The sequence below is a fragment of the Gambusia affinis genome, linkage group LG17 (genome assembly GCF_019740435.1).
Source record: "Gambusia affinis linkage group LG17, SWU_Gaff_1.0, whole genome shotgun sequence".
NCBI lineage: Eukaryota > Metazoa > Chordata > Actinopteri > Cyprinodontiformes > Poeciliidae > Gambusia > Gambusia affinis.
Window position 1 is genome coordinate 14,892,247 of NC_057884.1, and position 72,089 is coordinate 14,964,335.

Genomic DNA, 72,089 nt, shown 5'->3' on the forward strand with positions numbered 1-72,089 from the left:
TCTGTTCCTGAATTCTTATCCTATAGAGTTAAAAGATTTTGACTATTGTATTTTTTATTTATTGGGGCCTGCCATGCAAAGCAATGGCAGGAACCTATTACTCTACACCCAATAAGGTGTCTCTTTATTATTCTTTAGTTCCGTGACTGTGAATAGAGCTCAAAACGCTGGATTAAACCCTACAAAAGTGGTATCAAAACGTGCGGCTTGATCCCGGCATTGGAGCTATTACTTCTGGTGGGATTCTGAGTTAATATGGCGGAAAAAAAAGCAAAAAAAGACCCCCATAAAACCAACTCCATTAGTGTGTATTGCCAATATGGCTCCTCTGAGCAGCAGCTCCTATAAGGAGCTCAAGTTTCAGCAGCTGCTTGCTAATTGCTGCAGGCTAGTCTGGCGGAGCCAAGTGGGGGAGGAGCTGCGCCTCAAAGGTGGAGCTAAGTCCACACAGGCGTTTTGCACAGTTGAATGGTTGCCATGGAGATTAAAGGCGACCCTCCAGGTTTGTTTCAATGAGGGAAAAACATTATGTACCACTGAACAGGAAGTTGGGAGGAGAGAGAAGGAAACGACATGCAGCTGATTCCCCAGAAGTGGGAATTGAACCCAGGTTGACGAACAAAACCTAGAAGTAACATCCTAAATAAAACATCATTTACAGTTTTACCATAAATCTGGTTAAAAAAAATAACTGAATTAGGCATTTCTTAGCCCCTTTTCCTTTTCTTTTATACAAGCAGGCAGCACTAAGCTCAACAACACAAAAGCTTTATATTTATTACAAAGTATTGATTTAAGAATCGATTTCTGATTAAATTCTCTGTTTTCATGCTTTCATTGATTCTTCTTCTTTTTACCTTTTCTACAGTTTTTCATGTTAAATTGCACTTTTTCGTTAAGTTTCTTATATTATCTTGAATCTGTATTTGTAAATAAAGACTAACAGAAAGATCACAGTAACTGTTATTTTTGATAAAACTGTTTTTTCTTATAACAAACAAACCAGATAAAACAAGTTTGAGCTTCTTCATGGTCCAGAGTATTAAATTATGATCAGATTAAACTCTAATCTTCAATTAACATCCTGGAACCTGAAGAAATCCAAACCTGATAAATCAGCTTTTTAATGTTTGGTATAAAAACAAAAACAGGATTTATCAAATAACAAGAGGAGAATGAACTGAACTTGTGTTGATCCTTGCTGGTCATGTTGACACTCAAAGAGCTTCACACTACAGTCACATTCACACACATTTACACACACATGCAGGTCAGGCGGCAACTTGTCACTAAGTGCCCCGCCCTGGGGCAGCGCAACATGTGGCTGAGGAAGCTGGAATCGAACTTGCAACCTTCTGGTCACAAGACAACCACTCTACCCGCTGAGCCACAGTCACACTAAAACAGCCACTGCATGATCCTTTTTATAATCTTTTAAAAATACAGGTTTAAACAATTTAATGAGCTACAATTCAGTGCAATTTAATATAAAAAGTGTGTAGAAAAGGTCAACTGAAGGTCAAACCATAACAGCACAAGTACAGAGAAAATAAACAGAAATCATTATTATTAAATTAAAACATTTTAACTCTTAAATCAATACGTTGCTATAAAAATTGAGCCGAGTGTTGAGCAGCATTGAACCGTCGGCCACTAACCCAGCGGAGGGAAAAGGGCTAAAGAATGACTAATTCAGTTAATCTGACCAGTTAATCTAACCAGTTAATCTGACCAGTTCAACAATAAAACTGGACTTTATGGTTTGGAGTTTCTGAAATTGTTTTGGGGCGATTTGCAGCGACCAACTGACCTGACCGACATGTTTTAGGAGATGTGGGGGGAAACCGGAGCACCCGGAGAAAACCCACGCAAACACGGGGAGAACATGCAAACTCCACACAGATGGTCTCTGTGAAGGCGCAGCGCTAACCGCTGCACCACCGTGCTGCCCACCTTTTTTCCAATTAGGTTGGGAAGGGATCTATTTTCTAGTTTGTCTACTGGGAAAACTTTTTAAATTTTAAATTTGACGGAGCGTGGCATGGCGCTCCGTTCACAGAGGATACAACCTCCACACGTTCGATTCCCCGGTTCGACTCCTGCACGTCTTTCTCCTCCTCTAAATATCACAATCAAGAACTTCAGACTTGTTCTTGATTCTCTTCACTGTTTTGTTTCTTTTTCTGTTTCTTCCACCGCAGAGTGTTTTGGACCTTTTTCCAAAATGAAATTTTAGATTTTTTCTTTTCACGGTCCTCCAGGAGTTGGTCTCTTTCTCCAGAGATCTTGGTCTCTCCTGAGGATTCAGGATCTGACGAACAACCTGATAAAGGTTCTCCTGAGATTTCCTCCTCTGGAGAAACCTCTGGACTGGAGATTTTAACCGGGTCATTTTGGTTCTGAGAATTTTCTTCCTCTGGAGAAACTGTGAGGTGTTTCTGGTGGAAATCTACTTCCTCAGCCCTCTGACTGTTGGCCAGCAGTAAATCATCTCTTGATGTTTCCAGGTCATTTTTCAGACAACTGATCTCTTCCTGATATTGTTCTGCTTGTTGTTTTTTTGCAGTTACTTCGGTTTCGTACCAACAGTTCAGATCTTGGTACAAACCGTTAACCTCCTCCAGCTCAGCCTGGATGCTCCTTTCCTTCTCCTGCAGGAATTTGATCTCTGTTGCCTTGTTTTCCAGGAGGATGGCATATTCAGCTCTCAGGATGTCCAGACTTACTTTGTCCTCCTCTGTTTTCTCCTTGTGAGCTTTTCTCTCCTCCTTTAACTGTTGCTGGTATTTCTCAACTTCCTGTCGTAAATTCATGATCTCTGTTTCAAACCTAGATTTTAGCTCCTGGTGTGAAACCTGAACCTGATCCAGTTCATGGATCATCTGATTCTCTCTGTTTTGCCAGATTGTTGTTTCTTCTGACATTTTTTGGAGGAGCTCCTCCTTCTCAGCTCTCAGGTCTTTGATGAGCTGCAGATTCTCCTTCTCTCTTTCAATGTTGCCGTCTTTCTCCTGTTTCAGCTCCTCCTGATATTTTTCAGCGTCTTCCTTTAGCATAGAAACATCTCTTTCATATTTACCGTTCAGTTCCTCATATGAACGTCTGAGCTGAATCAGTTCTTCTTGCAGATGTTTCTCGCTGGCTTGCAGGAACTCGATCTTCTGGGACATTTCCTGAAACATTTTGTCTTTTTCAGATCTCAGGTTCTCCAGCAGTCGTTCCTCATGAAGCCTGGCTTCATGAATCTTTTGTGTTTCTTCCTCCTGCCTCAGCAGAGCATCATCAGCTTCATGCTTGGAGCTCAGCTCCTCGAAGGAAGTCTGGAGTTGGTTCAGTTGTTCTTGGAGCGCCTCACTTTTCTTTCTCTCAGCCTGTATTTCAGCTACAAAAGCTTCCCGGCTGAGGAGGTGGGCCACCTTCAACTCCTCAAAGTCCTGTTGTAAGGACTTCTTCTTCATGTGTTTCACGTCGCTGTGAACCTTGGAAGCAGTGACCGCAGCATTAAGGACTGCTGGGTCACTGAACTTCTCTACTCTCTCTAGTTCCCTCTTTGCCTCTTTGGCCTGGTTGATGAATGTTTCTTTGAGGACTTTCTGTTTCTTTAACTGGAGTTTCGTCTCTTCCAGCTCGGCCTCCAGGTGGGACAGTTTTTGGTTGTCTTCAAACCTTCCTGCTCTCTCCATTTCCAGGAGGTAGTTGAGTCTCTGGATTTCCCCGTGGAAGACATTCGGGTGTGCAGGAGGGAATCTGCCTGGGGGGTTTTGCTGGCCTCCCCGTCTCCAGTGGGATCCCATCGATCCACTGTGGAATCTCGATGAATGATGAGACATTTTCTTCTAATACAATCACTACAATCGTTGATCGGTAAACTTCTCTAAAGGGCTTTGCGAACGTCTGAACTGGTCAGTGATATTGCAAGCAATGAAGAATATGCAGAATTGTGTTGCATACAGTTCTGCAGTTGATGACATCACAGACTGTGACAATGACATCCCAGAGTCTTCATTTGCTGGTGGTGTGACATCATTGCACCACCAAATATTGGTCGTGTGATGACCAGTCACATGCAGCACAATCTTGCTGCAAAGATTTATGACTGTAATTTAGTTTTTTATTAGTCAATAAGTTATTAATAATTACTACATTTACATCTTGTGGGTCTTAAGCCACCTTTGAAGTAATGATGCTGCAGGCAGCCCACCCATCAAACTGACCTCCTTCTGATACCACCGACCCTCCACCATATCCTGTAATGCATAAAAAGATAAATTTAGTTCAGGAGTTCCTGCACATGTGGAGCATCCCTGACATGGAGTGTATTCCATATAAAATTCCCTCTGATGTTCACACAGCCACCAGTTTATGAGTAGGAAATCTGCTAAATGTAATGCATCACATGTGAACATGTTTTGTAGACCTGCAGGTACTTTAGATACTATTTATTAGAGATGCACTGATCCTATATTTATTTCTGTATCTGTCCAGACATTGCAAAAAGATCCAGATTGAGCATTGGTGACAATGTGCTCAAGCCATAAGGGCAGATCTATTCCGTCTAACTCTAGACTTTGCGCTCTGTGCAACGTTAGAATTTATTGATTTTATATTTAGAATTTCTAATTTGAACCATTTGAAAAAATATTTGTTACTGTTTATGTTTGCATGTTTGATCAAGGAAGTCAGCATATTGTTTTTGTGAGTTTCAGTTTGTTTATTTTGCATTGGCTGTTACACTGATAATTACACTGGCTGAGCAAATTAAAGATGTGTTGTTTTTGCATGTTTATGTATTTAAATATGCCGTTCTGATGCAGAATTCTGACATAAATTTGTAATTCTGTACATTTATGTCTGTTCTTTTTTATTGTTTTAGAGAAACATCTTAAGTCAAATCAGCACTGAACCTCAGATATCTGTATTGGTATAGGATATCTGAAAAAAGTGAATGGTACATCCCTATTTTTTATATAAGTGCCTTTTCAAGCAAAATCATATAGATTTTTTATATCAAGAAACATTTGAAGTTGTTTTTTTATGTCACTGTCCAACTAAAGGTAGTGCACATTTCCAAAACTTAGAAGTCCCTTTCTAAAGAACTTAAAGGTTACTTTCCAGAGCTTAGTCTGTACTTTCATGGAACTTTTCAAAAACTGCACTGCAGATGTTTTATGCAACATAGCTGTTGTTTTACTGAATTGTCACAGCATTCCTTGGTACAATGCTGAAGCATAGGGTAAGGTAAAACTTTAATATCCACGAGAAGCATCATTTTGTACATGATGTTTCCTCATCTTGTATAAAAAAATAACTCAGTCAAAAGGACACATAACATTTACAATCGTACAAGAGTCAATATTGCTTGCTGTTTAAAGGTCTTAATAGAGAGAAATATCAGGACGTGCACTTCTGATACACAAAAGGAGCTAGAACCCAGCAAATAATGGATAGAATAGTTCACAAACATATCATATATTTCTGCAACTTACAAGGTACATTTCCAGAGGTTTTAGGAAACTTGCTGTGAGTAAAGTATTTGCAGGTGAGAGGAAATGTATAATTTTATTTAGTTGGAATAATTGACTGAACTGACATCTACACACAAACACATACCACTATTCAACTTTTACAGCCTTTCTTTTCAGGATGCTCCCATGTTACCTCATAACTCAGCATCTCTGAAAACACTGGCAAACACAGTGAATCTACAAACAAATGTAAAATGACTGTTTACCATGCATTTTAAGTCCAAGGCAAACACAGAGGTTGTTCCTTTTAAATCCTATCCTACTCTTTCATCCATTCATCATCTGTTCTCGAAACATGTGGAGTCATCCAGAACATCAAAGATCTTTGAATCTTTGCCTCCATATGAGGAAATTGGCCTGAACAGACACTTTTCACACTCTTCAATATTCGGGGTACCGAATACTCTGCTAGTGAACGTGTGAGAAACGGAGAGATAGACAGACAGGCAGTCCGCTTCACAATGTTACTAATATTTTGTTGCCGCCATATGAATAACTTGGCTAAAGTTGACACGTGGTGATGATGGGGTAGCCAACATGCCAGTTGTTCTGGCTACCACATGAAAACCTCCTTTGATTTTCACAGATATGTCAAAGCTGTATGTCACTGCTATTTCTGTAAATGGAATATTCCAATTTGAAACAGCTTACTGCATAAATACAGACTTAAGGAATACCGTTTTCTCTGGTTTGAATGTGCTCAAGGTCAGAAGGCCCTGGTGTTTTTATATTAAACATAATATTAAATGCCAGCAAAAATGGTGCATTATTTTAATAAATATATTCATGTCATCTATTTGCCCCAGTGGAACACATTATAAAACTAAAATCTGAAAATATATATACCAAGTGATGGCGTAAAGTACCATTATTGTTTGCCAACCAGCAATACAACGAAGAAGAATCAAACCTGATCTTCAAGCAGATAGGTCATTATTTGTAGGACACACAGTCTGAAGTGAACATTTACCAAATAGTTATACATTTATATTATTAAATTATGCTCAACCTGACTCTATTTGTCACTTTTGGCCAAGGCTCAAGATAACTGACCATGTGACCTATATCAGATCCTGCTTTGGGCTCTTTGGTACAAACGAGTTTATTAGAAGAAATGCCCTATTCCAATTTATGCTCTTCATTTCCAGAAAAAAAAAAAGATTGTCAGTTTGTTCAACTTATTTGATCTAATGAGATATTTGGAGTGTTCATAACCACTGGCATGGACTGTAGTGGGATTAACCTGCATTTAGAAAACGTGATGAGGAACAGCAAGCAGGAAACCACAACATGAACATCAGCAGCTACACAGGGTGAATCCCAGACTCTGTGTCTTCATTACAGGCAACAGACTGTCCTGATGATGATGACGATGTATCATGACTCCTTTTATGTGAAACCGTGTCTCATGTCTACCGGCCCCATCATTAGTGGAGCGTGTAAACAAGAGAAAACATTACATAGTTGATGGGATTGGCCCTGGAGTGAGTGTATGGTGTGGTTTTTAAAAACCGCGGCTTCATGTTTGTGTTTTCTGTGTGTTTTTCCTGGTTTATGTGACACTGCTTCCTCTGATGGTGTAAATACGTTTGTTCTTGTTAGATCCGTCTTGAAATCAAAGTGACTTTTGGAGTCGGGAATCACAGTGGGAAGGCAGTCATTACGGACGTAGTAGCTGACTTAATCAACCAAACCGTACACACATTTATTACTATAGAGTGAGAATAAATTATTTGTAAAAAAAATAAAATAAAAACCAACATATTTGTAGTGTAGAAAATGGAAACTTTGCAGTAGAGTTTATAGTAAATACATCAGCATTTATAAATCACATAACTTGAATGAATACTGTGGTTTTTATTTTTTACATTTCACCAAAACAAATGTTTTACAAAGTTCTTTTGTTTTACCAGCCCATAACTGAAATGAGCTCTAATTATGAAGGTTTTTACTACACCAAACATGCCTTTCCTCTTTAGGTGCTGTTTGAAACCATTAACTTTTAACACATTGTATGTGTAGATGTACAGTTGTTGACCAAACAATGGACTCATGTGAGATTCTATAATCGGCTCATCTGGGCTCACTCATTTTATACTGGTATTAATCACTGGGGGAGGAATAATATAAGATTTGGATCAAAATCATTCAGTCTTAAATATCCCAACAATAATCTATTGATGGGAATTGTTTTAGATGGAATTTTTCTAAAACATTAAGTTTGAATTTTTGAAATAACTTTTTATTTGTTGACACAAAGTGGATTTAGATTTTCTTTATAGTTTTTCACTTAACTCAAATGGAGTTTTACCATTTGCCACCATAAGACCACTGGATACTAGTGGATAATGTATCGAATCAAATAAGTTTGGCAGGTGTACACTGCTGTGCTCCTCCTTTTGCGCCTGTTCTCTGATTCTTTCAGCTGAGTAGTTATGGAGAAGCCTGTAGTTGTGTCTGTGTGAAACAGACAGAAAAAAAACAATAAGAACGGGTCCCAACTGAGACTAAATTCCCCTTGTTCATTTAAGAGTAATACATTTGGTTCGTGAGCTAATTTTACAACCCCCTGACCAGACAAACCTACATACAATCATTACAAGAAAACAAATTTTAAGAGATGTAAAGTGCTAAACTCTGAGATCAATTAAAATTATGATTCTATCTTACTTTGGTTACTTTCAACAAGTACATGCTTTGTTAAAGTTATGGATTATACATTTTTATAAAGCTCTCTACTGTAACTTGTAGAGATGCCACTTGCATTTCACAGTAGTTGTTGAAGTCTCTCCTGACAGACTGAAACAACTCTTTACTGGATATAATAACTTCAATTTGAGATATTAATACAATGTTTTAGAAACACCAGCAGAACCATGATATATCCTGCTGTACAGCTTTAGATAATTTATAACAGATGAACAGAAAAAGCAGCTAAACATGTCAAGCCTCTTTCCTTTCTTTAAAAATTGAACAACTGTTTTTAAATCCCCCTTTCTGTCACCAGATAGATCTGAAATAATTTCAGTTGATTGATCTCTAAGGTTGAGTATCCGCTAATAACAGGTTGATTCAAGTAGATTTTAAGTGCTTCTTTCAAAACATTCTCAGAAGACTTTTTTTTTTTTTTTCACCGTGTCTACAAAGAAATGCCTTCTCTGCAGGGACTTTTTTTTTTTTCTTTTTGCTTTGGTTTGCTATCATGTCTAGACAGAATGCATTTGGCTGGGCTTTGAATTGGTTTTCTATTGTGTACCTGTGCACCTTGGGACGGCAAGGTGGCTTCACCACATCACAAGGCTTTGGCTGTTTGAGTTTCCTCTCTCATCACAGACCCGACATTTGTATAATTGGCTTTCAGCTCCTGTTTTCTTCTCTTTAAAATCACTGATATTGTTTGGAGGAGGTGGGTGACACTCAGCCATTCACCTGCTGACTGAGTGTGTGCAGAGTGGAGGTGGAGTGTTGCTGGACAACTTAAACCTGATCCCAGCAAATGTAACTTAGAACATGGAAAAAGGCAGGTGTCCAATTCCTCCTCTGACCAAAAGTAAAGGAGAATACTGGAGATGTGTGTAGGCGCGCGCGCTTGTGTGTGTTAGAGCCTTAAACAAGCAGTTACAAAGACTTCTGTGACAAAAGGAATTAGTTGTTCTGCCTCTGATGTCTCACACTTTCCTTTCATATCCCATCTGACCCGCCTGATCATCTCCAACAGGAGAGCCTTTGTGTTTGAAAGGCCTGGGAGTGTTTTAAACAAATAAGCCCTGAACTGCTGTTGGTCACATACAAACTCTCTCCCACACGAATATATACATGGACATTTGTCCTCCATTTTACTTCTTCTCCTATGCCACTCTTTCACTTCATGACAATCACTTAGCTGTGTCCCCAAATCCGATGCCTAGTTTTAATATGTATTGGTAAACTGGCATCAGATTGGCTTATTGATTGCATATGACTTTTATGTGCATATTTCAGGCATGATGTTGTTTTCACAATGGTGAATCAGTATTCACCTCTGCTTTTAATCTGAATGAAAGAACCATTGGCTGATAAAATGGGGATTTTGGCTGTAAGAGGACAGTTATGACTGAAACCCTCCTCTCAGGCGCCACAAAATCTTCCATAGCTTTCCTATGAAAATACTTGTTATGCATTTTACAAAATGTAACTTGTCTGAACATTAGTGTTACTGACATTTTGGAGGTATGCAAAATAAATGACGACAGCAGTACAGTCAAGGTTTGTGGAACCATAATTGTATGACAAAAACTCTCCAGTATCTGACATGTGTTTAGCTTTTATTATAGAGGATGTAATTTGTTTGTTTTACTATCACTTCAGGTAAACTCATATTCTTTGTTGATTTGGGGATAAAACAGTGCTTTGCTTGATTGATGAAAGCTGTTCATGTCAGCACTGTGCACAGCTGGAATTTACCATAGTGGAAAAACTCTAAATTAATGGAAGTATGCAAATAATGAAGTGGTATGAAAAGCTGTTGGATGGAATACATCAAACCTACTTTATGTAGTTATGTTGTTTATTTCAAGTTATTCAGTCTTAGCAAAAAATGTGGACTCTGACCACACTGCCTTCTCAACTGTCGCTGTAAAAGCTGGGTTCACTACACAAATACTGACCACATTTTTGTTTAACAAATTTTCATTGAGCAGGAGACGATGTTCGCAGAAATTTCATAGACACAACAAACACCTCTCATCTGTTTGTCTGCTTATTCCTCCTTGCTTGTCCTTCAATGCACTCAGGCTGTGTATGATTGGTTCTGGCACTTTTCCCATCCTTTAATGACCACCCCTGATTATTCCCAGACCCATTCTGCTTTCAAGTTCCTGCCCAGCAAAAATAAACAAGAAAGCAAGGATTCATCAGTCCTCATAGACAGTCACCTTTCTCTCATGCCAGGATCTTTGTCCTTCTCTTCACTCCTCTTGTGTGTCTTATTTATTTATTTTTTGGGTTTCTCGTTCATGACATGCAAATCTGTGCCAGTTTGAACTAAATGTCAAGCTTGATTAGTAACACAAAAAGGTTCTCACTCACCTTGCTAAAATTCACATGTACTGCCAAGCTTTAAGTAGAATAGTAGGAAGTAGATTTAGCTACACTGCAACTCCGTGTGCAAAATGTCTTGAGGAAACATGTTAGTTACATTTGTTAATTGTAATGTTGGAAAACTCCATCCACAATCAAATGGAATTGCTTCCAACTGTTCATATAAAGTACAGTCAAACTAAACTAGTTTGTGAAAATGAAAATGTCAATTTTAGAAACCAGCAGCCTTTTTAAAAGCTGCTAGAATTAATGTCTTCACACGCTCACTTTCATCATACTCTACGCTTTTGCCACAGAGATCTTTGAGGTAGAAAATCAAAGAGAGATTTAGTTAAAAGAGCAGCTACTTGTTTGTTGGGTTTTGACATATGAGAGCATAATATTGTAATTCTGTTTATACGCAATGTAATGCAAAAGTGTTTGAACAACTACTGTAATTATGCTAGCTAAATATAATTTACAAAATAATGTTTGCAATTTTTATTTCGTATCACTTAAATGTTTCAAATCTCCAATTAAATTTTATTTTCAGATCTAGGCGAATACAAATGTTCGTTTTAAGATGATCAATTTCGGGGGGGGAGCTAGCCAAACTGAACTGGTCATTTGTGGGAAGAAAATGTTTGGCAACATTTTCACAAAAAACAAAACAAAACCAACAAAAAAAAAAAAAACAAAGAAAAAAAAACTTTGGAACCTAATTAGTAGCCTCGTTCACTTGAAACCTCACAAACAGCGGCACCCTTTTTAAGATGTCTGACTAAATTTATTTTTTAAGTTTAATGACCAACGCCCATAACATTTTGTTTGTGTTCTGAAAAAGTAATTGAAAACAACAATGAACAAATGCTTTGGAGAAATGTTCAGCCATGGTTCCTAAAGCTGTTTGTTCAAGTGGTTTCAGAGCTATTGTTGCTTGTTCCGCTTCTCGCTCAAATTTATTTTTAAGAGTTACTAGCTCTTTAGAGATTTTACATCCATCTATCTACCCATTGTTTGGCCCAGTCATTCATCGATCTAATCATACATGCATTGGTCATAGTAGCCCTGCTTTAACAAAACATTTTGACATGGACGTTGTATACAAAATTATTGACTATAAAAAAAGATTAAATAAAATTATTACAAATGTAATATCAATATGTTGTACAGTTAAACCCCAAATTATTGAAACACCTGACAGATTTAGGTTTGGAATAACTTTTGTTTAAACCAGAAGTTTATTTCTGAAAGAAAATGAAAGGTGCTTCTCAAAACATAATACAGAATTATGAAAAGAGTAAGATTTTTGGGGAAAATAATGTCTATTTTTTAAGATCAGAAAGTGTCTACATCCTATTTGATAATCAATGGACAAACCTTTATTTGTACCACAGAAATCAAAGCCTTCTTATAATTGATGACCAGCTATTTGCATGAATCTACAGCTACTCTGTTGATTTAATCATTAATGGTGAGCTCCAATCCTTTGAGATTGAAAGGCCTAAACTTTAGCTACTTCCATAAATACTCAATCAGGTTTTTGTTTCAGATCTAAGCAGATAAATCATGTAAATTATTATTTTAAATCTTTCTGCAGGTATTGTGAAGCTGTTGTTTTTTCACATAAAGTTATTCAATGATGATTTTAAGCTTGCCTATACATAGCAGTGTTATATATTCGTGACTAGATTTATTATTCTTATGAAATTTGGTGGAAAACGATCTCCACTTGAACAGCTTGTTTTCTCCAGGCAACATGTTTTAAAATTAAAAAGCAAAACAAAACAAACAAATCCTTCTGATTACGATGTAAACAGATCTGAATGAGTTATCTGGAGTTAAATTAACTCATGATTCAGAATTTCTTGTTTTACCTTTTGGAGTGAAAAAAATATATTGAATATTCTGAAACCAGACACGTCAGAGAGCTAATGTTTGATTTTTTTTCTGGTAAAAAGTGCAACTCTTGCAGCAAATTTTTGCTACCCTATTCATGCTGCTGCACCAATCAGAAACATCTATCTAATGTGGGCTTGCATGGAGGAACAGGCCTTTGAATTGGCAATCACTGCAGCATTTAAAGAGTTGGATGTTACATTTCAAAATGTACAAACATGCTGTAATTTGTTTGCATTTTTACATTGGTGTGTATTGCATCATCAGGCATAATGTGTATTTGATTGACTTCACATCTGTTTTGTGCTTGCTGATAGTGTCTAGACATGTTGTCGGTTTTGAAAAGAATTATTCATTAAAGTTGTGGATGTGAAGACATTCAGACTCTAATGAGACATATACAGTCTAACTCAAATACATAGGATGCTGTCTGTAAATTAGTAACAAGCCAGTGTGGAAATAAACACTGCTACCAAAGCAAGTGTTCATGAGGCTTTCAACTCCAGTGGTACTTGTGTTTAACATTCCTGCTCTCTATTCTCCTGCATGGGCCGCAACAGAATAATTACTTCCACGTAGTTAACAATTATGAGCCCGACTCTTGGAGGAGGGTGAAATTAGCGGAAGCTATCAGCACCGTGTTGAGAAACATTTCAAACTTTGGGTTTACATTTCAAAATATAAACCCAGATCTTGACACAGAACCAGCTGACAAAACCACAGTTTGTAATTTCTAGGTGACAAATTGCAATTTCTCTGATGTCTGCACAGAACTTGAGTGTAATCCAATGAAGGGTAAACTTTTGTATTATTATTATTATTATTATTATTATTATTATTATTATTATTATTATTATTATTATTATTATTATTATTATTATTATTATTATTATTATTATTATTATTATTATTATTATTATTATTATTATTATTATTATTATATAAAAATGTACAGTATTGTTCCCACTGGCAGTAATTCTTTATCCTAAACCACAATAAAGATTAATGATGATGTTGGTTTGTATTCATGTTACTAAGCCAAATCAAAAAAGGAACCAACAAATACAGCCGCTTTAGGTGCAGCCCACCCATTAATAGGATGAGCACAGACTGTGCACCCTCTGCTTGTGTTTGGTGAAGTCAATACTTCTGGCGGTTGTTTGTTTGATTGTATGGTTGATTGTGGCTGTTGGTACATGGATATATCTGTGAGGCAGATGTCTGAGGGCTGTGTCTGTTTTGCAGATGTGATATTTACTGCCTGAAAACAAAAATATGGCAGCACTTTCCTCCAAAAGTATAATTGGCTCTGTTGTGACTGAATTCTGAGTCCTAATTTTCATCATGGCTCTAAGAGATAAATTATTACTTTGTATTGTGTAAATATAACAGTATGAGAAGGGAAACAGCAGCTCTCTTCTAGATTTCCATTCTGTAGATACTATCTTTTCTAAGATGATCTTAAAACAAAGAATGTGTGGAACCTTAAGAGTCTCCATGATGTCTTGAAAATTGGCTGTGTACGCTCAAATGCTGAACAAATTTAAGCTGCTGCCACACCTGGAACTATCTTTCCGTGTGTGTTGACATTTTGAGAAATACACATTACGTGGGTCTAAACACAAAGAAATAAAAGGACAATTTGCACAACTTGAGAAATACTCAGATTTTTAATAGTAAATGTCTGTTAGGACCAATGGTGTGGATACTGTGTTTTATGTCTTTGTTCTTTACTTCTCCTTGATGTCTCCACCTTGTTAAAAACAATTAATTTTAAAGTAACTGACCTCAGGTAGTCAGGTAATTATTAGTTGAATTAAGAATGTGGTGCCATTTGGACCACATTTTAAAAATCTAACAGAGAAGTGAATCAAACATCCACAAAGTGTAGTTTGATAGTAAGTGATATTATTATTGGACACTCATAAGATCTTCCTTTCTTTTTCCATCCTTCTACACCTCTCATCTTTTCCTTTCTTTCCTTTTGCTGATGGTCTTTATTTTGTCCTTCCTTTCTTCTCCTTTTTCCTTCCATCTCATTTTCCATCCTCCATCCTTCTGTCTCCTTCCCTTTCTAATGCAATAGTTTCGACATGGTTTGTGTTTAAAGCTTGACCTCATAAGAAGTGTCTGCAGTAAATTCTTACTTTTACACTTAAAAAGGTCCAAAAATATGAACCAAGAGGTTTGATAAAATAAATTTCTGAAATAGGAATTCCTTTATTTAAGTACATATTTTCCAGGTGAACATGAAAAATGTAGAGCTGGAACCCCATAACTAGTTGGGCTATCTGCAGCCATAGCTGGGTATTGCTTACACATTATGTTAATAAATGGGGAAGGAGACAGAGCTTATTATGTAAAGTCAACTTTTTTGAGCTTTTTATCAGATTATTAGGTTATTCATTCATCAGAGACATGTTTGAAGGGACTTTCAGAATAAGAATAAAGTGATCGGAAAATATTTGTAGTTTAAAATTTTGGTATTCCGTGATACTTTTGGCTGACCCATTCTTATCCTTTGCATCCCACTTTTCCTCACAGATCTGGATTAGGAGTTATTAACCACTGGCTTCAATAAAGCCATGTTTTATGTTTCTAGTTTAGTCAGTTTTATCTGCAGTTGTTCCTTCAAAGAAAGTGGGACCACATTATATCAGTATCCAGACACATTCTGGCAGTTCCAACAAGCTCACTTTTTTTTCTCCAAATGTGCATTAAACCTCCCACTTGGATGATTTGTTATGGTGTCTTTGCTCAATAATCAGCTGGATCAGCCCTCTAAGATGAAAATGCTCATCCCACACAAACATTTTTTTGTGAGGCTCATGTGACGTTGCATAATTTTATTTTTAAACAGTAAAACATTCCAGCAAACGAACGACAGAAACCAGACTGCTGGAACCTTTCTGTGCAGCGGAGTATAGCTAGCTGAAATAAATTATCACTCCATGACTGAGCTGTAGCTTTTGGGAAATACAAGTTTCTGATTATGAACTCGCTCTTTTCTCCAAAAGCACCATGAGGGGGTCTTCAGATAGATTATGTTGTGTAAATCATACAGTTTCACAAAACTGGTCCGGATGTCTTGCTTTATGTCACCTTCTCCGAACATCGCTGTTTATGTAATATGAAGGTCATGTCTCCCTGATGTGGAGTTTGGCAAAACTTTTGGTGCTGCTGGAAAAAGGTCAGGTCAGACGAGGTGTTTACTCATGTTTCTCTTATCGCTGCAGTTAGCACACTGATCCCTGTTTGTTTCCATTTCAAGTGCATATCGTACATTCCAAGGAAATGACAAAACTAATGGGACAAAACAAAAACAGAATTTTGGGGAGAAAAAAGATTTACTTAAAACTGTAACTTTCCTCCGCATTTCATGCCTGAAACCTGTTCAAGAATAGATTGCTATCAGTGGATTTGGCGGATTCTTACGGTTGTCACTGATGGTTTGCATTTATGGAGAATTATCTGTGCGGCAGCTCTGGCCTGCATGTCGTGTAAGTTAGCTTTTTGTAAGACCTCCTTTCTTGTAAGTGCTTGAATGTGTGTGTAATTAAAGTTAAGTGCCAGGGCCATTTTGGCAAGGCAGGGTTTGTAGGCCATAATATGTTCAAAGCCACCAGCTCAACCGCAATGAAACAATTAGAATCACTGAGCCGAACTGCTGGTCCCTAATGGCTTTCTGCTCCTGGGCATGAGCGATCAAGACTTACCCAAAGCATGACCAACTGAGCATGAGGGCACCACTTTTCACTCATTGTCTGCGAAGTCAATAAAGCAGCAAACATTTTGTGAGCTCATTTCTATTTAAATTCTTGGGAGTGAATCAAATTTCCACCTGATGGATATTATTGTCTTGCCTTTAAATGCGTTGCTGTTCAACCCGACTCATCTCTTTCCAGAATTTTGTCCTGAAAAGTCTGATTATTTCCAACTGACAACAAAATTACAGTAAATCCTATTTTTGAAATCATTATCTATTGAGTAATATTTTCCAGAATACTGTTTCTGCTCCATCAAATGTACCGGAAACTGTGGAAAAAGAATCTAATAATTAAAAAAAAGCTCCAATCCAACAGCGTTATTTAAGGTAAAAGTAAATAACAAATGAATACTGGGCCTAAACTACTTTCAGACAAAAATGGCAGAAATTTGTTGGAGCTGCTCCAACAAGTTGTTTTACGGTGGGATGAAAGTTTTTTTCTCTCTATCTGACAACTTATTTCCAACATCTGAGTCTCGTTAGAGCTGTTACACAAAACAACAAGACTGCAGGGCAAGGCAATGAAGAGATCAGTGAGAAACTGATATATTTCTCAACATTTGCTCAGCCATGATTTGTTTCTGCCATTATCACAGAGCAATGATTGCACGGTGCATTGACAGAACGGTCAGTGGGATGGGCCGTGTGTGTGGCTGTGTGTGTGTGGCTGTGTTGTCAGTTTGCGCCCCAAGCTCAAGCCACAGAGTCACTGAGCAGATGTTTTTTCTCCTTTTCTCAGTCTGGCTCCAATGCCTGGCATTTTTCATCTCTCATTCCCACTCCTTCATTCTTTTCTCTGCTTTCTTCTCATGGTGGACTCTTCTGCAGCAAGTTTGCTCATAGTTAGCTCAGTTTAGCCAACATACTTTGAACTGCTGCAAACCAAAGCAGAGCTACACATCACTACAGCAGCAGCAGCAGCAGCAGCAGCAGCAGCAGCAGCTTTGGAATAGTATTAGCAATTGAGTAACAAATAGTTTCTAAATTAATTAAATCTGGAATTATATTTTTAAGGCTGTGCCTCTCTTTTTCTCCATTACCTGGTCTGACATAGCCGATGAGCAGATTTTTATTTATTTTTTTTAGTTAATTGTTAATATACATGAAGTATTTCTTCAGCTCACTGTAACATTACAAACCTTTGTCCAGATATAATGCATGTTGTCAGGACATGCACCATTAAATTAAAAAAAATTATTCAGGATTTTTAAACTGAGGTCATGTTAAAAACTTCAAACTTCATTATTAAACTTCATAAAGCCTTCAGATTAGCTCAAGACCAGTTTCTACAGAGCTTCAAGGAATCAGTCTTACATTACCAAATTAGGTTGATTGCGCTGGTATTATGGATGCCACCGCTGAACTCTCATGCTGTGGGGATCTGTTCACTGGAATAACAAATCATGCTTGTCTGTCTGGATTGGGCTGTTTCCAGGAGAGCTGCCCTGGCCTGACAACATTCTGAAGTCTAAAATTTGATGAGGAGTGGCATTTAGGGCTGTTTTTCAGAAGATGCCCTCAGCCCCTTTGCAGTTCCAGTAAAAGGCTTTCCTACCGGTTCAGCAAATCAAGAAATATTTGCACATGTCTTGATATGATGTTTGAAAATTGGATTGTGGTTGCTTTTTATTCAATCCCAGGAGGTAATACCAGTTTATATTTTTTTTATAAAGAGAGAACTGAAACTCAGCATTATTCCTGCCTGATTGCACTCATTTGCTTCTTGATAAACATGACATTTTTGTCTGTGTACATTTGGGAAAACATTTCTTTGACCTCCTTAAAGAAATTCTAATCTGGAAAATTGGAGATGCACCAACTTCTTGTTCCTTTTTATATGAACTTGTCAGTACTGTTGAAACGGGATTTAATTTCCTCTTTGAGATTTTGAATGTCTGAGCAATGAGACGCTCAGAGGTGGTGGAACGTTTCATCAGTGGGGTGCATGATTATAAATCCTCACATGGCACCTATGCAACTTTTTTTTACTGCATTTTGTCCATTATTATTTGGGATGTTACATCTGTGTGTGGCTCAAAAGATGACAATTAACGTCCACAGGTTATGCTAATGCTGAAGTCGTTGCTGTGTTGCTCAGGTAATTTGGTTTGTGGTAGAGTAGATTTGCTTGCTTTTACAAACACGTTTTGTTGCAGGTTTTTTCAATTGTAACTTCAACTTGGGCATGTATTGCAATTGAGAAAAAGATTTTGTCCCAAGGTTTTTTGCCTTATCCACCAAACAAGCACAACTGTTCAAAATATTAAATAATCAGGCTCTTTATTCATTTATAAAATAAAATAAGAAACATATATATTTCCTTTAAATTTACTATAACTGATAAATTCAACATAATGTAACTCTCTGAAGTTTGCTCTTAATCCCTGCCTCAGTTTGCTCTAAAACAAAAGTTCATCTGCTAATGTACATTGGTTCTTTAGAAATTCTTATTACACTGCACTTTATCTTAAAAATGTCAAACAACCTTTTGGGAGAACCTTCAAGAAATCAAACGATGTCCAATGTAAAGGCTCTCAATTACAGTATTTGTATTTTGCAAGACTGCAATGAAAAGTGCTGTCCACGGTGCTGAATGGTGACAAGAGTTGACACTATTTGGTCATCCATTACCTAAGAATGTAAACACACCATGCCTACACACCTAATAAAGTGCTTTGATAACTGGATTGTTTAGGCCACTTTTCAAAGGCTGAATACCTTCAAATTAGGACTGTCTTTAGGCCTGCACTCATTTGAGTTCATTTTTAAAAACTGTGACCTACATTTCCTCTGATTTATATATTCAGCTAATCAGAAAAATAAAATTATCAAAAAAAATAAATATTAGTTCCAGCTCTGTTCTTTATTCATACATCCATGAGACCCAATAAAAAAAAGTGAAAAGCAGCTGTTGTGCATTAGCAGTACTTTTTGGAATCTTTTGCTCATTACATTAACTCAAAGTTATTCAATAATTTATCATCATTTCACCATGGCATCTTTCACAGTGGTTGTTCTTTCACCAAATCAACCTGTCAGATCATTCTCTGCCATGTGCAAAGTTAGGTCGTTTTGCGCGAACCAGAAGGCTAAGGTGCTGACATAGGTGACAGATTGTTGGCAGTGCCCAACATCATCTATTCTAAGTTGAGCTACTCCTGCAGAGGAAACTACTTACTGACCGTACACTAAGAGTAGAAGACTATTGTTCTTGTTCTTGGTTAATAGTTTGCACGTGCATTCATAGCGGAATGATGTTACACTGAAAAACTCACAGGAAGATGGGTGTGATAACTCAAATCTGTCTGCAACATACTGTGGACCATGGAGAAACTAAAGAGAAGAGAAAGGGAAGTGGAGATACGGCTGTTGTCTGACAATGTGCAAAAGGAAATTAAACAATGCTGAAACCAGACAGCAGACCTGGATTCTTCAAACCTGCTGTGCAGCAATACAAATCCAACAAAACTTTAATAAAAAAAGTTTTTTTTTTATTTTATTTTTTTTTCCAAAAACAATATACTAAATGATCTGGGTAAAACAACCTGTTAAACACTTACTGCTAATTTAATTTGATTTATGCAACCTTTTTTCACATTTTCACACTATAACTACAGCTTCCATATATTTATTGGAATTCTTGATGTATATAAATGAATAGATTTGTCTTCTAGGATAGTAAAACCCATAGATTGTATTATATTTTTGAGACAGCATGACATTATGTACTTCCATAAGCACATATATCATCTGCTTAATTATCATATTGTCAGCTGGACTTATGTACCGCTCCTCAGAAACACTACTAGATCTTGCTATGTCACCAGCAAGTTTATAAATCCTAGTTGCAACACTCCCAAATGATTTGTGTGATATTCTCTGTCAGCATTTGGACTCAAAATATTAAAATCTGTACAAAAAACTGAGGATCAAATATTTAGGAAGAGATGTTACAATTGGAAAAAAAAAAATAATAATCGCCAAAGTAGATCAGAACGATTTTAAAGTGTGTTGAAGAGAAAAGAAAAAGGTTGTATATCTCTCAAAAGTATTAATTGTTTTTAACACAATAAATATTAATCAAGCACAGCAAAAGGAGGGAAAATTAGAGAGGAAGTAATGGCTTTCTTTTTTTCCCCCCTGTTGGTTCCTAAACTTCTCTGGAGTTTAGTCTGGGAAGGGGTGGAGACAGAAAAAAGGGGGAAGAGAGAGGAGGAAAGTCAAATTGAAGTGGGACAGACCCCCCTCCCACCACCATTACCATGCCATACTCCCCCACCACACATACTTACAAATCCACATTTACATGTGGACACACACGCCTACACACCCACGCCGGCGTGAGTGTGTGTGTGTGTGCAACATGCTCTTCAAAGCCAAGTGGTTTTAATAGACATCCAATTAGACGAAGACATCTGGGGAGCTGCTGTTGCAGATAAATAAGGTGAAAGGAAGACAAGATTCAGTCACCTCTCTGAAACTCCTGAAGATCAGGGGAAAGCCGCTGATAGAGGCAGCAGCAAAGAGAGGTGGGGGCCTAAAGAAAGAGGGAGTCACACATGGGAGGAAAGAGGAGAGGCAACACAGCGCTCCTGCATTCAGACTCTGAGAAGCAAGGAGAGAGGACAGACCGGGAGCTTAGCTCACTGACAGACGCATAACAAGAGAGGGGAGAAAGACGAAACCAGTGAGGGCTTGGTTACAATCTCAAGTAACTTCAAAACGAGCTCAGGCACAAAAAAGAGAAACAAAGGAGGAGAAGAAGACAAGAAAAAGTCTGGATTTCTAGACTTTTTAGGGAAAAAAAAAACTTGCCTTCATTGCCTGGATTATTTTTTTTTTTAACATTCTTAAGAGAAGCATCACAGATTTTTTTTTGTCTCCAATTATTTCTTTTCAAATACTTTAAGTGTTTTACTCATTCTCTTCTGCCTCTCTCCTGTACTTCATGGACTTGAGGATATAAATGGGACTTATGCTTATGAGATAGATTATAGATAACACTGCAACATATATATTAATAAAATTATAATTTGTGCTTTTCTGTTGAAGGATTTGGAGCAAAAACCTCCTGTTGTGAGGTGATCTTAGATTTGGATATTGACACTTTCCAGAAAAAGAGGGACAGCAACCAAATCAGCTGCGGCACCACCAGCAGCTGATCCTTCATCATTCTTCAAGCACAGGAACTGTAGCTCTGCTGCTAAAAGCCCTGCTCTGATCCGCTGCCGTCAGACTGTTCTCACCCCAGTTGTTCCACAGGTTTCAACACCTACTGTCCCAGAGAGATTGCGGGTTCCCAGGCAGAGGAGGTCTAGTTGGTGGGTCAGGGGGGGGTTCTCCCACTCTCTTTCCCTCTCCCTGCACCCAGCTCAGCATGCCCCAGCCCCTGAGCTCCTCCACAGCTCTCCCAGCTCCACTACCATGTGTAGATGGACAGTGACACAAGGTGCACCGGTCGCCTGGTTCTCCTCCTTCCCCTGCCGCAGACCTCCATCACTCTTCTTGCCCCTGACTTTCCTCCTGCTGCTCCTCTTGGTCGGACCCTGCGCTTCATCGACAGACTCTGAAAAGAACCATGCACCAGAGGGGACTCCTACGCCACCTTGCTGGGCGCCACTTCGCCCATCATCTGCAAGGTTGCCACGGGCGACAAATGTGTCGCTATCGTCTGCGACGGTTGTCGGGCGACACGTGCGAAGCAGCTACAAGCATCTTCAAGGAGACGTGCGCAGGAGGAAGCTGTTCTCCTATCAGAAATTCTTTCTTCGCATTGGCAAGGACGGAAACGTCAATGGCACCAAAAGAGAGGATGATCCATACAGTAAGTTAAAATTTGTCTCTTATGGCACATTTTTGACTTTAACTTAATGGCCCAAATAATAATCCTTATGAGTACTTATGCCGAGTGAGTTTTTTATAAACTGTTTTGGTAAAACTTAAAGGTTATGCTAAATCCACCAAACACAAAGCACCGAATATCAATGGCCAAAGACAGAAGTTTTTCTTCTTTCACCTATCTCATGAGTTTATCTATAAGGAATGAAGTTTTTGTGTTTCTTTTTTGGAGCAAGCGTGCACATTGAGACAGGTGACTGGGCAAACGAACAAATAACCTCGCTGCATGCTTCCAGCCATGTGCGCAGGCAGAGCATATTTGTCTGACTACAAAGAGCTTGGTAGAAGAAAGCTTGACAGAGGAAGAGCAGGAGGGAAGAAGAATGAGAAAAAAAGAAACTAAAACAAGTAAGCCAAGCAGATAAAAACAAAGAAGTTGAGACGATCCACTGGAATCAATTAGAAATCGCCCAGAGAAAGTTTTTCGTCTTTGATGGGAAATATCTGAAACGGCTATTACCAAACCCCATGGGGAGAATGACAAGTCCACTTACTCCTTGCTGCTATTGTGTTGCAGCTCTAATGGTGGTGGGCATATGCTAAGTTTGAGGTCTTCCTGACTCAGATGTAAAGTGATCTCTGCCTCTCTCTCTGAATGTGCATTTTCTGGGCTATGAAATATGATTTAACCCCCATTTATCCTGAGAGGGGTCAGAGAGAACACAGGATTATTTGTCAGTGCCACTAAGCTTCACATTTGTACAGCTGTCCTACTTCGCACTGACTCCAGTCTTTGTCTTGCTCTGCCAAGATACTTCCCTGACATTTTTACTGCCGGTTGTGTGAAGTTATACCTGATAAAGGGTGTTATGCAGGCCCCGAACCAAGTGCCCAGTTGCACACCAACATATCTAAATACTTCAAAACTTCACCATGCGAGGCTTATCACAACCAGTTATGGTTGACTGAGAGCAGAAAATCAGCTGTTATCATTCTGTCCTCCAAAACTTTTATCTCATAGTTAAACACATCTGGAAGTTCTCCAAGACTGCCAGAGAATTTTGGCCTCTGAGCAGCTCGGAGTAACTCTGCAGCCTCAGGGCACACTGACAGTAGTTGTTGAGGGAGAACAGAAAAGTACTCCCACACTTACCTACCCCAAATTCCCCACCAAGTTTACTGAATCCGACACACAACATCTGATAAACAGAGAGAAATTATTTTTAGTTTGAATACTGTCCTGCTGCTTTAATCATCTTCATTTTTTCATCATCTCAGTCTGTGTCTGTACAACTCATTCTAATTAGAAATACACCGGTCAAGATTGTGTTTCTGTGGTTACAATTTGGCTATATTAGAAGCAGGTACATCGTGCTGTTGTGTGAGAGAAACCATAGTAAAGACATTTTACGCTGTCGATTATCATACTTAGCGGGAATAAAGCCACTGTCTCTGTTTATCATCCCAAGAATGTAGATCCTTCCCTTATCTTTGAAATATGACAAATGCCTGGCAACATTTGAAACAGCTGAAAGCTCAAAATGATATAACTTTGGAGTAGTTTGTTCAGTCTTCCTGTTGTCTGCTCTATGTCTTGCTTTCTCTCACTGTCTTGCAGCCTGGATAAATCACAGACATTGCCCGACATAATGAAAATTGGTTATTTTTTTAGAAACTTCTTACATCTTACATCGAGACAGGAACATTTGAATTTTTGTCAGCAGCGAGAGCCTCCACAGAGAATGCTGATGCTGCATTCCCTGATTGGAAAAAAGATTTTTTTTGGAGTTCACAAACAGCTGGTTACCCATCAGACCCAATCAAGGAGCCAATTGCTTTTGTGCATCTCTACTTGCATTACTATAGGTCTTTATCTCTCATACATAAGTCATAGGTCTCCATGCATCTGACCCTGGGACTTTTGGAGAATATGCCTCCCCTGCTGGGAACACACAGACACACACGCATGCAGCTGAGCAGAGAGAGGCCACTTTTGCACATGGCCTCCATATGGCAAAGCCCACTTTTATTAGGGCCAGGGCCAGTGTGAATGCGTGTGTGTGTGCGTGTGTGCGGGTGTTTATCTGTGTGTGCCACTCAGACACCAAGTTTTTGCCAGACATGGCTGAAGGAATTTCAATTAGCGTCTCTTCCTCCCTCCCTTTGCCTGCAGTGCTCTGTGACACACTCATGCGCATGTATGGATGGTTTTACACACACATGCATGGAGCCCTGCCATCAGGCTGCAACATGTCACTGACTATAGTGGCATTAGAAAGGCAATTAATCAGACTGAAAAGCTCTTGCATGTCATCATAGTAGAAAAATAGTAAGCACAGTCTAGAGAGTGAGAACCATACTGCAGCTCTTCATTCTTGTGGATTCAGTCAGGTTTTGCATCTGCGCACAAGCCTGATATATGGAGATATCTGTGCACTTCTTGTACTTTTTTGCATGAGCTCTTTACAAATTGCACCCTTCAAAGTAAAGCAAACAGAGCGTAACTTAATTCTGCTCCCTTGTCTTTGAAACTGAATGTGGTTTTTCACTTCCCGTGTTTCTTGTTATTCAATCGGTCTCTCTTGCTCAGTAGTTTGCACACCAACAGGTTTTGACCACACTTTTGTGTTTGTTTTAACATTTCAGATCATAACATTGTTCATGTACACTGTGATGATTTCATAGCTGATAGAAGCAAAACACACAGAGCAAAGAAACAAATTGCTTGTTTGATGCAGGTTTCTATGGGGCTCTCATTAGAAACAAATCATCTCTTCTTTTTTAATTGGACAAGTAACAAAAATTGGAGTCAGAGGCAGATTTCCTGATATGGCCAATATGGCTCAGGGCGACACAGACTGTGGGGGGACCACAGGGCCAAAAGGTTGTTTTAATTGAGCCCCAAAGGAGCATTTTGAAAACCCAGAGAGATTCCTTAAATTACACTTTTAGATTAATTAAAATTGTATTCTATAGTTATCACACATCATTAGGGCTACCTCATATTAATTATCTGTTGAGATCAATTTATATCAGACCAGTGGTTAAAACTTTAATACTTTTACTATTGTGATTTTTTTCCCCCCGTCTTGTTGAAGGGGCAAGCTGTGCTGTTTCTTTTTAAGGGGAAATATGACTCCCCACCCAGGGAGTCCCTGCCTGGGGGGCGCCATTAGCACACCAAAAATGTCAGTTGCTTTCCAATTACTATGCATGTTTAATTACCTGTCTAATCCATGGAGAGAAGCGACCACCTTGTGTTTTGCAATGTGTTAGCACTCTAGTCAAATATGCCTTTGCACTGTGGCTGGCTAATTATGCTAAAATGGACTTATGATCCAAAGCATTCAAGTCTGTTTAAAGGGCCAGTTCAAAGATTTTTTTATTGAATTCTTTTCCCAGCTTAGAATCCTAAATATTTATGGGTACTATAAATTAGTCTTACTAGTGAATTTTCTAAAGCACAGATATAGACATAATGCAATTAATTTTCAATTCCTAATATGTCCGATAGAACGTTAAAGTTACTGTTATTCTTTTAATTGTGTACAGTGGTGAAGTGGGATCAGAGGGAAAGTGAGAAGAGGAGGTGGTATCCTTACACTGGGTTTGTGCCTGAACAAACCTAATGACCTTATTTCCAAACGCTCCACCTGCTCAGGACGTTGAAAATGATTAGTATGGAAGTTTGCTCAAGAATAGCCGTCATTAGACCATGGCAGAGGTGACGAAGATGTTTTAACTCCAAGGATGAGTCTCCCTAATGCAGTCGAGCCAGTCTGAGTATGTCAACATAGTGGCACATAATTCTTGGTTAAGTCTACATTATATAAATTTGTGCTCTCTGCTGCTTATCGTGCTTTTCTATTTACCCTGATTTGCTCTGAGCTCATCTATTCATGTCACCTCATAAATCCCTCACAATGATGCACTCTAGTCTCCATGTGGATGTCTTGAGGGCGCATCAGGATGTGATTAGCATTGATCCTGGCCCTGACCAAACGGCAACAAAACTGTCCTTGTTCTCCTTCCTCCATGTTGTCCACAAAGCTGCCACATTTCATTCACAGACAAACAAATAAGGCAATAAAACAGTTTATGGCTGTTTGAAGTTTGACCACAGTTTGACTTCTCTACAGCCACTTGGACAGTGAATATTTCCTCCACTGATTAACACATCACAATGTGGCTTCATATAAAGAAAGGTGTATTCTCTTTTGAGTTTTAACTTTTTTAACTTGTGTTTTTGGCACTTTTGTGGCTTTAAGATGCCATTTAAACATTCCCATATGTAAATGATTAATTTGGACTTGAACTGTATACAGCTCTATAATATTTTATTGACCATTACTGCACATAAAGATTTTGTTCTTTTTAACAAAAAGCTTCATGAGGGTTACTATAAAAGTAAAAGTTAAGTCAATTAGTGCAGCACAATACGGACAAAGGTAAATGTAAAAATATAATACCTTGTAAAAATGTGGAAAATATAAACCTTTCCACAATTAACCAGAAATGTCAATGTGTTTTATTGAAGTTATTTTTGATAGATCAATAAAAACTAGAACATAGTACACAGAATGAGAAAAATAACAGATGTTTTTTAAAGTTCTTTACAATTAAATATCTGAGAAGTGTGGAATAATTTTTTTTGGTGCACCTATACTTTGGAAAACTGCTTTTTGTTATAATTACAGCTGAGATCTTTCAGAGGAGGTTTCTGGTAGGTAGGTTCATTGTTTTACCCATTGTTCTTAGCAAAATCTCTCAGGTTCAGTCAGATTAAAAGTGTATATGGACTTTGAGTGGGCCAATCAGAGGAAAGAGGAGATATGTATAATGTGTGCATAAAAACACATTTATTTCCTTCATAGACATCATAGTTCGGGCAGGATGATTAGATAAGTTTTCTTGAAAGGTGAACCTGCTCCATGTTTTAAGTCTTTTATTATATATTGACCTGTATGTAGCTCTGTCCACATTCAGATCATCTCTAAATATTTTCCCTGTTGAAAGACAGCAAGCCAACAGCATAATGTTGCTAGCATCATTAACACTGCAGTAGTGTTAGTTTTTTTAGAAACTTAATTTGGTCTCATCTGAGCAGAGCATTTTTTTTCCTCACAATTGCTATTTCCCCTTTATAACTTGTGATGTGGCATGACTCAGTATCTTTGGAGGTTTGCAGTATTCTTTTCATTTTCAGATCATGGATTGAATTGTGCCAATTAATATGCTTAAAGCTCAGTTTAAGTTTTTGCAACTAACTCTGTTTTGTATTGCTGTATCACAAAAAACAGGTAAAAGGGATATGAATACTTTTGCAAGGCACTGTAGACTTGCAATTTTCTGTTCTGGTTTTGCTTAGAAACTGGAAACTTCTCTGGAAGTGCTTGTAAACTTTAAAGCATATGTTTGGATTAGAAGGTCCTTAATAACAAAGATATGTATTTATTTGCTCTTAGTGGTGTAAACTTCTAGTGCCTCAGCAAATTTAAGGAAGATCAAAACCTAGAATAAGATCCTCCACTCCTACATTTTTTCCCACACCCCTTCTATTTTTGAAATTATTCCCAGTCTTCCTTTCTGCTGTTTCTGAATGTCTCTTATTTTGCATCCCTGGTTTTGCTGCTTCCTCTTTACTCTAAGGAGAATGTTTAGGGTTCACATGGGAAAAGGTAACAGTGTGGCTCATAAAAGAGAGTTATGAGGTGGTACTGGATGCACCAAGGGTTAGTGTCAACATTGCTTTTCATTTAAGATTACCTTGACATCTTCATAGACTCTTCTCTGCACCGGCTGTAAATATAAGTTCTGTGCAAGCACCCCTGCAACAACTTGTTCATTAAACATTGAAGTGTTCTCATAGCTGCTGGTGTATCATTTAAAATCAGTGGTTATGCTCACTGCGCAAACATAAAAAAAGAATACTGCACTCAGTCATGCTATTATTTACATGTGTCTTTTATGTAGGAATCTGGTTGGAAACAAAATTAATGAAAACATATTTGAATTGTCAAGCAAAGTCATTTTTATTTGGTCCTTACATCACCTTTGTGGCATTTCTAAAACACTAATAATTCTGTATGTATTAAAAGATCGGTGCACATTTGGTGGTTTCCTTCATCTTCTCTATAGTGTTCTTGTTTAGTATTTTAAAAGATGCCAGAATCTGGATAAATGAAGTTATTAATCCAACACAATTTCTTATGTTTGTTGAGCATCTTATTGTTTCAATGTCCTGCTGAAACTCTACGTAACTCTGTCTTACATAACAGCCATGTTCCAAATTACTTGGAGATGTTCAATAGGCTTCATTATAAACTATTTCACAACAAATGCTCTGGAATGGATTAAGACAAAGATACGCAGAGTTTGTTCATCTTTGTCAGTTACTCATAATGTTGTACTTCTTCAATAGTTTGCATATTTTTGTGTGCTCTCATATTTGTTACAGGGTCCATTTCTATAAAAATCTGAATAACTTTACAGAAACTTTTACTGTTTTTCCAATTTTGGCTGTATCATGTTGCTTCTTTACAAGCCACAACCATTTCTGTAACTGCATCTGTTCTGTTAAGGGGTCTCATTCCATCTCAAACACAGGAGTGAGTGTGATCGCCTAGAGGTCAAGAGGTGTGAGTGCCCTTTGACCTCATTACTGCCCATGCAGGGTCGTTTTCGGAGCACAGGATGGTTGATACAAGCATCCTGGAAATCCCCACAATAAATAAAATTCCCTTGTATACCATTTGAAGGGTGATGGGCAACACTGCATAAGGTTGAAATAGTTTCCTTAGAATGAGAAACCAACCACTGAATCAAGGTTTAGAGAAATAGTATGGATATTTCTTCCCATTAACATAGTCGAAGATTAAGGACCAATAAATCATGACCTTTGCTTATTTAGCTCTTTCTTTATAGAAATGCCCAAACTGTAGTGAAAGAGCTCAAAATGTCCTGTATGAACTGTGTGGCAAGCACACAACAACAATCTCAGTCTTAGAAAATGGAGTGTCATTGATTATGACTTTGTAGACTTTTTTGTAATCAATGCTGTGTGTTTAACGGGCACATTAGAAGCTCTGTAAATGCTTGAAGTGCCTCAAGCGATTTCTGCGATTGTCTACTTTAAGAGTATGATCAGCTGAAACATATGTGTAAAGCACCACGTACTTGGAATCCCAGTATCATCCGTGGCTTTTATGGTGTTTCTGGCTTCATCCTCACAGGATAAGTAGACACACCCTTTGATCATTTTCCACATGTTTTGTATCTTCCGAATTCGTTGCTAAAGGGAACATTTTAATACTTCCATTTGGGTCTCTGCTGCTTATAGAAACAAACAGCTAAAAATCATACCGCCATTAATGGCTTTTTATTGTCCGGAATAGGAGCCGTTACAAAAACATCCTGATTATTGCGTCAATCAATTGGCAGACACTTGCCCTGTAACCATTCAACACCAGCCAAACCTATAGCCAATGACTTAGCCATCCAAGCAGAATTCAACACACTTCAATACTAAAAGAGGAATATGTTTGGTCAGTTGGTTTACCGCTGTACCAACGGCTGGAAAAGTGTTTTGTTGTTGGCTGCAATAAACAACATATGTGCATGCACAGTCATGGAGAAAAGAGCTGTGTGGCTTCATTTTATTTTTAAACTGTGTCTTTATCAAGAAAACCGTTTTGACAAATAAAGCATCACATCAGAAAAGGTTTATGAAAACTGCTGAATTTGAATTTACTGCCCTGTAAGAAGCTTTTTAGCCATTTCAAAGAAAGAATTCATTGACTACAGAAAGAAAGAAAATAGCTGAATAAATTTTGATGTACATTTGCAACATTTGCTATAAAATGAGAGGCACACAAGGCTAGAATGGGAGCAGTGGATCTCTTCCATCCACCAGTGGGTCTATTGGCAATGTCCCAGTCGTGTTGCCAAAGAAAATTGTAGTTTGCATGAATAACTTCACAATGGACTCTTTTGAAAACTACCAACAGTATAACAGAAGATTTCCCAACAGACCTCAACTGAAGGAAATCTATTGGTTACTGTTCGATGGATGAAACACGATTTCAGAAACCGCAGCTGCATCCTTGGTGGTTGTGAAGGAGTTGCCACTTCTGCTGCTTCTGGATCTGACTCAAAGTCAAGGCTGGACCATTGTACAACTGCACGTGTAGAAAGTAATCAGTGTAATGAAAGAGACATGGCCTTAAAACAACTCATTCTAAAAGGAGCTCAAAATAGGCAAAACCGAGAAGGTGAAATCTCATTTTCTGAGAGAAAAAACATGTTTTGTTTATCCCATAGACCTATTAGTAGAACTGTAGAATCAGACCAAAGAAACTGATGTAATGGTTGGATCAATGTTAAAAAGTGACGATTCTCTCCAAAAACACAAAACGTCTTCATCATCACTCTATCAGTGATACCTTTTTTTTTTTTTTTTGTATTTTAGTAATTTAGTATTTATTTCCTTGACTCCATTCAGTTAGAGATGTCGATGATTTTTAACATCTCAGAAAATTAGTTGCAGAAATATTTCCTAATATGTTCTAGTAGCTAATAGTTGCGTTACATGTTCCACTTATTTGCAGATTTGGGAATTTTTTTGTGTTATATTGTTTGTATCTGAAAATGTGTCTTTCTATGGACCAATAGATAACTTACTGCCTGCCACATCCCCAAAAACCCGCCTCTCTATGTAGCAGGGTGCAAAATACAGAAGCTCAATCAAGGAATTGAAGAATGGATTCTGAATGTTTCTTCATTATTAAAGTTTAGCTACTCTTGAAATTACTCTTGAAAGTGGAGCTTTTTCTTTGCCATGAATCCCATAGGATAATGAAAAGGATCTATCTCAGTTTTCCGTCACTGTTTACATATTTCCTGTCGTCACTGCTTGACATTTCCCCCATTATTTTACTCCGTAGTCGATTACTCTGTCAACTATGACAAGACAGACATAAGATACAGATTTATGTATGCAGTCCTCCTACAACCTCAAACCAGAAAGGATCCACCCTACAGAAAAGCTTTTCAGCAGCAAATATCCTTCTTTAAGATCTGCTTCTGCTTTAAGGGTTGTTGGCTCTTGGAGATAATAACAACTAAAATTTGGATTAAAAACAAAACAATCCCTTCAAACTCTAAATATTTTGTTCAGTGATGAACTCTTTTATCAAATGAGTTTTGTATAGTTTAAGAAAACATACCTCATCTGCGATTTGAAAGCATGAAAATTGTCCAACCAGTTCTTTAACTGTATGAAAGACTGAAATTCACCTGAAATCACATAACTCCACAGAGTCCACGTTAGTCTGAGTTTCACTTGTCCTGTATCATTAAAATGTGTCTGAAGAGTTGTTTACTGCTGTCTACATTTCATATTGTTGCTATGCTCCCTATGGAGTAAACAGCAACGGGAAAGTTGTTTTCAAATTGCAGAATCTACTCTGCCAGTGACACACTCATCTTTGTGGCTTGGCATTGCTTCATCTTGAAAAAGTTAAAAACAGAGTCACTTTGAAAATAACTCTTTAACAAATGGAAAGCTTGATTTTCTTGGGTGTCTGAAACAGTTTTTGGCATTATCCAGATGTTGTAATCTGGATTTAGACACACACAAAAAAATGACATAACACAAACCTAATTTCCAGAAATAAGAAGCTTTCCACATTGATCTTAGTCTTGATCAATGTGTGACAATTGATACTGCAATTGATCTGGTAATATTACAATATTTTTCTGTAGAATTATAAACGTAAAAATGAGGAAATATGATGGAAACCACATGGCCCCTTAGTGCTTGTGATGGCCCCTGCTGTGCTGGCGTGTGGGCTTGTGTGTGCGTGTGTGTGCGTGTGTGTGCTATGTGGCAAGTAAACTGTTTGGCAATTAAGGTCCTCGATTGTGGGAGGTGCTTTTGATTACGTGGCCACCTGGATGGCATATAAGGAGCGCCGTTCCACTTATGTGGGGTTGCAGGCCGGACGACACGGAGATCCAGGCCCAGCCAAGGACCAGGCTGAGGGAGCGCTGTATTGTCACGTCTTGGGCTGCTGCCCATTTCTCCCCTAGACAATCGGGTTTTTTTAAATAAATGCCTCTGAAGGGCTAAAAATGTTTCTGGTTTCCATGTCCTCCCTAATTTTTGTTGCGGCTATCCGAGTTGGGCCGTAACAAATGGGGGCTCGTCAACAAACAGAATTTCCACAGTTTGGAAATTTGTTGGTTTGAGTGCGTAACGTGTTTCATTCATCTTTTTCCTGTTTGTAGGAGTAAGCAGTGACATCACCATTGTGGGTTGGACACGGCTTTGTTAACCAGCTTGTTTGTTGTGGGCAGCTGGGGCATGTTTGGTAGGTGGGTCTAATAGGCAGGTGAGTGAAATGTTTTTGGGGCTTGTTCATCAGTGTGGTTCTGTTTTAGTGATTGTGTCTCCTGCTAGGCTAAGAGGTGCTATCACTTCAGACTTCACCAGTTTGTGATTTTGGTAGTGTCGTAGGGGTTTGTGGTTGGCGTTCACTGTGCAAACAGTGATTTTGGGGGCAATCCGTGAGATTAATTTCTTACTGGTTTGGTGCTTAATAAACCTGCCGCCGACCCACGTGAAGAGCCAGGATTCAGTTAGACAGGTGAGTCGTGGCAGGCAGGTAAAGTATAGTGGGGACATGGTTGCTTTGGGCCCATTGTGCACTTGTTTCAATTTACTTTTACTTTACACTGTATTTGCCGTTTAGCTTGTTTTTTTTGTTTTGTTTGTTTTCCTGTGGCGTGTGATTATAGTTTTGATTGAAAATGGAGTTTGATCCGGACGATTTTGTAGCTGTGCCTTCTTTGGAGAACTTTAGTGGTGCTTCTAAAAACGATCTTATAGCCATTGCTGCTCAGTTTGAAATATCTGTGGTTAAACAGGAGAAAAAGGAGGTTATTAAAAGGCAACTGTATGCCGCGTTGGTTGAGCAAAAAGCTTTGCCACCTCCCGAACCAACCACGCAGGGTGAAGTTGGGGCATCTAACGCTGAGGTACGTAAAATTATGTTAAAAGTTTATACCTGTTCTTAAAATCTAGGTTATTTTATCCTTGTGGCTGAAGCTTTAGTTAATCTGACAGAGCCAAGACTAAAATGGTTTTCTACCATCTTCAACTCCATCCATCCATTTTCTGTTCACCCTTGTCCCTTGTGGGGTCGGGAGGGCTGCTGGTGCCTTTCTCCAGTGAATGTTTCGGGCGAAAGGCGAGGTACACCCTGGACAGGTCGCCAGTTTGTCACAGCCATCTTTAACTCCTAGTAAATTCTTCCTTATAGGCATACTTGGACATCTTGTGTGTATTCTTTGGCCACACACAGTTGAGATAATCAAGTGTACCGATTGCCTACTTTTTTGCTGACAAATTTTTTTATTATTCTAATGGATACTTGCAAGTTTGATGAACATGTCCGGAGCCTAGCTCCGTTTCTTCTCCTCCAGGGCAGCCACTGCACACCTGTTAATTAAAATTGTATTAAACATGAAGCCCAATACTAAAGTGTCACCTGGATGTGAGCTTGGTGCCTGTGAAGAGGCCGAATTCATGATCAGTAAACCAGTTGGAGGTGAAGACCAGCATGTGTGACGCATACCGTGAAGGGCTGCAGCCATACTTAGAACATGTGCATTACAAAGAAAAGCCCCTCCAAACCAAATACACACCTTGTGTTCCTGCTTCTCTCCATGCCTCATCATTACACTCACACACCCACTCTCACACAGCTTGAAAGTAAAGTTTTTAATGGAATCATCAAAGGTAGAGTTGAGTCCAAAAAGGCATCTGGATGGTCTGGCTCTTTGAGCTGGGTCGTTAGGAATTTCAGCAAATTACCCTGTGTGTATGCAGGCGTGGGTGTGTGTATGTGTGTGTGTACTAAATAAACCTTAATGCAGAGAAAGTAAGAACTAAGCACTAAGCAAATGTGCAAACTGAATACTTTTTTTTTAATCTAAAACGCTTATAACAGTCTGCAACAACTGAAACTTGCAGGATTGTTTTTTCTTTCCCCTCCTCTCTGGCATTACACGGCAATCCATGCAAAGCCCTTTCAAAACAACAGTTGGGCAACATCACACTGGCAGATGAACTGTAAATGAAAAATGTGTGAAACGCAGACGACTGTCGCAGCGCTTTTCCTGAAAACATAACTCCTGTCATGTCAGACCTGCAAGTCTGTTTGGAGAGAAGCCGGCGGATTTGGCGCTCTATCATGTTACAAAGTCAACTGTGCGAGAGAGAGAGAGGGATCACAGTTTCTCAGGTGGTTTGGGGTTTTTCTCCCCCCTCAATCATATAACCATTAACATCACAAAGAATTTCTTCTAGTTTCCTCTCGGTTGCTCTAAACGTGTGTGACATAATTCGCTGTGATGGGTAAAGTTGGCTCAAAGTATGGAGGTTTTGAAGGAAAAGTATAATACGCCATTTACCTATCTACAAGATTTCTAGCTTTTTAAATGAAAAGTTTTCACTTAATTGATTTACTTTAGATCTTACTGAAATCATGGTTTAGCTATCTGCTTGTACGAGAAGCAGTTTTGCCCTCACTTGGTAAGAATAAAAAAAGAAAAATGATGGATTATAAGCATAAAATTGAGCTCAATAACGCAATGAGAGAAGGTGAAGCAAACTTTTTTCTTCATTCTGATCTTTATTACTGACAAAATTAGGCTGAAATCCCTCTTATGACTATACCAGAAAACAAATTTAGAACCTCTGAAGTTTTGTTTATAACAATATGTTGGCCATATTGACAATCGGCCAGAGGGCTTTGTTTTTTCAGCTTAGTCAAACCCGCTAAGCCAAGCGGGCTTTGATGTGGCCACTGAGTGCAGGATGACACTGATGTCAACCACATCAGTCTAAACCAATACCTCCATGTTCCTTAAAGCGCATAATATACAATGGCTTCCACTACGAGCCAAGCATCTTCATGGAGTAATCTGCACTGCCGGGGGATGTTTGTTCTTTCTCTTTGACTTCATAAAGAGCTGGAAACATTCAACTTAACTTCTATAACCCTGTTAAAAGCTTGGGTGGTCACAAAAGCTGCGGCAGCTACAAGGAGTATTTTCTTTGTCGTGTTTCTCTCTGATTTCTTTCTTTCATTTATTTTGTTTTTATTTGCCTGACAGAGTATTATATATTTAACGTCTGTTTTAATCACGCCGGTGGGCTCATTTACCCTCAGATTTTAAAGAAAAAATGAATCCCTTTATTCTTTTGTATCTTTTTATGAGGTTTCCTGGATGTAAACAGTCGAGTTGCAGCAAAGAAGAGGCGTCGTCAATCAACGAAGTTGTTTAAAAGAGGGGGAAAAAAAAATCAAAAGTTTTGCATTTCTTTACCATGGGACTGAACATGTCACAGCAGAGAAGAAGAAGAAAAAAAGACTGATCCATTTGTCCTGCTGATAGCAGGTCTTGACACCAACTGCTTGTCAAGCGACAATATTTCAAAATACTCAGCGAGATCTCTACAAGCATTTAGATCCACTCACAGCTGGTCTCCGTGTCAAGGTCACCGAGTGAACAACTGCTCCGTAATCTTCAAAAAAATCCCCAGAATAAACAGTGGAAACATTTTCACAACCTCCCTTAACCTTTAGGTTCAGTTGGAGTCTCAGTGACCGTGTTTCCAAATGGGGCCATTCAGGGGTCGGCAGGAGGTTTATGTATATGTGGGTTTGGGTTTGGGTGTGTGTATGCGTGTGTGTGTGTGTGTGTGTGAGCTGGGATTTTCCTCATTATTTAGCAATAATAATGTTGGCTACCATCTGATTGTTGAAACAATGACTTCATTAATCCGTTCTGAGCTGTAAAATGATCTAAGAAGTTACATTTTCTGTCAAATGAATGTGGATCTTTTGAAGTTATGTAAAAAAACATCTTAGTAATCCAGAGAGGGATACTGTACTTTAACAAAAAACAGACTGCCCGTGCAAAGAAGCCTCCTTTAACTTTGTGCCTGAATTACACATGAAGCACCAGCTTTTAAGATCTTTCACCAGCTAGAAGACCATAGAAATAATTTGTTTTTGACTGAAGCATGAAAATGTAGATCTTTATTTAAAAGCATATTACATTGGTAGAAAGCAAGCAGATACTCTGATATTAATATTAAACATATAAGAGTTTTGGTTCTGGTAGATGACAGGAGAGTCTAGTAACACATGGTAATATAATTAAAATATGGGCTTTTCTTGTACAAAAAAGGCAAGCCTATCTTTGCTGAACATATCTATTTGTTCCTTCAAAACATCTAAAACCCTTTCAAAATGTATTATTGATTAAATTGATGAATTTTATCCAAAGCCTGTACATCTTTATCACTACTACTTATGCCCTTACACATTTGTATTCTATTTGAGTTAAAAAAGGTGTATTTTATTTATAGTTCAATCAAAATTAAAATAATATTATTTGTTCATAGATAGATAGATTAAATCCTAACATGCCTCAGCAACCCACAGCCATAGAAAAGCAATAAGAAAAACGCTGAACACAGACCCTCTCCAGTTCAATATCAAGCTAGTTTCTTTTTTCATTTTCTCTTCTCATTCTTCAGAAATGGGATGAAATAGCGTCTTATTGATTAGTGTCAAATGGACTACAATTTTGAGTGGAATTTGTATGGTAGTAAAATTACTTTCAAGAACCTCATTAGTCAGCATGAGCATCTATTAAAAAAAAAGCACTTTGCAAAAAAGCCATAAACTATGAACCAAACAATCATGTCTTGCCTGTATCCTGCTGAGCCTCCATGAGTCACTGGGTGAAAACAAGGGTGCACACCGGACAGCACACTCCATCACCAAATGACTTTACATGCATTTTTCTTCTTCACAAGAACATGAAGTGCTCAAACATCCGAGGTCCTTCTTACTCCAAGAGAGTGATTCATGCAGTCCACAGCATCAACCACAATTGGCTTAATTCCACAAAACGGACCTCTGGGATTTGACAGCCAAAAATTACCTTAGCTTAATATAATGAAATTTATGCTTTTGCCCTGCTACACATTGGTTTTGGTAGTGACAGCTTGATGGATGTGTCCAAATCTTCAATAAAGCTTTTACTATTGTTGTAACTTGGACTTGGTTCTCTCCTTTTACAGTTTAATTCATAAACAACAAATAAAAATGTGAGCAACATTATGAAAGTACAGACACAAGAAAAGAAATTAAAATAATGAAATTCCCTAAATTACATGATGTAAATGCTTTGTATATTTATCAGGGGAAGGCTACTGGGTTAATCTATGATGCCTGATCACAATCTGTTTCCGTCTTAGACTTCCACAAATCGAATAGCTGCAATCTAGGCTTTTTGTTGCAGCCTGGAGATTTAACTTGATGGCTTCTGGTTTCTGGTAAAGGGGCTATAAAAGAGCCCTGTGCTTTTGGTTTCTGACAAGCCACATCAAACAGGAGGACAGAAAAGAGTTTGAACAGGTGGAGCAGCTTTGCGTGAGCACAGACAGATCTTATTTTGTATGGATCACAGCTCAGAAATGTCAGCTGTGGAGCGGTGAGAGAGAACATTTTGAACCTGATCAGTGTTGTGTTGTGGTGCAGGTCTGGCTGAGTAATGGACTTAACATCATTACGGAAAGTTATGGAGTCTGGTTACACGATGATTCTTTATTTTTGACCAAATGAAGGAATTGTGGGGACAATAAGTGTCAGAAAATTGGAAAATATGGCAAAAAACTATTTAAAGATGATAAAAACAGATACGAATTTCCAGGGAAAACCTGCGACTGTATATCCTCCAAATGTCTTGAATATAAGCCACATGGATCATGCTTTTATGATATAATAACTGTAGCATTTAATAAGACTGTTATCCAAAGAGAAGACATCGGAACAATTTAGGCATTTATCTTTTTGCAAATAAGACGTTTTTGTTGTGGAGCACAGTCCTCAGATTTCTGTTTGCTTATTTCAGCAAGGTTTCTTTGTCCGTTTAATCACCATAAAATAAAATTTTTGACAAGAGATGAGGGCAGGAAGGGGACATGTGGTGCAAAAAACATCCGTGGCATGTATTTTTCCAACCTCTACCGAATCAGGACAAAATGTGACAGGATGTACAAATTAATATCTATCTCTTTGCTCTTTTGCCAGTAGGTGAACTTTAGAAATGCTCTGAAAATGTAATCTGGGTTGGTTTGCAGATAATTCTGCAAGTAGGCTCAATTTCCTTCTTGTCTAATTTACTAAGCCTGTGTGTAAAACCCTGATAGTTTTAAGCTTGGTGCAGCGACAGAAAGCCACTGACCACAGTGTAAACCAGTAATTGGTTCACCTTGAAAGCTGATATGGCTTCCTTGACCTCCTGCCAGTCAGGCAGGCAGAAAGGTTCTCTCAGTTCTGTCCGAATGCTTGCCGGTTTGCCTGTGCTCCCATGGTCAGAAAAACAAACACTGCAAATATGTAAAAAAAATAAAAATAAAACGTTACCTGGCTTACAGCTTGCTTGCAGAGTATGCAACCCATGAGTGTAAAAGCAAATGAAAAGAGGGCAAGAGGCACATCTGAGGTCTTGCTGGGATATCGATGTGAGGGAGAGACTGGAATATATCATGTTCATCTGTATTTTGATACAAATACTATGGGGTGATAGTAATTGTACCGGGGTAATATTTTGAAAAAAAAAAAAATTAAAACATGTTTTTCAGAAAATTTAAATAACTAAATAAACAAATAAAAGTCAGTCAAAGCAGTGCTAGTGGATTTTTAAATCTGCACAAACCAAACATGATTCAAATAGACAGTTTGGAGTTTTAGTGCCTGATCTCTTGCTTTACTTTGTATCCTATGACTAACCACAGCAAAGAAATAAATTAAAAAAAAACATTTATGAGGTTCTGCCCGATTTACAGTACACTATGTGCCGTACAAAAAAAAGTATTTTATCCCTGATTGATTTAGTCTGTTTTAGTTTTTTAGGGGGAGGGTAAGGGATTTTGGCACACTTCATTTTTAGACCATTAAACAAATTTTACTATGATATAATGTAATCACATCAATCTAAAAAACAGGGGAAATACATCCCTGGGCAAACACAATGAAGCAATGTTTGGTTTTTCTTCTTTTTTTAACCCTCATCTCACCCTGTTCTTACAGACTCAGACAGGAGAAACTGCCCTGTAGTGTAAACATTTATGTGATGTAGTTTTAGTAGTGTGTAAAATCAGCCATCTGATTCTCAGCCTTGAGTAACATTTTTTCTGCATGACTGCACAGTTTAAAACTGAGCTTGCACAATTGTCATTTTGCCTGTCATAACAGTGGTGTTAAAACCATCTCATATTTGTTGAGTTTGTAGAAAAAGCCACTGCCCTACAATATCTGACATCAACAAATGTCGATTTTTCTAAATGCTGCAATTCCACATCAGCAACTCTGCAAACCGGTTTGACGTGTTTGTCTGCGTGTGTCTTCTTCACCAGGTATTTTGGAGATCAAATCAGTGGATGTGGGAGTGGTGGCCATCAGGGGCCTCAGCAGCAATCACTACCTGGCAATCAAAAAGAACGGAGATCTGTACGGAGCGGTGAGTCCTGGCGCTATTTTACTCATGTCGTGCCATAATGTCACATTTCATATGAAAAATGTGGGCTCAAGAAGGAAATGCAAAAATATGAAATAAAAATAAAGCTTACTAACAATGACAAACAAGAGTTCAAATTTTGACCTCATTTAAATAGAAGATTCCTCAAAAATCATCATTTCTGTGAGGCAATAAAGGAAAAGTTGGTGTATCTAATTGTGCATCATCTGCTTTAGGACATGTTTAATTGTCAAATGCTACAGCAAAGGGTAATTACATATGAATTAGAAAGGACCAAGAATAGATGTTTGTGGAACACCATGAGCAACATTTACCTAATTAGATTCAAACATTAGTGTTTCGAAGGCTGCTCTGGTGTTGAGGAGAACAACAATAGAGATTTTATTGTGAGCAAGACAAATTTTCATGTCATTTAAAATTATAACCATGGCTGTTCCTGTGCTGTGGTTGGTTATAAACTCAGACTAAACTCATGTGAACTTCCTTTTTATTGACTTACTTGAAGCATTTTATTTTTGGCAAGAACAGCCTTGAATTGCTAAACTATAATCTCAAATCAAAACTTTGCAATATATTAGATGGCTTACTGAAACACTTTATAAAACAATGGACAAGGCTTTACCACTGACTGTTCCAGAAAAAGGAACCACAGTTTGTCAGTGTCAGCTCTCCTGTCTCTCTCGCCATTCAGAAAAAGGAAACACAATCCAGCAGGTTTTTCTATTCTGCTTCAGTCCCTTAGGGGAGAAGCCCTTGTTTCATCTGTTTTCTCCCTCTTTCTGCTCTTTTTCTCAATCTCATTCTCTCCCTCTCCTTCTTTTACTTTGAAAGACCCGTTTTCAGCGTGTCTCTCTAGAGCTGCAACTCAGATGAAATGACATACGATGTAGGGAAAGGAGAAAAAATAAAAGAAAACAAGAGATTTTGTTGCACGACCTGAAACTGAATTCCCATGACGTCTTCTGCCTGGTGCAACACAAGCCAGCAGTGGCGGCTGACTAGTGAGGGGCCGGCGATCAATTACACTTGATGGCTTTGCACAGTGACTTCTTTATCTGGTGGTGATCAATTGAAATCATTGTTTCATTATATCACCAGATAAAATGTCAAAAATGGTCACAGTTATGTAGTTTGATCTTGAATTTATCAGCGGTCACTGCACAGCATATTGATTCTATTTTAAAAGCTTTTTCTCCATTAGAGGGAGAGATGTTTTATTTTTATTTTTTTGTAGGTCTGACCTTTCCAGTATCTTAAAAGTAAAATGCCATTGTTACCGTAATTTCATCTAATTGAAAGGCAGACATGTACACACACAGCTCTTATGCATAAAGTTGGAAAGCCACACAGCGTCTGTTAAATATTCTCCTTCTGCTTTGAGAACATTCAGTTTTACTTCTGGAACCAATTTGAACAGCTGTGGCCAGATTCAGGTTCAGAGGGAGACAGTGAGCAGGCGTGTGCATGTGTGTGTAGATACAGGGAGGGGAGGCAAGAACATTTTTCCTTGTGACTATCAACTGCATCCAGTTAACTGCCTACTTAAGTGACGCTAGCCTTGAGCACAACGGCAGCTTCCAGTAAACTGACAAACAACGTTCCCTCAGATCTTTTCTCTGCTCGTGTACGAATCAGTGCAGTGACATTAAGACTCAGACGTCGTGTCACAGTGTTCTGTACCTGCAGACTTGACCTTTGAAATGTCACACTTTACTAGATCCCTGGACCCATGTGGAGGTTTTACTGCTGGCCTTAATTACACATGGGACTAATCCTTAAACAATGGCTTACAGTTTGTTGATTTGTGTTGTCAGAAGAAGAGAAGGAGGACGACGTCTTTACGGTGAAATGCAGGGCCAAAAGGAAACAATTACAACCTTTTGCAACATACTGTATGAGTTGCAGTCGTTAAAAGGGAAAGCAGAAGTTTATTTAAAAAAAGGACAGTGTGCAAAAAGATTAATAAAATGTGAATTGCACCAGAGTTAGCCTAAATTAAATCCGCTCCAAAGATTAATGACTTAAAGTTTAGTTATCTTCAGCACAATAATGGAAGAGTGAGTCCTTGCTAGAATCCTGTTCCAACACATACGCATTTTCCATTATTCATCAAACTGGTGATAATCATAAATGATTAAAAGACAGACAGAGACAGATAAAAAAGCTATAATTGGAATCTCCTCTGTATGTGACAAAACAAAATTGTGACTTTGAAAGGAATTATTCCGGCTTTCTGAAGTGAGATTCTGTTATTCCAGTCAGCTAATATCTTTATTCAGTATAAATCCAGAGCATTTGGTTGGCACTATGAATGGTCAAAGAACCAAGCAGACTACTATAATAATGAGAGACGTTAGAGATTAATGTAAATGTTGTTTTATGAACCTTTTAACGCTTGTCACATTTGCATTGATTAGTTAATTCTACAGAAATTATATATTAATTGCACAGAAGATGTAGGTTGTAGCAGGCGCACTACAAACAATGCTCTTGTTTTAGTATATGCACAGGATTCAACAATGTAAGGTTTATATTTTAAAGTTATTTATCTTTTTTATCATTAGGTCAAGAATTTCATGTTTTTTCTTATTTCAATAAATGCAGAATGTGCCACTAAAGAAAATTCACTATTTTTATTATTTATTTTATTTTTTTTACATAAAAGGGATAAAGCAAAGCAGCGAACAAAAACATATGTGAAATTTCCATCACTATGTTTGTCTGTAGGAGTGATGTTTTGAAGTGCTGTTCTGAAGATGTAAAGATGTAATGATGTAATTGTCCGAAAAGTTTTTCGGAAAGTCTTGGTGACTCTCAAAATGTTTTCTGGCAAATGTGAGACGGGTCTTTATGTTCTGGGTGGCTTGCCTCTTCTGGGAAGGTTTATCACTGTTTATTGTTTTCTCCTTTTGTGGATAATGGCTCTCACTGTGGTTCCCTGAAGTTCCAAAAGCCTTAGAAATGTATAATTTGATAGATGTCAAAGACATAGGTTGCCATCAGTTCTTGAATTTCTTTTTATCACAGCATGATGTATAGCTTTTTGTTTCTTAATTAATGTCATCAGACATGTTCTGTTCCATTTATTTCTGGATTCTAAAGGGCAGACGGTAATCAGGCCTCGTGTTAGTGCAATTTCACCAGAAAAATGTGGTTAACCGTAGGTAATTCATGATTTAACAAGGATGGCTTGTGCATTTTCACACAGGGCTGGATTGACTTGAATGGCTTGAGTCCTTTTGCATTTAGTCAGGTGATCTTTGACATGAAAATTAGAATGTTGATTTGAAGCATTGACGTGTGACAAAAAGCAAAACATAAGAAATCTATGAGGGCGTAATTAGATTTTTACTGCAGTGTTGTTCAGGGAGACAAAAGCATTTCGGTTTATTACCAGACAACAAAGTGAGCCACATTCCATGCATCGCTCCGCCCCCCCAAAGATTACATGATTATGGCTTCTAACAATCGTCTTGTAAAACTGGATTAATCTTCTGCCAGTAGAATGCCTCAGATATGTCTGTGTACAACCACACATCCTTCTGAGTGAATGCATCACTCACTCATCTGGCTCTGTGTCAAGCCAAAGGCCGTTTGGAGCCACTGGCTGCACTTAGAGATGTTGCTCTTTTCAGAGTAGAAAACACAGCACAAGCACTAAATGTGGTTCATAACACTTTGATGCTCAGTCTTTGCATGTTTCCCATCCACAGAGGGAGTTCGGCCCTGATTGTCGTCTAATTGAACGCATCGAGGAGAACAGGTACAACACCTACGCTTCTGCCGAGTGGAGGACAAAAAAAAACAAATGCATGTTTGTTGGACTGAACCCCAGAGGAAAACCGCTGAAGGCAAAGGGAAAGAAAATGAGGAGGAAAAGCACAGCAACTCACTTCTTGCCCATGGTGGTGCAGCCACGATGATGGGACACATCAGCAAACTGCAGGATTTCTATTGGACTTACAGTGGTGGCTACATGGGACAGATCTGAACCTGGTCTGTAAAATGCACTGAGAAAGAAACAAAATGAAATATATGGAGTGGACTGCTTGTTTGGATAAGGACACTATTTTAAAAAAAAAGAATATATATCAGTATACAATGTATATATTATTTTCAGTTCTAAGTTATGAAGTACACTGGCACAATGAACACAAAAGAAACATCTGTGCCAAAATGTGATTCACATTTGTAGATTTGTGGAATGCATGGAAAAAAAAAGATAAAGGTATCTTTATAAACCTGAATGGAAGCAGTAAAAGGAGAGAATAGCTTGTTCATGATGGCACCACCACAAATCTTACTATATCATGTTTCTTTCTTCAGATTTATTTATTTTATGTTATATTTAACAGAAACAAAGAATAGAAGACATACTCTTATCTTTTTTTCTACCAGTTATGCTTCTCTTTTTAAACTAATAATCATTTAAGCTTGTATAATAAAAAGAATATATTTGTCTTTAACTTGTCTGTGTTCAATGTTTGGTTTTTATTTTATAGAAAAAAAACTAACCAGTGGATTTTAAAAGATAATTATATGATTGACTTTTATATATTTTTTGTACAAAATAATGGAATACAAACACAGAAGGCACAAGACAATGTTTATTATTATGAAAATGAAAATATTAAAGTGTTACACTGCAAAGACTTATTCAGATAAAAGTGCATAAATGTACAAAAAGCAGGTAGTATGTGTGCTAATGATTTCACGACTTTCACTGTTTTCATACTTTCTGAAATATTAATGTTTAATTCCTAACTTTCTGCAAAATATAAGTAAGTATTAATTACCGTACTTATTTCTTAAGATACTGTAGCAAATTATTCGTAATACTGTAGCAGTATTTTGGTTTGATCAAGTGTCATAACCTCATATCTCATAAGACATTTTACCCAAGCAGGGATCAGGTCTTCAGGTCTGCAGACAATGAAAATAGGCTGAAATATGAAAACTTCAGCCTATAACCAAGTCAAATTAAAAATGAAACTTGAGCTTTTAATGCCTTCATTGTTCACCAAAAATACTTACAGCAAGGATATAAGTATTCAAGCCACTTTTACTAGCTTGAATACCTATATCTGTTTATAGTTCCAACTGTAGGGACGTTACTCTGAAGCTTTACTCAAAAAAGACACTGAAATCAGAAGTACAGAAGACTTCCTGTTTCCTCTTCATCAAACGTATTACTATCATCATCATTACTGTCAGGCATATTACTATCCTGTAATAAATAACAAATAACATCAGCAACAGTAATGTGTCATATGTATAAAATTCTTATTTACAGTGAGTAGTGTAAAATAAGCAAATGTTAAAGGTCACAACAATACTCATTATTAAAAAGATATAATTCTGCAGCACGCCAATACATTGTCCTGTGTGTTTTAAAAATTGTCCTTCCTGAGACACTCGCACGTTTGCCAGTTTGGGAGACGTGGCTCATAGGTTTTTGCGAGCAGTGCTTTCAGAGTGATGATAGTAAGCAGGTGAACAGCTTTTGGAAGCAAGGCGTGAGTTGGGAATCTGTAAAAGATTAGAGTTTGAAAGAAGCCCAGCAGACGACCTGGCTGATTACTTCAGGGGTTTCCATTTCTCATTGCTCAGACCTTTGCATTACAAGTACACATGGCAAACATGGCTTCCTGGAGGATAAACACAGTCTTTTATGTGATAACAACAAAGACAAAACAGGTTTTTAGAAATGGCCGACCCGTTCACACACACATGCACACGCAGAGACAGAGACACACTCAGGCGGCTGGGTAGCGTTGTGTGTGCATCAGTGTGGTCCCAGCAGCTGGGAAAAGCCTCCTCCTTGACCTTACATGTCTGAAACCTGTTGCTGAACCCCCCGAGACTGAAAGAGACATGGAGCAGGGCATATGGTGTAACATAAATATCACCGCTTTGTTTATCACCTGATTCTAATTAACTATGATGTCATGCTTTCTTTCGATTCTCTCTGCTTCTCCTTAAAATCCCGCTCTCGCGTTGTTACCCTCCGCTGCTCCAGCTCGGCTTTTCATTTTCTCACACTTCTTGAAACTTTTCCTCACGAGTCTGCGAAGTTAAGACAGATTCCAGCTTTTTAACTGGATCCAACATGGAGCAAGGTTATCACACCGACACACAAACAGAATCCTCCTCTCTGTCCACTCGGCTGCAGTGTGTGTAATTTGTCCACTGCGTATCGCTATCAGCCGCTCTTCCTTGTGTTTCTGTGCATTCCCTTGCACGTGTGTCCAAGTTAATTTCCACGTATATGACAGAATCCACCAGTGTCCGTCTGTCCCACTGTGTTTATTACAAGAAGGCCCTCAATCCTCTTATTATGCTCAGGAATCCTCGGCGTCCAACGCTCATGTCAAAGCGTGAGTAAGTATGATGCATCAGAGGGCGATTCAAATTTCCTTTCATCCTCCCAGGGCATCTAGTCCTTTGTTTATATGATTACTTGGGTGTTCTGTAAACGACATATCAAGTACAATTACTTTGAAATGTGTTCAAGACACTGATACCTCTCCTCTTTCCCTCCCTCATAAAGTTCAAGGATTGGCATTCCTGGCCTGAAATGTCTTCATTATTTTGGTGGTGCAGCTTCAGAGATTTAAATATCCCTTTTAATACCTTATTGGCACAATAAATCTGTACTGAAACTTAGATATCTGAGGCAAATTTGTCCACTTGTTTGCTCTGAGAATTTGGATTGAGGTCTGCTCTTACAGTATAACACGTGTCAGGCTCTTGGAATTACTTGTTACGTTTTTATTGAAACTGCAGCATGACTTAATGCACTCTTGCCTTTGCCCATAATCCATTACAAGGCTTTGAAAGCGGGACATTTATTCAAGACAGATGTTTTACACTGATTACCACTGATATCTGAGTTAGCCGGTTCACTCTTTTCTTTCTGCAGAGTCTAACGTCTTTATTTTTATAATTATTTAAGTTTACGATTATGCCTGGTATGCAAGGTGTTTGGTTTGTGGAGTTTGTGGCAAGGCTCAGTATGCGGTTTCTGTTTTGACTGCATCTGGATCTATCGGACCTGTGTTGGACCTCAAATGAAATGTACACTGTTGGCTTCACACATTCGCAGCTCCTCTGTTTGCTCAGAGTCCTGTGGCTGTGCTACCTGACCGCAGAAGCAGCTGTGAATATTTTACATCCTGGTGAGCCCAGAGAGACAGAAAAAAGGGGAACAGGAGGAGGCTGCAAGCTGACTTTGACAAAGACGGACTGGACTGGAGGATAGGTAAATGAACCAATGCACTTGCAGGTCTGGGGTAGCGGTGCAATCGATGGGAGGAGGGGCGATGTTTATTGAGTGGGAAGAAGGTTGAATGGGACGCCAAAGAGTGAGAGGAAAAGGGGTGATGGAGGTGATTAGAGGGGTTGCCAGAGAATTTGGGGATGAAGGGTGGGAAGTGACTTGAAGGGGTGTTTGCAGAAGGCTGGGGGTGGGGTGTTATGGGTGGAGGTGGAGGAAATCATTGGAAGCAGACCAAGGGAGTTCCTGGAACCCAGAAGGTAAACCAAGAGATCTCCCCCTTCTCATGTTCAACTAGATTTTTTCAATTCCCTAAAGCTTTAGGGTTTGGTTTAATTTGTGGCCACAAACGCATCTTACTGTTAGCTATGTTTATATTCTCCTGGTACCTGCACATAGTCAAAATAATTTTCCTTTTGTAAGCAACAACAAAAAAGGCATCTTTTCAAAACACTAAGCAAATTTAAAAGAACTATAAAATGCAACAGTAAGAGTTTTTTTAGCGGAGGATTGCTTATAAGAAGTCAAAGAATGCTCTTGGAAAAAGGTCTTATTCATCTTTTCTACCAAGATTGAAATGCAAGCATACCCAGACTAATGGAAATGGAAATATATTCTGAAAAAGTTCTAAAAGGACCATCCGAAAAGAAAACATATCAGGGCCAAATATTTTGCCATGATGAACTCCACATGTATGTTGTACTGCATCTGAACAATATTATTATGATTGACATGTAACAAGTGATATGGTACATGAACCATATTATGCCATGTACATAATCTGTTTCAATTAGTTTGATCATTTATGAAAAAAGAGCTTGAAAGATTAATTCCCTAACCACTTTAAGGAATGATACATCACAGGATTAAAGGAAAATAAAAAAAGATATTCTGGATGTATCTGAAATTAAGAGTTATAACCTATTTGTTATTAATCACAGTCAAGCTTTAGTTTATGATTTATCAAGTAAACAAAAATAAGAGTAAAAGAAGTAGAGCCAGCTAAAGGTTTTCTTAAAAAGAAAAAAAAACTTTTAACATTTTTATCTAAGACAAGTTAGCAAAAGCTTTCTTAGTCTCTTTCTTTCTGGAGTTGAAAGAAGAGACTTCTCGCTTAACTTGAAGGTATAACATCTATTGTTAAATTTAGAAGGAGTTTTGGAGAGGAAAAAGGAAGGATCTCTAAGTCATGGAACTGTCAGAACATCCAACAAACTGAACCAGAACATTCAGGACAAAGTGAGGAAAGATAGTGGCTCTTGTGGAATCAGAACAGGCCGTTTGTTTTCTCTTAACCACTTGCATTCTTGTTGCATGGTTCTTTCACTTCAGTCCCTCTGTTGGTTAGAGCGTTTCTCAGCTTCGACTCCAACTGCAGTTCTGTCTGTCTTAAGGTAATTTCTAAAACGTCATGTTTTTGTTACATTTTTGAGACTACGAAAGCTCAACTTGGAAATCCAGTGTAACATAAAAGCAGGAAACCAGCAGTGAACGATGCTAAGCTGAATGTAATCCTATATATTTATTGCTAAAACTAGGGTGAAAGTATGAAATCCTTATAATTGGAAACAAAATGTTTTAAATGTGAAGTGTATTTATCTAAATCTGTTCTGTTGCAAAGTTCTCTTTTAGTTTAGACTTAAACTGCTTCAACATTGGCTGAAAAATAAATCCAAAAAGTTGAAGAAATAGAGAGCTCTGCATTTTGCTTTTCCTTCTCTTTTTCCGCTTCGGAGGTAACCTGTACCTGGATCGCAGTCGTGCCTCAGACTCCATCTTAACATCTCCTGAGGGCTTCAAGTTTCCTGCAACAGGTGACTCAAACATTTGCCTTGGCCTGCGCTGAGCTGAGGTCTCTGTTTATCGCTTCGGAAAGAGTGAGCAGTGTTGAGGGAGGAATGAAACACGGACAAACAAGCTGGCAAAAAAAAAAAAGTATGTTTGCTAAGGAAAAAAATCCTGAGGAGAAAGGGGCCTAAAATGGGACTCACTTGTGTTTCGTCTTGAAGTTCTTGATACAGAGATAAAAGCAGGAATGTAAACATGTATTCTTATGAACATTTTCGTCTTTTGATAAACCAATGAAACATTTTCCAGAGCTCGAGCAAGAACGGGCCAAAAATACTTTATGTCATTTTTTCTCATTCTCTCTTTGTGTCACACCTAATCGATTTTATTCCTCTCTTGCTTTTGCTTTTCTCATATTTCCTCACCTTAACTCTTCCTTCCCGCACTTTCTAGGCAAATATGCCTTCGGCCCGAAAGAAAACATATTTGTTGTTTATATTGGCCTTCTCTCCTCAAACTTTGGCACGACCCAGCGTTAGACCGCGGGTTGCTGGCAGCGTCTAAGGGAGCAGAAAGACTCTATTAGTCCTTGATCTCTGGCTACCTGACAGCAAAGTCAACATGAAGGGCATGAGGGCTTGACATGGGATCAAATAAAGACTAATTTATTGGCTGCTTGTAAACGCAGAGACCACATTAACCATTGCATTTCCCAATCTATGTCTTAACACTTAGATTTGTTGTAATTAGGCAAATAAACAATAAAATAGAGGACTATGTATCCACACATATTTTAACGTCTGAAAATTTTATGTTTTGAACATTTTTCTTTACAAAATCAATAAAGCTTAGTCTGATTCATTTGAAAGTTTTTGTGAACATCATTTTTTCCAAATATTTTTATTTGTTCTGGACTTTGGCTGGCTGGGCCATTTTAACATATGACGTTGACATGATTGTGAAACCATTGCAAAAGGCTGGACGGTGGATCTCTGTTTCAGGCTAAGTCTGATTTTCTTGCAGGATTGCCCTGTATTTAGCCTTGTCCATCTTACCCATCAACTCTGATCATCTTTTCTGTCCTTGCAGAGTGAAATTCTTCACATAGCATCAGGCTACTACCACCATGTTTCAAATAAAAAAACCTCCAGCATGCCTAGTTAAAGAGATCTAAAAAACAAATACATGCACATGTTCAGATGAAGGCTGCACAGTGGCGCTGTTGGTAGAGCTGTTGCCTTGTAGCAAGAAGGTCCTGTGTTCGATTCCCGGCTCAGGGTCTAAAATTGAAAGAGTGTAAGCGGTATAAATACTGTTGCTAGGGACAATATAAATCTGTTACTGTTAAAAGAAAACAGGATACTTACATATACATATATGTGAAAAAATGCTGAAGTAGTTCATTATATGGCTAAAAAAGCAATTCTTTTTCTCTCCAGAAACTTCAAAACTTGTCGTGGAAGTGCTTGTAGGATGGACTGAATTAAACCAAAGCCCCACACATTAACAAAGGGGGCGCAAGCCTATACAAGGTCACTGTCTCTGTTCTTCATCATGTACCACAGTAACAACAGTGGAGGACTGATGCACTGGAGCGGTGGGTGGGCCACAGCAAAGTCGGAACAAATGTGGCACTTTTTGAGGTTTTCCCTGTTGATATTTCAGCCTTGATTTTTTCAACATTATTCTTTTGTTTCCATGTTGTTGCATTGTGTTTGTGCAAATGACAGCATGACAGTTTATTAATAAATAAATAAAAAAAAAATTCTTTATAGCACAAACAACAGTGTCCATGTAAGCTCACAAGTTATAACAAAACAAGTTACAGCTTCCTAAATGGAAGCTGTAACACTTGTTTCCTGGAACACTTTGTGAAGCTTTTGTTTTGTTTGAGTGCCATAAATGTACTTTTGAGTAACAATAACTTCCGATTGTGTTTAGTTTTCTCTGTATATTTCTTTCCACTCTTCCCTAACCTTCTTCTTCTGCTGCTGCTGCTGCTGAGCTGAGGTTGGCAGGAAGTTGACCTCACTCACCTGAACCACACATCAGCTTCCAATAGTCTCATCAATGCTTTGTAAATGAAGACAAGCATGACTCACCATGTTTGTTGCTGTTGCAGGTTGTAGACTTTTACTAGTCTAGTTTATCCTTGAAAACAATGCCTGACTGCACCAAATCATCTGCTCAAAACAATTACGTGCAGAAACACCATGATGATTTCCAGCCATCATGCTGTTCAGTGCAAAATGTGGCAATCAGCTCCAGAACAAAATATAAAGACCTTGTAAAATACTGGTTGAATCTGGTAAGAGTGTAATTATTATGTTCTTATATTGGGTGAAAAGTCAATCAGTGAGGAAGACGCCATGACTCCCAAAAGCAACAGATTTCCATTTGGAAGGTAAAACTAAAAGTAAAGGTTACTACCGTAATGATCAGTGTTACATTTGGAGGAAAAGGTGTAAACTCAGTCCAGATGGACTGAAATTTCAGAAAACTTTTGTGAGGAGTTTGTGGAAGGATACACAAGTCATACATCTAAAAATGCAACTCTACCAAACACAAAAACTTCAGATTTTGAAAAAAAGGTAAAAGAAAAATTAAATTAATTAAATTCTACTCCATTATTTTGTCATTTATTAAAGAAAAATAATGTCGGCAACCCTAACTGATCAAAAACAGAAAAACGTAACTAATTTAATGTCAGATTATAGATTATATTTTTACAGTGCATGTAGATATCTTGTTTCAGGCAAAATTCTTTTGAAATTTTACTTTGTCTTACACAAGTAGTTGTCAAAATCACATGTACCCACATTCATTCTTTCTCTGGTCAGACCACTGGAAATAAAAGAAGTTTGTGGGTGGAGCTGGTATATGTGTTGAGGGGAACGTGAAGTAAAATCACACTGAACATGAAGGTAGCACAAAGAGCCAGTGGGGTTTTTGTGGTCATGTGGGAAGGAGCTGTGGAAAAGACGTCTCGGGATATGCTTGTGGGTGTCTGTGTGTGCTTTGGATCTCAGTTATGCTACATCTATGTGGAGCTGGCATACAAACTGAAAAATCTGAGTTAGCTATGCATGCAATGCGAAGAATTATGTTGCTCCCATGTACACTGTCTACAATGTCTTTAGATAGTCTTTTTTTTATGTTTGACATTTTCCCTCCTCTTGTCTCCCCCGTCTAAAATAATTTTGAAAATTAAAAAAAAAAAATTCTTGATTGTAATTAGTTGGGTTTAATTTAACCTAAATTATATAAACTGGACTTTTTAAAATATAATACTAATGTCTTTGTTACTTTAGTCTCATATGCAACCACAGCACTATATGTTCTGTACTACAAACATTTGTTCAGGTTCTTTCGAATCTTGAGCAGAGGAATGAGAGCTAATCTGCACTTCATATTCTACCTCCTTATTTTATTCCTTCAAAGCATGATGCTTCAATAAATGTTCTTTATGACTTCCATGTATGCATTTTTCCTGTGCAAGTGACTTCTTGCACAGGAGACGCAGATTAAAATGTGGAATTATCAAATAATATAGTTTAACTTGGAAAATGTAATGTTAGCTACACCTTTATTTTTAAAAGACTGATCCGAAGACACCTACTAGAAACTTACCTGTGCCTCCTTACTAGGAAAAGACACTTGTTGCCAATGGAGACAAGAAATACCATAATTTAAAATATGATAAACCTCTCAGAAACCATTTCATAATAAAATCAAGGATTTGTTCTGGAGCTCAGGTTAACAGATTTATTCCATAACCTACATGAAATGAGTAGTAATGAAGTGAAATTGACAATCGTGAGGAAAAAACAATATATGGGGATAACCTTACACCTGTAACTTTTACACTGACATGGCCCTGACCAAATAATTTTACCCATTTCTCTCCCCTCCTTTCTGCTTTGCAGTAAAACAATGCCTGCTTCATTTCAGCCAGGCATGTGCCCACTGGGCCTCACAAAGGGGGAAATCACAGAGGGGATGAGTTCTGTAACGGTTTAGTGGCGTTGTCTGTGTGCGCCTGCAATGTGGGGTCCGAATATGTTGGAGTTCTCAGAAACCTTGATGAGGTTTTCAGCAATGCACTTTGCCTTTCAACACACTGGAAGATGTCCCATTGATGTCATGGTTTGCATGGACTCTGTGCTGGATTCAGCTTAAAATACAGGAATAATGCAATTTTAAAGGTCCTCAAATAGAATGGGTATTATACCTGAAAACAGACCCTATTTCAAATGCGACTGATGTTTAGGAGCATCTTGATTGTACAAGACATGAACTGGTGTGAGATTAACTTGGTAAATAAAAAATACCATGTTTTTTTTTTTTTTACGAATCACAGCATTTATCCATATATTTCAACCAAACTGAACTGGAGTAAGAGTAATTTGAGAGCTTATCTGCACCAATTTCTTAAAAAGAAGAAAAAGGAAAATTATGGTTTTAATGACCAACATTGATGATAAAGAGAGCACCAAAGGTCAGGGTAGGAGAATCATGAATTCACATATCATAGTAAAGAAATTAAAAGAAGAGAATACACTAACTAATGTGAAACGTGTATTTGCATCACACAAAAGCACTAAATCGTTTTTGGCCAAAGTTCCAGCTGTCATACAGGTTAAGCATGGATAATTACATCAAAGACTGTGGCACAGTAATTTGCTTTATTTAATCAATCAATCAATCAAACAAACTTTATTTGTATAGCACATTTCAGCAGCAAGGCATTTCAAAGTGCTTTACATCAAATCAAACACAAAAATACAATGCAACATAGAATCAACAATAAAAACACAACATAGTCAGATTCCGTCAATAAATTTGCAATTGATTACGTTTTGAATACAACTCTAAACAAGTGGGTTTTTAGTTGAGATTTAAAGGAAGTCAGTGTTTCAGCTGTTTTCTGGAAGTTTGTTCCAGATTTTTGGTGCATAGATGCTAAATGCCGCTTCTCCTCGTTTGGTTCTGGTTCTGGGGATGCAGTCTTAACCACTAATAAAGTTCAAGTGTCTTGTTATATTAGCAATAAGCTGAGTTTGTGTTACATGATCACTAAATTATGTCAAATATTATTCTTCTGTATCGGTACATGATTAAAAATATACATAATAAGATGCCATTCTGCCAAATCATTCCACACCACATTCTTGTTCATGTTTTTCTAGGCCGTGTATACAAAAGCAGCAGACAGTAACTTCAGAACTTAAAACAATAGGAAAAGGCCGATCGGAAAAGCTCCAGCTTTATTAGACTGTCAAAAGTGATGGCCGCCTAATAAGAACCGCAGGTTGCTGGACGCTTTGTGGTCAGAGACTAATCCAGACAGCCTCACGGTCTTTTTTATTATGGACATAATGGAGGGTGTTGTGCAAGATGACAAGAAAGGATGACCTCAAGTTCACTTACAGCACTTTGTCTGGATAAATAGTTGTGTGCACAAAAAGAGCACATTTATGAAGGCTGCTCCACATTTATATCTCAGGGTCTTTCAGTCTGATGCTTCTTTGGAACAGTCTGCAAAAAGAGATTCTTTCTGTTACAGTCATCAGAATTTACAATAACTCTTTGAATAAAATTGGGCAATAAGAGTTATTTCCAAAGTAATTGAACTGAATTTTCAGTTCCAGTAACATAATTTACCACATTTGCTTATTTTATATTATCTTGACACATAAAGTGTTGTAAAAAGTACATTTCGAACAAATGCATTTCAGTTTCAAACTGCTCTCTAACATTTGTTTCGTTTTATTCAATGCATGCTTTTTTGCATTTGTAATATTGTGCTCTCATTCTAAACAAAGCTCAACAGTCTCCAAGGTTTTATTGTCTTTCCTCTGATTTTCTGCAAAGCACTTTGGATTGTCTTGTCCATGAATGGAACAGTACAAACAAACTTTGCTTCGCCTTCTTGTAAGTAAATACAATGTGAATGAGTCTTCTTTCATCCTGCTGGCTGACAGCATAACAACAGGTGGAGAAGGGACACAGAGTTTTCACTCTGTGAAATAGAAACCCTGGTCACTCCAGCCTGTTTCCTAGCGTTTTATTAAAGGAACCATAAAAACTTTTGTTTTTAATACCAAGTCTTTTGAAAGTCTCTTTATACCTTGACGTTGACATACTTGGTCAAGACTGTCTTTCTTGCCATCTGCACAGGTGCCAGGATTAGAAAGATTCCTCATGTTTCCGACTCCCCACTGCCCCAAGCTGCTAAAAGAGTCACAAACCATTGCTCTGCTTGTGCTTTTGCTTCTCATTGGATCTTTTTTTTTTTAAATGTGCGTGTCCTGTGAAGGATGTTTCAAAACAGGACCTTAAATGTTGTGCTTCTGCTGACTGTTTAGAGAGAAAACAAGCTGAATGAGACAGAGGAAAGACACTCTTCAATTTCCTTATCTCTGATTCTCTCTGGTAACTGTCCAATATCCTTGCTGTGTGTGTTTGCGCACCCTTTTTCCTGCAGAGTCCAGTCTATATAACCTGTCTTCATGAGCTGACTATTTTGCTTCGCTTCCCTCTCTAACAATCTCCATATGGTAGATAAAAGGATGGCGGAGTTTTGTTTTTCGCATGAAATTAGACAGAAATTATGGTTTTATTCATGTCTCATGTGTACAAACAAGGTCACAAAAACACCGACAGTGAAAAAAACAAATTTCAGGATGAAAATAAAAATAATTCAGGAAATTTTTTTAAATGGTTTAAAAATGTCAAACTCAAAGTTTAAAGGAGAGAGCAAAAATGACAGGAATTTTATCTAACTGTGTGAAATAAATACAACAGAAGCACAAGATGAATTTGTTTCCCATTGAGCAGGCTGTAATTACTTAAATTGAAAATTTGTTATTGGGGCCTGCCCCATAGCAATGCATAAGGAGAGCAGTGACTGACTTGCGAAGCAAGTCAGTCACTGCCTCCATGCATTGCATGGGCAGGCACCTATTGTTCTACACCCAATAGAACGCCTCTTTATTATTCTTAACTTCTTCTTCCGTCAACCGGAATGCGGCTCGTACCGCTGCGAGCCCACCCACAAAAGTGGTATCAAAACGTGCGGCTCGGCCCCGGCAGGTGTGCTATTATTTTTATAAGGAATCGGACTTACGATGGCGATGTAAAAAGCGAAAAACGAGCAAAATTTCCAACTGCCGAAACGCAGAGCATAACTGACACCAACTGACGCTCCAGTAGAGTGAGAATTTAAGCAGATTTCTGAACCCAAAACAATTTTGAAATCGCCGTCACGCCCACAAATATCGCCCTATCGATATCAAACTCGGTCATGACATTGATACGCGTGCCTGCTCCGGTAAAATGTGTTTGATATTTCTCTAGCATTTACGGTTTTCTGTCAAGGTGCTTCAGAGTGAAATCATGGGACAGGGTAACTGACGCTCTCCCTGATTCACTTCCATGTATTTCTGAAAATTTTCTGCACAATTTTTTGTCTCATCACTGCAATTACTGTGAATGAGGTAAAAATATGAATTGCGGTACTATCGGAGACGACAAATAGCCCTCTTATACGCTTCAAACGGTTTTTGAATATGTATTACGGTTCCTGAACGGCAAAGGTTTGTTCGGAGTGCTTTTTCCATATTAATTGGCTGGGTGTCTCACAAAGATAGAATTTTTTTCCCCTCTTTCTGTCTCAAACACACATGACAGTGAGCAGCTGATCCATTACCATAGCAACGGAACACATGAGGCCAGAGCAGCTGACTTATGGGAGGACATTCTGGAATGAGCTGGCCTTTATAACTACTTGTGTTTTGGGCATTTTATAACTGGTTTTAACAAACCATTGTTACACATAGGATTAATGTGTAATTTTAAATAAAGCTTAATGGAAATTTCCCAATAAAAGCCCCAATATCTCTGTCAGGTGAGTGCAGCGCCGTAAGGCGCTGGAAAAATCTCTGCCTATATTATCTTTTCCTCTCAGGTTATGGCACTGGCTTGCGCAGCAAGCCAGTGCAATGGCATTAACCTTTGACCTAATGATAATAAATAGGACTATCAGAACACCATATCTGTAGTTCTAACTAACACTCAGTTAAAACAGAGCTTCCATTTAGAACTACTGGCTGTTTAGGCATTTAAAAACACTTTTAGGCATTGGATTAGTGTGGGCATTTAATATGAAGCTTATGTTTTTTTCAAAATAAAAGGCTTCATATTGCCCTCAGGTTAATGCATCGCCGTAAGGCGATGCAATAATATTAGAATGCTTTATATTCTTCTCTCAGGTTAGGAACCTTTTAGCATTAATATTATAGCAAGCTGAATAATATCTGCCTATATTATCTTTTCCTTCGACAAGATTAGCGCAAATAAATGGCATTAACCTTGACCTAATGATAATTAAATAGGACTACCAGAACACCATATCTGTAGTTCTAACTAACACTCAGTTAAAACAGAGCTTCCATTTAGAACTACTGGCTGTTTAGGCCAGTAAATAAGGAATTTAACCCAAACACTGTTAGGCATTGGATTAGTGTGGGCATTTAATATGAAGCTTATGTTTATTTTTCAAAATAAAAGCCTTCATATTGCCCTCAGGTTAATGCATCGCCGTAAGGCGATGCAATAATATTAGAATGCTTTATATTCTTCTCTCAGGTTAGGGATCTGCCTTGCGCAGCAAGGCAGTTCATTAGCATTAGCCTTTTAGCATTAATGTTATTAGTATACTACTGTTACAAGACAGTGCATTAACTTTAGCACATTAGTATTTTACTGCCCCCACTAGTGGACATAGGCGGTTCAATAAGATCAGCTTGCATAGTTTTTTCTCTCTCAGGTTACGGCACTGTCTTGCGCAGCAAGACAGTGCATTACCTTTAGCACTGACATTAGCATTGCACTGTGGGCTAATATTATTGCACCCTCTATGGCGATGCAATAATATTATTCTGCAATATCTTTTCCTCCTAGGTTACTGAACTGCCTTGCGAAAGGCAGTTCATTTGCATTAACCTTTTAGCTTAAATAAGCTATTAGCTATTTCTCTTACTTACATATAGTAAAAATAAACCTTTTTTTTTTAAATAAAAATTTTCTATACATATAATTTTTTTTGTTTTTTCAAAGCTGACACGTCAGCTGAAGCATACACGCTGGAAAATGTCAATATCTGATTGGTTGACACATAACATCTTGTATCTAAGCCTGTGATGTATGGTGCAGAAGTTGCCAGCCAGCTGCTATGATAGGTGGGTTTGTGTTCCCTCCATTTAAAAAAAATTATAATATTAAATATTATAATTAAACAGAATTAAACAGAATTAAATTAATTAAATTTAAATTTAAATTAAATTTAAATTAAATTAAATTAAATTAAACAGAAGCCCGCATCAGCTTGCACTGTGGAAGCTGACACTCAGCTGAAGCATGTCATACACATGGAAAATGTCAATCACTGATTGGTTGACACATACCATCTTGTCTCTATGCCTGTGACGTAAGGTGAAGAATTTGCCAGGCAGCTGTGATGTTTGCATTTTTTAAAATCGTTGTTATGCGAAGCTGACTGGTCAGCAGCAGGTTACGCCATAGAAGCGGAAAAGCACCATCTCTGATTGGCTGCCACGTACTACCAAGTCGTCAAGCTTCTGGAACTTTCTGCTTCGAGTCTGCTTCGGTCAAGGTAAGACGTGTTTGCGTTCTCTCCATGAAATATACTATTTCAATATTTCATTTGATTACAGTATTATTATAACTGCTTAGACATAATGTGTTCTTTGAGAAATGTGCTCAATTTTAAAAGTTTGACTGCTGTGGAATATTTTGTTGTGGCTCTGATAGCATACCTGATAGCTTGATGGAACAGGAGTTTTGTAGATTTAGCCAATTTATTCCTAGCCCTCATGATATATGATATAGATCCGCAAGTGCATCTTATGTCACTTACCAGTCGCAAGTTGCTCTCTATAACAGGTTCATGTGTTATTCAGTTCGGTTCGAGTGTAGTACGGTCTGAAGCGCAGCACCTGCAGTCATTTATCTGTTGATTTTTAGCGTGACTCAGCAACGGAGAACATCGCGGTTCTGGTTGTGATGGACTAAACAAACTTAGCCATATTATTAAAGCTTTAATTTAATAAAATAAGATCAAGAACTGAGATTTTATTATTATGTTTGGCCCAGGAATGACAAAATAAAATATCTAGGTTTATTTTGTGTAAAGACCTTTAAAGTTGCTAACATGTAAACAAATGATGGTTCCGGTTTGCTGCGGAAGTCACACCCATAAATCACACAAAGGGAATTTGTAAAGGTGAAGATAAATGTTTTAGACCCACGGGAAGCTAAATAATTAAATGTTGCAGTGTTTTTAAGTCTCGTAATTTTGTTCGTATTTGTCTATGTGATATACAGTCATACATTGGGATTGAATGAGATATTCTTCCGGCTGGGAGAGTGTGGCTTTATTTTGCGTGTCAGAAGAACATTAGTGGTTAGATTCAAACGACTTCATACTAATGCTGAATTCACATCAATTTGATTTGAGTGTTAGGGCCGTCGACTTTACATTCATTACTTTCAGTGTTTGGGATAATTGCTTACAGTTTAATTTGAGGTTTCATCACACAGGATGAATCCCATATTTAATTTGCATTGGTTTGTAATTTTGATGTTTAACATGTTTTAACAACTTTTATCTTTTACTTTAAAGAGCTTATATAGTAAATGACTTGGTTAATTTGGTTAAAGTTTATTTTTTCAATTTGCATAAGACAAACCTGTTAGATTTATTTGTTTAATCTGTTTTTTTAATTACATTTTTGATAAAGTTGTAAAATGCACGGATGTTTATACCAGTTGTGAAAAGTATATTGGTCCTGTTTAGAAGCCTCAGAATATTTTGAACTTTGTCCTTATATTAAGAAAAAAAACAACCTATTTTTTAAAAATATATATTTTTACGATCCTTTATTAATTGAAATTTATTTTTCTTGTATTTACAGCTTTTCTCTTGTGCGAGACTTGGCGATTTGGAAGTTTTCCACTGCTGCCTGCTGCGATTCTCACCTCTGCATCACCACATCATCTCAGACCTCTTTATCCTACAGACACATATTTTATCTACATATTCAGACAAGTTCTTTTGCACATAGTAACATTCAGTTACACACACGCACACACACACACACACACACATTTAAATAACCGCCTTTCCCCCCCCAGGTGTCTTCTTTTTTTCTACTGTGGTCTTACAGGATGCCTCAGAGGGACGGGCGCCCGAGGCGGCCAAGGTGAGATGGAGGAAGCTGGAGAGTGTGCCGGTCGTCGCCAAGGTATATCAATTACAAATTGCAGTAATTGTTTTTGTCTAACAGTAGTTTTTACTGTACTTTGGACTTTAAGCATGATTATAATCATTTCTGTGTTTATAGCCTGGGACACCAACGCCGCACCCAGCGCTTGAACCCGACTCGGTCTCCCGACAGGTAAGGCTGTCATTTTATATTTTAGTAACTTATTGTTGGATGATAACAGTCATTTGGTTTACTCATTTTATTTATGTCTTTAGATCCCGACTGCTGGAGGGTGGCCTGCCCTACCAGGTATGTTCATGACAAGTTCAGTTTCTTTTATGTAGAATAGCCCAATCCAGTTATGTTTGTACTTAATCTAAACATTTTTTAAATAATTCTTTTGCAGATGTCGCCCGTGGTTCGTCAGGACGAGGAGCCCCGTGGGCAGTCGACTTCTCCGGAGTCGCGTATGTATATCAGATCTTTGTTGTTTTCTTGTTAAATTTTCAAAGCCATTAAATCCTAATCTTGATAAATGCACATCTCTAAACAGGCCGTGGGACGGGGCGTCGCCATCGCGTGGAGACGTGGCCAGCTTCCCGGGTGACCAGACGGAGCTGCAAGTTGGTTCTGCCTACTGCCGAGGCTCTGGAGAAGAAGGTACTTTTTTTATCGATTTCATACACAAATCTTGGTTTGAATGATAAAACTCTATAAGCAAAACCTTAATGTTTGTTTTTATTTTTCAGTTTGCTCTTTTGGTTGGTGATTCCCATCTGCGTGCTATTGTGGATGGGTATTCTACCATGCCAAAGGGCGACTTCTCCTTAGGGATGCTTGCATCTCCCGGAGCTTCTGCGGAAGAGTTGCGGCTTGAGGTGCTGGATGCAGTTCTGCCTCGGCCCCCCGAGGTGATCTGTCTTCTGGCCCCAAGTAACAACTTGACCGCCAGCAGGACCTTCGTGGAGGCCGGAGCGGCGTTTGACGCTTTGTTGCGTACCGTCTGCAACCTCTCTGCTAATGTAAGTATAATATCCACTGCATTTATCCATAATCAAATATATCAGAAAACCTGGCATATGTTAATTTGTTCATTTATTTGTCTCAATTTTTACAGGTGGTCGTTGTGGACTTTCCCCCACGCCTTGGCGTGAAGGAAAGTGTGCAACAGCTGCTGCGGCAGGAGTTTCAACGTGTGGCTGCTCAGAGAGGTAAGTGACTTACACAATTTGTGTTTAGAGTAAAACTTCAGCAAATTAATGTTTTATAGTTTTCAGGGTTCAGATGTATGAAAAAATTATTTATTTTTCCTTTTGTATCTACTTTTCTCAAATTACGAGATTGTTAGTGTGACTGACATTAAGAATGACATTTTTCTTTTTTTCTGTCTAGGTGTTCGGTACTTGCCTGTCACTGAACACTTCCCGTTGAGCAGCCTAGCCTTGTGGAGCAGGGACGGCGTAAGTTGAATTAATTTTTAGAATTGTATTTTAAAAATGTTACTTAGGCGTACTGTATTTTATAAAATGTGTTTATATCTTCAGGTTCATTTGAGCGATCGTCCTGGGATGGAGGTCCTTTCTCAGTTGCTTGAGGCGGCGGTCTCTTCGCAACTTGAGTTAAGTGCACCGAAATCTCCAGCTCCTGTGATGTTGGCTCCTCCCCCTCCTGGGACGGCATCCCCCCCCGCGGTGAGACGTCCCCTGCCCCGGCTGGTTGTGGTTGGTGAGGTGGCTGCCCCGCGTCGTTTGGACCCCTTCGCCTGGACTGTGGTTGGTGGTCGTAAGGTACTGGATACATGCTTAGTTGATTTAAGCAAAATCTTGCATGTTTAATTCTTTAAGAATCCATGAATGTGTATATTTGACTTTTTAACATGTCTGTTTTGTGTCTGCCTACCTGAGTGTCCATTTCAACTTTTCCTTAAAGTACAGATCATAAACTAGATAGCAGTTTTTTAATTGTGTTGAGGGCAAGTAAAACTTTTCAGAAGATCATGTAAATGTCAAAAACCACCTATTTTGAGAATGTGAAAGGGAATTAGTTTTCAAACATAAAATATAAAATGCAACATGACATCCCTTTGTTATTTGAAATCTCATCTTCAAACAATAAGTATGGGCTGTATTTTGTTGCTAAGAAATGGGGGAAACTTGTGCAAGTAATGGTGAAAAGAGCAACTGTGACAAGTGGTACCAGAATAATGGCAAAAACAGTGAGATAGTGATATTGATTGGTGTCACACACACTTCATAATTTATATGTAGTTTGTAGAATCAAATATACTTTATTGATGTCGAAGGGGAAATTGCTTATTTGCTGAAAAGGTGGATCATCCAAGGTGTAAATATTAGTTAATACAAATTAAACCATAAGCAATATAAAATTTATGAAAATGTATACATAACTGTGATATTGTAAGTAGTTTAAAAATGTGACAAAATATAAAATAAATAGACAAAATAACAAGCGCACACTTATGTTAATCTATAAATGAGTCCAGGAAAAACTTGGAGTAAAGACACTCACAGTCTGGTCATTGTATATGAAAAATTGTGTAACTAATAAATGTGCAGCAGGCAGGTTTGCTATTTTTTTAACTGTAAGTCAAAGAGGGAAACTTGGAGCCGTATTGTGAGGCACAGTGAAGATTAAAATGATGTTGTTGGCAGTTTTATTAGAAATGTAGATAATCTGAGGCATAAGGGGTAAAATGAGGTAATCATAGAGTCAGAGGCAGGTACTCAGAGGTCCAAGCAGAGGAATGGCGGCGCTGTACAGCTGTAAGGAGTCGATCACCAGGGGTAGAGGAAGAGCTACTCCCCCACCAGCTAGTAAGCAGCTTCCAGCCATGGTAAACTCCAGGAGTTAAGGTAGAAACCCTTTGTGAGTTTCACAGTGAAAAAATAAACATTTTCCAACTTGAATTTTTTTTGTAACTCCTGTATGTGTAATAACAGTTTATCCAAAAGAGAAAAAAGTGACAATTTAGGTTGTGCTGGAGTAAATGCCACACAAAACACTAAGATAATTTCTTTTGAGGAAATGCAAAGGTAAAATCCAAGTTTGTTAAAAATGACAATATATATATATATAAAACGGCTTCCACTGAATATAATTTTTCATTGTTTACAGTCGCCTCGCGGGGGCCAGGTTGGTGATGGCTATCCACAGGCCACTGGGAGGATGGTTGACCAACAGGTATGATTTTCTTTACCTCAAAGCAAAACATGTTGTGACCTCAGTGTACAAATGAATCTATTTTAAGCTATTTTTTTGATTTTACAGGGAGACCTGCTGGATTCTTCCATCCCCCCGAATCCTGTGTGGTTCAGCCCAACGTTGCTGGAGGAGATGGACCGGATCGTTCCTGCGTCTGGCCTTGACGCTCCGTTACCTACACGTTCTCCGACGAGGAAGAAGGTATTTTATTTTATTTTTTTTTAAATAATCATTTGAATTTGATGTCCCACAGTTTGTTTTAACAATTATGTAATTTCTTCTATTTTTTTTATCAGAAGACGAGTCCGAGGCGTCGTCCAATTTCCGATCCCTCCAAGCTGAATCCGGTGGAGCGGCAGGTGTGACACTGTCTCATAAAATATATCCCAGTCATTAAGATAAAAAAATATATATTTTCAGTTTGCACCAAGTTGATAGCTTCTGTTGATTTATAGATGGAGGGAGCGCGAGAGAGACCACCACGCCAGCTCGCGCCAGGCACGGAGTCCGGTCCCCGATGGACGCCGAGGCCCCTACCGAGTCCTCTTCCGTGCCGCTGGAGGACCATGTCCGGGATGGGAGCTGCCAGGTAACTCCTTCCTACCATCTCAGTCACAATGTGTTGTGGAGAAAGTTGACATACGTGGTTCTGTGTATGATGAAGATGTCAAAGATTGTCACGCAAAAAAGCTACAAATGACTGTGCAAAGTGATTTTATATATATTAAAAAATGTGTTTTCCAGTTTTTAACTTTGTGGGTGTGCTGCTTTATTATTTGTGCCTTTTTTATTTTTATTAAATTGAATATAATTTCAAAATTTTTGTTTTTTCAGATTGGCTAAAAAAGTGAGCTAATATTGTTAACAGATTAATTTCTGAAGTACAGAAAAACAAATTTTAGATGCACAAATATGAACATATGTATTTATATTGAAAACTGATCCAATACTGTTGTAATAATAGTATTTACCATTATGTTTATCAAAATTGTATTTCAATTAATTTATTTATCACCTGAATAATTGATTGCTCAATTACAAAATACTTGTGTACAACTGGCCTAATTGGTGGTAGATAGTCATGAGGTGAACATTTGTATAAATACTGACTTTTTTTCTTTTAATGTGACAGGCTTCTGCGCTGGAACCCGGGATCAGCGGTCCACCTGTCCTGTCGGTAAGTGCCACACATTCTCAAGCCGACAAAAGGTATGCTGCATTTTCCCGCAATCACCAGTGCACATGCATGGCACTCACATTTTTAGCGTACCACAATGAGGGGTTGCAGTTTGACACAGTGTTGCTTGACAGAGTGATTGAAAAAGGAGACCAACTTTATGTCGGCGTTAAACAGCAACTGATCAGTGATGGAACGTTTCGTGACAATCACTTGACATTTGAAGAGATGCCTGACCATGTGTTGACTGACAGGAACATCTATGCTGTACACACAACTGGTTTAAGGGTAGGTCATGTTTTTGCTGGTAGCGGGAGCCCTCAAGGATCTCGACAATTGGGTTTGCCTCTTGCCCTGCAACTGGAATGTCTGTCGGAAAATGTCACCCATGCTTTTCTTTTGGTGACTCCAGAGTGCATTGCAGTTTTCAGGGACAGAAGCGGTCGGTTTGGAGTTTTTGATTCCCACTCAAGAAATTCAGCAGGCCTGCCCCATCCCAGTGGAACTGCAGTAATGATGACTTTCTGCAAACTGTCTGACATGGTCAACCATCTGCTGAAGCTCTTTCGAAACCGCGGCCCCAATGCCACTTATGAGTTTGTGCCAGTAGGTTTTGTCAGGGAGAATGACGACCCTTCTGAGGATTTGGTCTTTCAGAACATTTCACCTGAAGCCACAAAAGTAAGTCCAACTCTTTTCAAAACCAAAAGCACCTCTGAAGAGGAAATGCCTCCTTGGCTTAGGGAAGTTGCAAATGTATTAGAGGAAACGGCTCCAACCATTCCAAATGTGTCAAAAGTTCCAAAAGCCAAGAGAAGAAAAATTAGGTACAGGGTCAAAACGCAACAAGGACAGAATGTACAAAATAAAATGAAAAAAAGTTCATCTGAAAAAGAAAGATATCTGAAATCTCCAACATTTAGGACCAAAAAACTACAGGCCTTTAAAGAAAACTACATTATTCATCAACAACAGAGAAAGGATCAGTTCAAAAATAGATATAGGACAGATGCATCTTTTCGGAAGAGAAAAATAAATTATATTAAGTACCGACTCAACTTTATCCGCAGCTTTAGAGCCAGTCGTAAAGCCTACATGGCTGATTATATGAGGAAACTGTTCAGAGATGATCCAGCCTTTAGAAGCAGGCAAAAATCTTACATTAGGAATCGATTCAGAGATGATCCAGCCTTTAGAAGGAGACAAAAATCGCACATCAGGAATAAATTCAGAAACGATCCAGTCTTCAGAAACCAACACAAAAAAACAATGCGTGGATATATGAAGGCAAAGTATCATAGTGAGCCTGGTTATCGAGTCAAACATAAAGAAAAATGTGCTGCCAGCAGAAGAGGCAGACTATCAAGACAAGCACTTTCCAAAAATTTAACACTAGAGCATGCTTTGCGAATCAGAAGAAAGTACAAAAGAAATGTAGGCTTCCACTTTGAAACCCCACGCCTCTGATGAGTGACAAATGAAAGCTGCATACAAAACTTTAATAAAAAAACATTCAAAACGGACCCACTTATGTTTGCACCGTGTGTCACAGAGCTCTTTTCCCCAATCAAGTAAAGCACTGTAAACGAGGTAAATATACTAAGAATATGCGTGTAGTAGCTGATTGTCTAACAGGTATGTATGTTCATGTGTGTGGATCTGCATGCTCTACCCCATGTTCTGTACCTGAAGAGAGGATGGGGGAGTGGATCTGCTACACATGTGACAGCCACCTAACTAGAGGAAAAATGCCATCGATTGCTGCTGCCAATAACCTTCACCTGGCTTCGGTTCCCACAGAGCTATGGAATTGAATGTACTTGAAAGGCAATTAATTGCAAAGATTTTACCTTTTGCAAAAATTGTTTCCTTGCCAAAAGGACAGCAAAGGGCAATACATGGAGCTGTTGTTTGTGTTCCTTCTGACATGGAAACAGTTGTAAACAGTCTTCCGAGGCCCCGTGAGGAAGCCCAGCTTTTACAGGTGAAGCTTAAGAGAAAAACCAAATATAAAGGTTACCAATATTTTTACACGGTCAACATGAAAAATGTCTTGGGTGCACTGAGAAAGCTTAAAGAGAGTCATCCAGATTACAAAGACATTAGTATAAATGAAAGTGCAACAATTGAGGGTTTCCAAGATGACCAGCCAGTTGAGGACTCTGATCTACAGGCAGAGGGCTGAAATGGATGCAGCAACAGACCAGCAGCCTGACCACATAGGGGCAGAGCATCAGGCACTTCGCCCTGGTCTGATCTTGGACACCTGCATGCAGCCTCCTGACATAGCACAGGAAGTATTATCATATGGAGAAGGGATTTTCAGCATTGCGCCGGCTCAGGGGAACAAGCCCATCTCCTTCTTCAGTGTTCCAAGACTTGAAGCCAAGGCATACCCTGTGCATTTCCCAACTGGGATAAATACATTAGATGAATCCGCCGTTGCACTTTCACCGAGTATGTATTTCAATGTCCGGCTTTTCTCAATAGATACTCGGTTTGCCAAAGACCAGAGTTACCTTTTCTTTGCTCAGTTTGTGACAGAAACTCATATTGCCAATGATAGTATGTCCATTCAGACAAGAAAAGGTAAACCAAGCACCAAAGATGGGAAAAATATTTCCAGCAAAATGCTCCAGAACAAAGAGGAGTTGGAAAAACTGATCCAAAATAAAGAGGCCACCCGTTTCATGCAACCCTTGAGAGGAACTCCTGCTTATTGGGAGAAAGGATTACGGGATTTGCACGCCATGGTGAGGCAACTTGGAAAGCCCACTTTCTTTTGCACATTCTCCGCTGCTGAAATGAGATGGCCAGAAGTCATTGAGGCCATCAAAGGTCAACATGGGGAGCAGGTAAGTTTTTCTGAGCTTGACTGGAATGCAAAGTGTGACATTCTAGAAGTAACCCTGTCACCGTCATGCATGTTTGAAAAGAGAGTGGATGCACTTTTTAGAGACCTCATTCTTTCCCCTGCGCAGCCCATTGGACCAGTTGAGGATTACTTTTATCGTGTGGAATTTCAGGCAAGGGGTTCACCCCATATCCATGCTGTGATATGGATAAAGGATGCACCTGAAATGGAAGACCCCTCATTTTGCGGTGAAGTCATAAACTTCATCGATCGTTATATATCCTGTCAGTTGCCTGATGAAATCAGAGATCCAGAGCTTCACAAAATTGTATCAGAGGTTCAAATGCACAGCAAAAACCACTCAAAATCATGCAAAAAAGGTAATGTTGAATGCCGATTTGGATTCCCCAAACTACCAATGGACCGCACCAGAATCACGGTCCCAGTAATTGACTTTGATTTTGAAAATGATGAAAAAACCAAAGCAAAGTAAGCAAAAAGGTAGGAGAAAGTCCAGAAAATCTAGATCACCATTTGTCTCAAACCTACAAAGAGAGGCAAAGAGAAAACTGAAACCAATTAGGGATTTACTGAAAGATGACAAATCATCTTTCAGGGATTTGTCAGAGTTACTCCAGGCTTGTAATATGACCAAAGTAGAGTACAATGGCCATGTTGATGCTCTCACTTCTGGAATGGTGGTAATGATGAAACGCGATCCTAAAGATAGCTGGGTTAACGCGTACAACCCCGATCTCCTCCGTGCATGGAACGCCAACATGGACATTCAGTATGTGCTTGATGAGTACAGCTGCATTGAGTACATGATGTCCTACATAGCCAAGCCAGAGCATGAAATGGCGCAGTTCCTCAAGTCTGTTGTAGATGATTTAAAGACGGCCAATGTTAGCCAACGCGATGAGATGAAAAAGATCATGCAGGCTTATTCAAAACAGAGAGAGGTCAGTGCTCAAGAATCCGCTATGCACTTGTAGCCTACCTCTCAAAAAGTCCTCACGCAGCGTTCTTTTTCTTCAAACAGATGAAGACGGTGTAAAAATGAGCCTGCCGATGAGTAAACTCATGAACCTGTCCCCAGATGAGGAAAATGTGTGGATGACAGGATTGCCGGAAAAATATCTCAACAGACCAGAAACGTTAGAATTCGAACACATGTGCCTGGCAGAATTTGCGTCAGAATACCGGGTTCTATATGGCAGACAAATTGAAGGCCAAACGCAATTCCTCCTTAATGATGCAGGATACATCCAGAAAAGAACTATGGGCAAACCTGCAGTTATTAGATTTACTCCGAGAAAAAACCCCGAAAGTTTTACAGGCGGCTTCTGAAGTTGTATTTTCCTCATAGACGAGATGAGGACCTTAAAATGAGGAACACACAACCCACGAAGCCTTTTACAACAACGGGTTCCGTGGTAGATATCGGCTAAACATTATGTGGATTTCAATCGCAAAAGGTATGAAGGGCAAGGTAAAAAAATTGACAAAATTATGGAAGAACTAAAAAAGCAGGGACCGGTTCGAAATGCGTGGAACACTTTTGCACCCGAGGTTGAGGTAGATCGTTTAGAATGCGCTGCTGAACGACCACCATTGCAAGAAGATGAAGAGCAAGACCCTATTCCAGATTATGAAATTGATGTCAGCACTGTAGACATGCCGAAAATTGAAGCTCCTAAATTGAGCCCTGATTTCATCAGACAAATGTACAGGAGTTTAAATGAGACTCAAGCGTCTGTGTTTTATGCCATTCGCGATTGGTGTTTGAAGCGCGTCTGGGGTGACGACCCAGAACCGTTCTGTTATTTCTTGACGGGAGGAGCTGGTTGTGGTAAATCTCATGTCATCAAATGTGTTTACCAGGAGGCAACCAAGCTCTTGCGCCAGCTTCCTAGACTTCTTGAAATTGGTGACATGTCCAAGCCTACCGTGCTCCTCACAGCTTTTACTGGCACCGCAGCATACAACATATCGGGGAAGACTTTACATTCTATCTTGAAACTACCCAAAAGTTTAAAACCACCATACAAGGGTCTTGGAAATTCATTAGATGACGTGAGGGCAGTTCTTTCTAATGTCGAAATCTTAATCATCGATGAAATCTCCATGGTCTCCAAAGACCTACTTGCATATGTTGACTGGAGATTTCAACAAATCAAGGGGAACAACAGGTTCATGGGTGGGGTCTCTGTTTTGGCTGTGGGGGACTTCTTCCAACTTCCACCTCTTGGACGAGCTAAACCTCTTTGTGTCACCGAGGATGGCATGCTTGATATCTGGAATGAGAATTTCCAGATGATCACCTTAACGGAAATCATGCGGCAGAAAGATGACCGAGCGTTTGCAGAGCTACTGAACCGAGTTAGAGTTAAAGGTAAAGCGGATTTGCTTTGTGAGGATGACAGGACTCTTTTGATCCAAGCTGTTACTGACCCCAAAGAATGTCCAATGGATGTCCTACACATTTTTGCAACAAACAAACAGGTGGACACCCATAATGCAGCAGTTGTGGCATCTTTAGGTGCAGTAACAGTTGATATTGAGGCAGAGGACTACAAAAGAGTTACAAAGACAGGAAACATGATTTACTTGGGCTGTTGTATAGCGGGCAACAAACGAGACTTGTGTAACAACATACAGGCTGGTTTGGGTTTTAGGGTAATGATTATAAGAAACTTGGATGTAGAGGATGGTCTTGTGAATGGAACGTTTGGCACCATTTCTGATATTGTCACTAGTACCAAAGATGGAAAGACTAGTGTAAAATTAATTGGACTCAAATTGGACAACCCCCTTGCTGGACATACAAAAAAAATTCAGGGTAAACCAGACGGCTTTGTTTACATTGAGAGATTTGAGGAACAGAGTAGTGTAAAGGGAGTGGTACGACGGCAATTTCCAATCAGGTTAGCCTTTGGTTGTACGGCACACAAGGTTCAAGGGATGACCATGAAGTCTGCGGTCATTTCCTTGAAACGTATTTTTGAACCTGGAATGGCATATGTCGCCCTCAGTCGCACAACTTCCTGGAAGGACTTAAAATCATTGATTTCGATGAAAGTAAGATCTACGCTGACGAAAACATCAGAGCAGCTATGGAATCAATGAGACCAGCATCGTTTTTGCACACCAGACCGCTCTTGCATTTTCAGTCTGGTCATCAGGGTGCAACATTAACAATTGTCCACCACAATGTCGAAGGTCTTGTCTGTCACTCTGAGGACATGAAACAACATCATGAACTCATGTTGGCAGATGTCTTATGCCTAACGGAGACTCATTTGTTTGGATCTTCTGTTCCAGCTTCTTGCCAAATAGAGGGCTATTCTTTCTTTTCACGGAACAGACATGTCTCCTACTCGAACAGAGTCGACATTGCTACCAAAGAGGGAGGGGGAGTAGCGACTTACTGCCGGAGTCTTCTCCAACCGCAGGAACGTAGATTCTTTAACCAGGTTACCGATCTTGAATTTAACGTCGTCAAAGTGGACACCCCAATCAAAACCCTCATCGCGACAGTTTACAGGCCTCCAAGTTATGATCTTAGAACATTTTTAAGAAATCTGACAAACCTCTTGGATGGCCTGAATTCAATGGATATTCAGCCCATTGTCGTGTTAGGAGACTTCAATGAGGACCTTATTCCTCCAGGGAAAAAAGCCATCAGTGAGTTGTTTAGAGCCAAAGGCTTTATGCAACTTATCTCTCATCCAACCACAGAAAAACGTACTCTTCTTGACCACTTGTACATCTCCAATCCAGAATACTGTGTCCAGTCGGGTGTCTTGCAGGCTTACTACAGCTACCACAATCCCATATACTGTGTGTTGGCTTTAGTATAAGCTGCATCTACAGTGACTTGCAAAAATAGTCATGTTCCTTGAAATTTTCCATATTTCATCACATTACAACCACAAATATGGAAATACAGTGGAGAGAAGTATATATTACACTGTTGATTTTTCCTGGTATATACAAAGTAATACACACTTTTCAGTTTATTTGCAAAAAAATCATTCAATCATGTATATTTTTAAGCCTCCCTAGTAGAGTTTATTCTGGGATCCTGAAAAAGATGGTCCATAAGGCCCTGGAGAATGCATAGGAGTTCATCCAAACAATCTACATGTGTTTTATGTACTCGCAGAAGGCTTTTGACAGTCTCCCTCTGGGAACCTTGCCGGGGGGGGAGGGTGGCGGGTTCTCTGGGAGTATGGTGTCCAAGGCCTTTTGATATGGGCTGTAAGGTTTCTGTGTGATTGGTGCTAGAGTCTAGTCTGCATTGCTAGCAGTAAGTTGGACTCTTTTCTGCTGAGAGTTGGACTCCGCCAAGGAAACGAGCCCGACTCTGCTGGCAATGCACACCAGACTCTAACATCGGTCATAAAGGGACCTAACAGCCCCTATCACAGGGCCTGATACCCCATACTCATGGAGAACCCCAGCATGGTTCCCAGAGGGACACAGTCAAATTCCTTTCCAAGTCCACAAAACACATGTAGAGAGGTTGGGTGAACTCCCATGAACCCTCCAGGATTCTGCTGAGGTTATAGAGCTGGTCCAGTGTTTTATGACCATGGTGAAAATCACACTGCTCTTCTTGAGTCCTACTTTTGACTATTTGACAGACCCTCCTCTCCAGGACCCCCAAATAGACCTTGTTAGGAGGCATTACTCCCACAAATATATTTGTGGTTGTAATGTGACAATATGGAACAGTTCAAGGGGTATGATTACTTTGTAAGCACTGTACAT

The 72,089-nt window shown here is 38.7% G+C and overlaps 2 protein-coding genes and 1 long non-coding RNA gene across 3 annotated transcripts in view; all 3 read left to right on the forward strand.

Moving 5' to 3' along the window:
• Nucleotides 1–20,762: 20,762 nt before the first annotated feature.
• Nucleotides 20,763–44,169, forward strand: fgf10a (fibroblast growth factor 10a). The gene is made up of 3 exons (XM_044144177.1): nucleotides 20,763–22,072; nucleotides 39,587–39,690; nucleotides 43,422–44,169. Exons 1-3 carry the CDS (start codon nucleotides 21,673–21,675, stop codon nucleotides 43,629–43,631), a joined length of 714 nt encoding a protein of 237 aa, XP_044000112.1. The 5' UTR covers nucleotides 20,763–21,672; the 3' UTR covers nucleotides 43,632–44,169.
• Nucleotides 44,170–60,022: 15,853 nt separating this feature from the next.
• LOC122819508 lies at nucleotides 60,023–65,926 on the forward strand. Its single transcript, XM_044096291.1, has 15 exons — nucleotides 60,023–60,057; nucleotides 60,199–60,252; nucleotides 60,336–60,369; nucleotides 60,467–60,527; nucleotides 60,614–60,720; nucleotides 60,810–61,082; nucleotides 61,178–61,271; nucleotides 61,453–61,520; nucleotides 61,605–61,847; nucleotides 63,196–63,261; nucleotides 63,349–63,483; nucleotides 63,579–63,641; nucleotides 63,738–63,748; nucleotides 63,781–63,871; nucleotides 64,415–65,926. The coding sequence occupies exons 1-15, from the start codon at nucleotides 60,023–60,025 to the stop codon at nucleotides 65,924–65,926; spliced, it is 2,847 nt and encodes a 948-aa protein (XP_043952226.1).
• A 6,090-nt stretch (nucleotides 65,927–72,016) lies between these two features.
• The window catches only part of LOC122846917, a 1,891-nt gene continuing 1,818 nt past the window's right edge, over nucleotides 72,017–72,089 (forward strand). Inside the window, exon 1 of the long non-coding RNA XR_006373289.1 lies at nucleotides 72,017–72,089. This exon is cut by the window's right edge and continues 887 nt beyond it. This is a non-coding gene — a long non-coding RNA (uncharacterized LOC122846917).

What these genes read in the sequence shown, in the direction of transcription:
- fgf10a (XM_044144177.1), top strand. Translation starts at nt 21,673, where the DNA reads ATGTGTAGATGGACAGTGACACAAGGTGCACCGGTCGCCTGGTTCTCC. An exon ending in AAGAGAGGATGATCCATACA is followed by an intron (nt 22,073 to 39,586) that starts GTAAGTTAAAAT and finishes CTTCTTCACCAG; the next exon opens with GTATTTTGGAGATCAAATCA. An exon ending in ACGGAGATCTGTACGGAGCG is followed by an intron (nt 39,691 to 43,421) that starts GTGAGTCCTGGC and finishes TCCCATCCACAG; the next exon opens with AGGGAGTTCGGCCCTGATTG.
- LOC122819508 (XM_044096291.1), top strand. Translation starts at nt 60,023, where the DNA reads ATGCCTCAGAGGGACGGGCGCCCGAGGCGGCCAAG. An exon ending in CCTTGTGGAGCAGGGACGGC is followed by an intron (nt 61,521 to 61,604) that starts GTAAGTTGAATT and finishes TTATATCTTCAG; the next exon opens with GTTCATTTGAGCGATCGTCC. An exon ending in CTGTGGTTGGTGGTCGTAAG is followed by an intron (nt 61,848 to 63,195) that starts GTACTGGATACA and finishes CATTGTTTACAG; the next exon opens with TCGCCTCGCGGGGGCCAGGT.